Source organism: Schistocerca americana, chromosome 7, assembly GCF_021461395.2.
Source record: "Schistocerca americana isolate TAMUIC-IGC-003095 chromosome 7, iqSchAmer2.1, whole genome shotgun sequence".
In the NCBI taxonomy this organism is placed as follows: Eukaryota; Metazoa; Arthropoda; class Insecta; order Orthoptera; family Acrididae; genus Schistocerca; species Schistocerca americana.
In genome coordinates this window covers 377,025,302-377,097,390 of record NC_060125.1, presented here as the reverse complement: position 1 = coordinate 377,097,390, position 72,089 = coordinate 377,025,302, and the positions used below count along the sequence as shown (strand labels likewise).

At 41.8% G+C, this 72,089-nt stretch overlaps 1 protein-coding gene across 1 annotated transcript; it reads right to left on the bottom strand.

The window, feature by feature from the left end:
* Positions 1-22,590: 22,590 nt before the first annotated feature.
* LOC124622953 lies at positions 22,591-69,469 on the bottom strand. Its single transcript, XM_047148743.1, has 5 exons — positions 69,460-69,469; positions 69,145-69,359; positions 61,016-61,141; positions 39,911-40,305; positions 22,591-23,332 (listed from the first exon to the last, which is right to left on the bottom strand). Exons 1-5 carry the CDS (start codon positions 69,467-69,469, stop codon positions 22,591-22,593), a joined length of 1,488 nt encoding a protein of 495 aa, XP_047004699.1.
* Positions 69,470-72,089: the final 2,620 nt, after the last annotated feature.

Genomic DNA, 72,089 nt, shown 5'->3' with positions numbered 1-72,089 from the left:
TAATATCCTCACCTTCTAACTTGTGAAGGAGATCCTACATGGTGGTGTATCTATTTCATGAAATTCCTCTAACCTCAGACACTTCTCTACATTAAATTACCAATATCATGCCTTCTGTACTAACCACTGAACACATGTCTTTAAGACAAGTGTAGATACTTGCTAACCCATTATTTTTTGTCCTGCACACTGATGTCTCTCGTGATGACTACCTTAAGTCCTTAAACTTGATATTGACGCTACTGCAGTATTAGTAATTTACTTGGCATTTTCCTGAAACATTTCGTAGCTCGTTTTATTCTTGGCATGTAAATGGATCATACATGTTTCTCCTTGATTCCACATAGAACTTTAACAACCTAGATGATATCTAATCAGGTGACAGTGCAGTTGTTCTTTCATTTGTTCTGAACAGCACTCCAAAGTGGCACAAAAACAGAAGTCTTACTTTAGATATACAGAAATTTGAGACTGTGAATTATATACCTGTATGTAACAAATTTCATAATGGAAGGATCACATAGGCTCAAGCATATGGACAGCAGGTAATAGACTTCAGATCTTTGGTAAGATACTGGGAAAATGCACTCAGTGTACAAACAAGATTGCTTACAACACATTCAAGTGACCCATCCTAGAATATTGCTCAAATTTGTTGGACCAATACCAAACATAACAAACAAGGAATGTTGAATGTGTAAAAAGAAAGGCAATCTAAATGGTCACAGATTTGTTTCACTCACAGGAGAGAATCACAGATGTGCTGATGCTACTTACAAAGGTTCAAGAACCAGTATTATGTGAGGGAGCTGTAAATATACTAAACCTCCTTATATGTTGCTCTAATATGGTCCTGAAAAACGAGATTAGACTAAGTACAATGTGCACAGAGCTATTTAAGCAGTTACTCTTTCCACCTTCCACGTGGGAAGAAAAACCTTAATATATGATACAATGGGAAGTGCGGTACCCTCTGCCATGCACTTCACATTGGTTTGGAGAGTATGGCTGTATATCTTTAATTACTTTCTTTGATTTAGAGTATGTTCACCAGACAGGAATTCTACAATATAGTTTATGCAAAATATCATGCCTAAATAGCCTACTGCAAGAATGTGTAGACTTGCAATCTAGGTCCAACAACTTAGTTAAATACAGCCTTGGAACTTTACTTGCAGAAGCCTAATAGCCTTGCCACATTTCATTAATCTCATTTTCAATCCCACATTTCTCTGGTATAGCAAGGCTATCATGACACACTGCAGTTACAAGTATAATTCCATGATAAGCCATTACATTTAGTATTGGTAATGTAGTTTGCACACTGCCCTACAGCTTATCCTCTGAGTTAGAGAGAAGATAGTTTAATCTCTGATGTTATAACTTAAGTTCTAATACTAGTCTGACTACCACTGGTGAGTCATTTATATACAGAAGTAGCAACAGTAACACACTTCAGCACGTGTGACAAGAATTTGTGTTTTATCCTCAGGCTGAATAAGACCATATGAACCAAAGCACCTTGGTCATGGAACAAATCAGCAAAAGAATGCAAAGGACCCTAAACAACAAACAGAAAAAAATCCATATTTGTTAAAATATGTAAAATAATGCTTAAGCGTGAAGCTCCCTAAACTGCAACAAAGAGCTCTTGTACAGAATAAAGAGACAATGTCACAAGGAAGTCTCTGTCACAAGATTTGATAATTTGGTTTTCTTAAAGGAAAATTCAATTGAAAACCTAATAAATTCAGGTTCTTAAATACTGACCAGAAATTCTGTCTTCTAATTTATTTAATAATTTGAGGATAATCACTTAAATTTTTCAGTTTTGCTGTACCCTATTGGAAATGGAAATTGTAAGAAAGTGCACATTGTTCTGTATTATTATTTGGTTGTTACTTCTCTATGCTTATCCTCTGTGCAGCAGGAACATGTATCCACAAGCTATCACTTTTTCTCCTGTTGCAGTAGCTTGTTGTTTGTAAATTACAGATCATGGTGTACTCTACCAAACACTTTTCACAAGTACACAGTGGTATGCTTGGTGACCCATTGATCTCATGTGCCTGTTTCATATAGAAGATTTCAGAGGAGTATTTTAACTCGATACCTCTCCATTACAGATAATATGCTGAGTCATCTATATTATGTCTTTCTTCAGGTGGATCTTCTGCTTCAAGGAAAGATACCACTACGGGTTGTGGGCACTCAGCACTAATCAAGCTTAGCCCAAAGAATTGCCAACTGCTGATTGATCCATTTTAGTAAATCTGTCAACATAGTGTCAGTTCCACATGTCTTGCCTTACTACCATTTCCATGTATCACACTTCATTAATTGATTTATATTTGGAAGCACAGGAGTGCATGTAAAAAAAACTACATAGGATTTTTACATATCTTCTGTTTCCCAATTTGGTGAAAAAAAAGTACCGAAAAAATTCCATCACATCAATTTTATAGACACACTCAAGTTTTTGTTTGTATTTATCATAAAATTCTTAATTGACTTAAAATTTAGTACTCTATTTTATTTAAATATGATCTTAAAGCTAACACTTTTCACATTAATTCTGTCAATTAAAACTGGACTTGGCAATTAATGAAAAAAACTTTTAATGGTTGAAGTGAGTGGTGGTAGGTGGAGGTGGGTAAAGTAGGTTTTGTTAGGAGGAAGGACACATCATTGTTAGTGTATAGTAAGTAATATTATTATTGGTGAGGTTGAACATGTTTCAACATGTTATCTGTGATACTAGGAATAAAGATAGACACCCTGCTGCTGGATCAGATCACATTTCAACAAGCTAAATAATTTCAGTAGCTCACTGGCCTTCTAATGCCATATTCAGCTTATATCCAGCATTATAACACTATTGTGCCTACCTTTTTATTTCTGGAATATTGCTCACAGAAGTTGTGTAATTTGTTCTGACTGCTGTTGTTATGTTTGTGGTGAATAAAGAGTGAAAGGTCAACAAAGAAATGTGAGTGAGTTTGTGAAGAAAGTTTGTTTTGTGTATTTCAAATTGAAACCTGGAGAATGAGACAAAGCATGGGCTCCACATAAGGTGTGCGGAAGGTGTGAAGGAGATCTTTGTGGTTTAAGGGTAAGAAAAACTCATTTCATTTTGGCATTCCTATCACATAGTGTGAACAGAAAAATCATGCAGCCAACTGCTGCTTCTATTCAGTAGATGTGAAAGGATGTAATACAAAAAATAAAAAGAAAGTGTCTTACCACAATCTTGACTCACCTATTTGTCAAGTGTCACATGGCTCTCAAATACCAATTGCACAGCCACCTACTAATTTAGATAACATTCTGAATTAGTCTGAGTATTCGGGACACATTAGTTTCCCTGGACAAATCTAGTTCAGTTTTTCCAGTTGATGAGCGACCTTGACTTTTTCTCACAAGGAGCTCAATCACCTAGTAAGAGACTTGGGTTTTCCAGAAGATAAAACCAAATTGCTGGAATCAAGGCTAAAAGGCAAAAAACCTACTATCACCAAGGACCTCATTTTCATGGTACAGGCATCGAGAGAGAGAATTTACTCAGTTTTTTCTTCAAAGAGAGATATCTGATTTATTGTAATGATGTTCTTGGGCTCATGAAGTGTTCTGAAGTAGAATGTAATTCATCAGAATGGCACATATTCATTGATTCCCTGTAAGCTAGCCTCAAAGCAGTCTTGTTGGATAATGGACATTTATTTGCATCTCTTCCTATAGGTTACTTGGTTCACATGCACAAAAACTATAATGACTTGTCTAAGATCCTTGACAAAATCAAATATCAAGAGCATGATGGTTTGTGGGGGTTTCAACCTACTAACCATGTTTTTGGGTCAGCAGGGAGGTAATATGAAATATTCTTGATTTGTTTGCTTATGTGTAGTAGAGCCTGACAACGGTACTGGACTAAAACGAACTGGCCACAATAAGAAAGCATAATCAATATTACCATGTTTCCAGCAGAAAAAGTTTTATTGTCACCTCTTCATATTAAACTTGGGCTTATAAAGCAATCTGTCAAATCACTGCAAAGGATGGGGGTTGTTTCAGACATCTCTTTTCCAAGTTCTCAAAACTATCTGAAGTCAAGTAAAAGAGGGAGTTTTGGGTGACTCTGACAAGAAATCTTTTATCTGATTCCCTCTTTTTGGAAACAATGGGTGAAAAGCAAAAAAAAAGCATGAGACTCTTTCAAGAATGTGGTGCACAACTTTTTGGGGAGTACTAACGACCCTGACAACAAAATCATTGTACCTTCAGTGTACAATGCTCAAGGATGCAAGATGAGCTTAAAAGTTCATTTCTCACACTGCCACACTGACTATTTTCCTGAGAACTTGGGGGCTTACAGTGAAGAACAAGGTGAAAGATTTCACCATTGTGTCCATGATGTCAAGAGACATTACCAATGAAGATGGGATGTTAAGATGTTATCTGTTTACTGTTGGACACTCGATCAAGGAACTAGAGAAGGAATTAAGAATGAGTTTGGAGAAGCACCAAAGAGATGAAGAAAGAGTTTCGCAAGAAAAAAGAGAAGATCTAAAATTGTGTATGATTCAGTAACAATTCTTTGCTTAGTTATAATAAAATATAATATGTTTACTTCACTGTAATAAATAAGTGTTTTTGTCAAAAATTTGTTTTCATTTTGCAAAAAACCTATACCTGATATGATTTTATGGCAGTCATTTTTAGAATTTGTGACTTTTATGACATATAATTCACATATACATACCACACAACAAGAAAAAAATTGCAGACCTCTGAGAGACACACTAATTGCCATTCACATACACTGACTACTGCAAATATTGCTTTCGCTTTTATATTTCATAGCCCCTACAATCTAATAACAGTACGTAGAACCAATTGGGTGGTTATCATCATGTAACTTTAACATACTGAAAATTGTAAGTTACTTGTTCTTGACAGAATTTGTGTACAGTATAATGTAAAAGATCATTTAATATGGCACTGGCTATAGGTACGACATTCTCTTTCAACATTTGAATGCCCAAACTTGAAATTGGTTCTTGGAGTAACAAAGAACATAAACATATGAGGGTCACTCCAAAAGAAATGCACACTATTTTTTTTTTAATCCATCTTTTATTCTACATGTTTGAAATTTTTACAGTGTATGGATACATCCTTTATGAACAATATTGTCATTTCTCCATATAATTTCCATCCCTTTCAACTGCCTTACACCATCTTGGAACCAGCGCCTGTATACGCGCATGGTAAAATTCCGGACCAACCCGTTGGAACCACTGTTTGGCAGCATCCACAAGGGAGTCATCATCTTCAAACCTTGTTCCACGAAGAGTCATTCAGTTTCCCAAAGAGATGATAGTCACATGGAGCCAGGTCAGGACGGTAAGACGGCTGTTTCAGTGGTGTCCATCTGAGTTTTGTGATCGCTTCCATGGTTTTTTGACTGACATGTGGCCACGCATTGTCATGCAACAGCAAAATATCCTGCTTTTGCCGATATGGTTGAACATGACTCAGTCGACCTTGAAGTTTCTTCAGTGTCGTCACATATGCATCAGAATTTATGGTGGTTCCACTTGGCATGATGACCACAAGCAAGAGATCTTCGGAATCGAAAAACACCATAGCCATAACTTTTCCAGCAGAAGGTGTGGTTTTGAATTTTTTTTCCTTGGGTGAATTTGCATGATGCCCCTCCACTGATTGCCTTTTCATCTCTGGTGAAAAATGATGAAGCCATGTTTCATCATCTGTCACAATTCTTCCAAGAAATTCACCTCCACCATTCTTGTACCGTTCCAAAAGTTTCAAAAATGGTTCAAATGGCTCTGAGCACTATGGGACTTAACATCTATGGTCATCAGTCCCCTAGAACTTAGAACTAATTAAACCTAACTAACCTAAGGACAGCACACAACACCCAGGCATCACGAGGCAGAGAAAATCCCTGACCCCGCCGGGAATCGAACCCAGGAACCCGGGCGTGGGAAGCGAGAACGCTACCGTACGACCACGAGATGCGGGCCCAAAAGTTTCCTGCATATTGTTTTTCTTGTTTCTTTGTCAGTGTCAACATCCTGGGAACCCACCTGGCACAAACCTTTTATAACACCAACACTTCCATTATTCTCCAAACATTTCCTTCCCCTATCCCAATGTAGCGTCTGTCAGCAGTCACCAATTTGTTAACTCTCTGCACATCGTTCGGAGTGTGTACAGTACGAGGCCTGCTGCTGCGAGGACAATCCTCAATATTGCCGTGCCTGCTTTCATCACATAACCTGCTTGCCCACCAACTAACTGTACTGTGATCGACAGCAGCATCTCCATACACCTTTTTCAACCTCTTGTGGATATTTCCCACTGTCTCATTTTCACAACACAGGAATTCTATGACAGCACGTTGCTTCTGGCAAATGTCAAGTGTAGCAGCCAACTTGGGGACATGCTGTGATGGCGGCAATCACAGGAGCAGGTTGAACAAAGTTTGAAAACAAGCAGGAAGGATGTATCTACACGCTGTAAAACGTACACACATGCAGAATGAAAACTGTATTTTTACAAAAATAGTGTGCATTTCTTTTGGAGTGACCCTCGTATATGCCCTTTCAGTGATAAGGATTGCTGTCCACCTCATCATTTCTTTCATTTTATTTTAGTACCTGTCTGGCCTGGAAGATAGATCAGCCCTTTCACAAATCACACTAACATACTCAGTATCATATGTTCTCTTCTAAATATTATACATAAGCCCCAATAGTGAACAGTGATTCTTTCAGATCATAAAATACACTTATTAGTCTACTGCTTATGGCACATGAGGTGTATAAAAAAATTAGTAATATAGTTCACTTGTGTAAAACTGCAGCTAATGAGAAGGACCAATATTCTAAGATTAGTACTTTGTTTCCTGGGAATGAAGAGTTATGTTTACAAGAATAAGAATAGTGTTAGTACATCTTCCACGAACTCTTTTAATGACTAGTAACATTTTTATCTCAGAGTACTGCAGTCTAATCTTTTTAGTTTGTTGACGATTTTCATTCCTATATATTTTATTTTTTCCATTTTTATTACTACACATTCCACTGTGAAATTCATGGACTAGCTGAAAGCCTTCTTCCCTGCCACCCTGGGTCTTCCATAACAAAATATCTGAAGTGAATTTTATACTTACTTCCTTACTAGTTGTATTTCCTTCAAGAGAGCAAGATGGCACAGTGATAAGACATGAGATGTACATTCACAAGAACAGTTGTTCCAATCCCTGACTGAATATCCAGATTAATCTTGTCTGCAGTTTACCTAAATCACTTAAAGCAAATTTCAGGATTGGTTCTTTGAAAAAAAAAGGCCCCAGCCAGTTTCCTTCCACATCCGCCTCCAATTCAAGCTAGTGCTCTGTGTCCAATGAAGTCATCATCAGTGATGCAATATACACATATGTATTTTGTGATTACTTACTGGGTTCGTTTTATCCTTAGTTGATTTCAGTTTCAAATGAATCAAATGACACCGAACTTGTATGGAAAAAAATGAATAAAAAAGCATATTCAGTGGCAGTTGAAAATCTGTGTCAGATCATTGTCAAAAAGTGAATTTCCTGCTTATCATGACAACTGTTTCACAAGAATTTCACACATTTTCAATCATACTGTACATAAATTGCCATGCGTGGATTAAACTACTTAGGTAGGAAGGAAGGGCGGAATGTTAGATTGCAACACATTTTCTATTCTCTGAACAATTCTAACTACTCATTTCATATGAGATCTGTTTATCATAAATATTGTAACAGCAAAAACTAACGTACCATTATAATACTAACAAGAGACACCTGTAACTGCAATGAAGGCATGAGGATGGCAGATTTCTTCAGCTTCAACTGTATACTTCAGTACCTTCCATTGGTACACTAGCTTGGTACAAATATTACATTACCAATGTGAATACTGTTTCCAGGGCTCTCGGGTGTCCAGATCAGAACTGCCTGATGATGGTAGAAACGTTATTCACTGAAATAATGTGGGACTTCAACGTTCGCATCTGCCTGGACACCTGAGAGCACTGGAAATAACACATGTGCTGGGAAAGCCCTTGATCACAATGTGAATGCTGTATCACCTTACATTTTTACTGACAACACTTTTATACTTTGCAAGTTACTGCAATAATGACTAGAATCAGTACTTCACTAACAAAAGAAAGGAAGGAAAAGGAATATACAAGATGAATCTCTTAATATAACTGAAGTGTCACATTCATTTTTTCTGTTAGTTACGTAATGTGTTCTGTGAATTCTATGATAAGGGAGAACAATCAGAGATGAAGAATTAGTCAATGTACACATACAAGTAAGACATGAGGTTGTAGCTATGGTGACTTGCTTCTACAATATATGTCAGTGTCTATTATTAAAAGCAGGTATTGCATAGTTGTCAAAGATATTCAGACATGTTAAATGGTCACTAATTGGGCCTTACATAATTCATACATTAGAATGATCCTTTCAAGATGTTGCACGTTTTTCAAGCATGCATTCCACTTGCTGTAATCTCATTCCACTTGCTGTAATCTCATTCTACTTATTTAATGAGTAAATGAGTACATTGAAAAAACATGGTACAATGCTTAATTTTATCCATTGTTTGTTTGCTTCTTCTGTGACTGTATTACTTTTGTAATAATAAAGAACAATTGCCTTCAGTCACAAATCGTGCTTTTTATAAAATCAGTTTGTGCAGGGAACTATGTATGTTGAACAGGCAGCAATATAAGTGTCTGAACTAGCATATTATGTTATGCGGCCTTATTGTTTGTGGTGCTTCTTATAGTTTAGTGTTTCATCCAATTCATTATTATTTGAATCTTTTTTTAAGTATAAGTTATATGATTTAGTGCCTGTAATACCAGTTTTTAAAAAGCCTTTAAATGTAAGTTCAATGAAAATTACAACCCCAGTGTTTGAAAAACTAAAGAGCAAAAGTGATTACAACACATGAAAGTTTGTGATGAAATTTGTTCTAGAGGATGAAATATTATGGGTGCAAGTGCTGCTATGAATGCAAAGGATATAAATGTTACTTATTATTTTGAATGTGAATAAATTCCTTTATGAACATGTGGAAAACATAACAAATGCGAAGGAAGCTTTGGATATCCTGGAAAACGAGCTCATTGCTAAGAATAAAATTAGGTGATGAATCTCTAGGATGTCCTGGACACCATGTTATTCAGATTTGAAGGAAGTATTCAGAATTACATAACTCATATTGTGCATTTAGTTAACAAACTGCAGACCATGGGCAAACCAGCTGATGGACTAATTGCACCCATTATCCTCAAAGGTTTAACAAATGTTTATCTGCCTTAGTGTGATAATCGACTTATTGTGTTAAACTCTTAGCGTAAGATTAGACCCCTTTCGGAAGACATTTGTCTGGAGCGTAAACCTATGGATGTGATACGTGGATGTTAAATACAGTTCACAGTTATTAAAATAATCCGGGCTATAATGCCGCGGTCGAATTGATTTCAAGTTAAAACGTAACGTTTCGTCCCCACGTACATTTTCAAGACGGATCGTAGCTTTTTGAAGTGTCCCATTCACACCGTGGCTCACTACTGACTGAAACAAAACTCCGTTTACACTTACTCCTGTGCAGCGGCGTGACGTTACGTGCTTTGAATACCTGGGTGCGACGGGCCGTTGTCGGATGCCGTCGTCCGCTGTTGGTATCATCCAACGTTGCCTAATCGCTCTGAGATGGAGGTGTAGAAATTAAGTAAATACTTTATTTAATGGAATCACTTTTTATTTAGAGCACAATTACATGAAACTTGTTGAAGAAGAAGTAGTTGGTAATTATATGTTTCGGAAGACTTCACCTTTTTCAGCAAGTCTTTCTTTCAAATGCGAACTGCCCGATTCTTTTGCGTGGCTCTTCTTAAATGGTTCCAGCCCCCAGCCCCGTACTACTGAAGAAGACTAGAACGTGCTTCATCGTCGATACATGATATGCAACATGCAACGCCATCTGTGAGAGGACCTTGTCAACATAGACGTTGACATAAATAAAACTAACTGAGGCTGAATTTACATGTTGCGCTAATAACTGGTGTTGCTTCAGTACTTGAGCCAAGCTCGTAACAGTATTTTGTGAAATTGGAACAAAATTGGGTGTTGTTGGGATGTCGGGACAAGAAGACCCATAACGGTGATGGTCCTGATATATCGGGATCGATGGCGCAATTCTACCACCACCCCATGGTAGAAGACCAGTACACATCTTCTTCAACACAGATGTCATTCAGCTTCGCGCCCTTCTCCCTCCTCCGGAAAAGTCCAGGGACGTTTAAAAATCTCTATGGCCTCTCTGTATACCCTTTCATTGTACGCGCTTGTCGCTGCCAGTACTTTGTTCCTATCAAAATGATCTTGGTTGTCTTCTGGCTCTCTGGAAGATTGTAGAAGGGAGGGGATCAGCAGTTGCGGAACATGCTTTGCATCTAGATCACCACATTTATTGTGACAGTACCCAAGAATTGGCGGCCAAAGCGGATGCCATGAAAGGCTACATAAGAGAGGCCACAGAGATTGTTAAACACCTCAGGAATTTCAATAGTAAGGAGGTTGGCGTGAAACTGAATGACATCTGGATCCCGGGGATGAAGAAAACGTGTACTAGTTTCCACCATGGGGTGATAGCAACAGTGGACGACGGCAACTGACAGCTACACTCTAGTACTCAAAGCATATGACGTCACACCACTGTGCTGTTTAGAACACGCATAAACGGAATTTTGCTACAGTCAGTAGCGAGCCAGGGAGTGAATCGACATTCAAAGAAGCTACGATCAAGCTTGAAAATGTCCTCCGCGGGTGGGGACGAAACCTTGGGTTTTAATGTGAAATCCATTCGACCACGGCATTATGGGCCGGAATATTTTATTAATTGTGACATCCCCAGCCATAAAAGTTTACATTTTCGACGTACATCTCAGACTAGAAGACAGCAGAAGTTTTGAAAAAGTGATGCTGCAGAAGAATTATGAAGATTAGATGAGTAGACCGATAACTGATGAGGAGGTACTGAGTTCCCTTTGGGAGAAAAGAAATTTATGACACAGCCTGACTAAAAGAAAGGATCAGTTGATAGGACACATCCAGAGGCATAAAGGAATTATCATTAAGGTAATGTGGGGAAGTGTAGAGGATGAAGGGGGGTCTGTAGAAGGAGACTAAGACTTGACTACAGTAAGCTGGTTCAAATGGGTGTAAGTAGGAGTATAGTCCGATTAAAATTACTTGATAGTTAAGGTCTGTCCCTTGCCGCTGGAGTGCTGTCACATCCGCTGCCGACTGCTGCTCGGTTATAGGCGATACACAAACACACCGAGTCACTTTCACAAATGTTGTTAATGTGAAACGCAGAGCAATCTTGGTAACGGATGTCGTGAGGCGTGCCGGAAGTTGGAGATACTGTGTCGACAGCTGATTTCTATTGACCAATTACTGAACAGCAGTAGCTCTGAATTTAAACTCGCGTCTGCGACACTACCTAAGCGTTAGGCCTACTGATGCTGAGTAACTCTTCTAAACAGCAACCCATACGAACAAATCAGTTGCGACTTTACCCGTGGTTAGTCGTCCATTAGGTACTTGGACTGTTCACGGCTCTGTTTAAAAAGAATAGCTCGATGCCAACATAAGGTCGAGCCGCGCACATCTGCTTCCTTCCCTGCAGCTAATTCGCTCCAAATGGTGACCGTAGCTGTGATTCTGCTGTCAAATCGTCTATGCATTGGCTAGATTTGCAAATTAATAAAGTACACAGAAATATAAAATAAAAGATAAATGAATAATTAATAAAAAGGTTTCTATTCTAACGTCTGTAATTGATGTTAGATTACAGAGAATTATGTTGGATATCGTTTATCAAGGAAGAACATCTCGAATAAACGAAAAGTGGTCTACAACATTCAGTTAAAATACAGATAGAAAATATCCTTATCATGTGCAGCAAAGTTAACGCTGAGAGCGTTACGAGAATGGTAGCAAAATCTCCAAACTAAATAATTATCAAAGATATGTGGAAACTGAGTCCATTTTGTGATCACAATACATGAAATATTCACCAGCTTAAAATAGTTCAGACTTCAACTCAAAACAGTTCAGACTTCAACTCAAAACACTTCAGACTTCAGCATAATGATTCACAAACTACCACACGTGATACAAAGAATAGTAACTCATATTTTATCTATCCTCAGTCTATTTCAGCTTGTCTGACACTCCACTATGTCTTTGAGCATTGTCCCGCTGCACAGAGGCCATACGAACGACAGCTCTCTGGGACCTGAGCCCCATAGCGTTCAGCCATGCAATAAATTCATATTACCTCGTGTCAATACTGGGAAACAGAGTAGTTTGCATAAATACGCGTAACGTCACATTTCCTAACCCAACCAAAACATCGTCATATGCAATGTATCCGAGAAAACGGCGATCAGCAATCTGCAGCAGAACCAAAATCACGACCACTTTGTTCACAGCGTCTAAGGCTAACCTCTATGAGCAAACTCAAGACAGAAACATTTCACATTACGTCTGTTTGCATAGCCATCTTCCGCAGAAAGAGTTCAGTTGCTAGCAGTAAAAGCAGATTTTAGTATCTTGCTGTTATTGGTCACCTGAAACCATTCTCACACTGCCTACACGGGGTGCCGCGTTACCCACGCATCAGCAGTACTGGTTGGCACTTGGCTACTGATTACAGGCGATACAAGTAAATCCCAAACGAAAAAAGAATGATAGGAAGAATAATAATAGCCGATACGATGATGAATACGGCTCGACAAAGTATTAGAAATAAAAAAAGTTGCGTTTAAACCAATTATCTGAATAGAAAAAAAAAAAAGCTGTCTCTTCCGACTAAATTTAGAAAAATAAAACTTTTTCTACATTTGACGAAATTCGAACCTTCGACCTTCTATACGCCAATGTATTCACTAACAACTATGCTTTGCCATTACCGTGGGAAACACTCGCGTATTATCTTTATGACTGATGTCTCAGACACAACTAATTAATTGACAGCGTTCGAAAAGTATGTTTCAGGCAATGTCGTGCGAAGCCAACGTCTGTGATTATGGTAACTCTATAAATGACGCTGAATCTCGTTTTGCGTGGAATGATTCAGTAGTGTTTGGTTAGTACAGAGTATGAAACGCTTGTATTTCGTTAACATCGTTGTGTGTAATTATCACACGAGATGAAAGACGAAATAAAAGGTTCAGACCCAGTATTCGGAATCCAAACACATCAAGAAAGAAATCCGTACAGGGAACTGGAAGTCTGTTAATTGTTGTGGCAGTTTGGCAACCGCGAACGGTTTGGTTGTGACACTGAGCGCTCTGAATGGAGGAAACCTACCACAAAGCGTGAAGTGTCAACTATCAAATAATTTTAATGACACCATAGGTACGCAGAGAAGACGAGACTTGCACAAGGTTGACTAAACGCAACGGGTCACGAACTGTAACCAACCGTTCGACAACGTTTCCTCTCATTTTCAACACAACTAGTCCGCAAGCGCGATTGTTGGAACCTGACGCCGGCCGAAGTGGCCGCGCGGTTCTGGCGCTGCAGTCTGGAACCGCGAGACCGCTACGGTCGCAGTTTCGAATCCTGCCTCGGGCATGGATGTGTGTGATGTCCTTAGGTTAGTTAGGTTTAACTAGTTCTAAGTTCTAGGGGACTAATGACCTCAGCAGTTGAGTCCCATAGTGCTCAGAGCCATTTTGGAACCTGACTGGAGTTCATCATAAAATATGCCGGCTTTTAAACGTTGGCGAGAGTAGAAGCAGTAGAGTTAACAACGCCACAATAAACGAATTTTAAAATTTATCTTTACTAAGCACTGTAACTGTTTGCAGTAAAATGTGAAACACTGTTACCAGTGGCTGGTAACAGCGAACGGTTACAGTTCTTCATCTTCTACCACACAACAATGTTAACTCTGTTGTCGAAAGTGAGGGACAAGGTTAAAAATCACGAAAAACATTTTTCCAGATCATTAAACGAGGCTCAATAACGTACGCGACCCCTTGTTTTGGAAACCTTGCTCTGTGGTCTTTCAGGCATAGGAGCAATGTTATAGAAGTCGGCAGAGAGCACCAGCTGTTGACCAGATTTTGTGGTATTCGAGTTGCAGTACAGCATCTGTTCAGACAAGCAAAAGATGTGTTTGCCATTCTTTTCTTTCTCGCAGAAGGGATGGCACCAAGTCAATGTGATGTAGGTGTTTCCTCGTACGTATAGCAGTCGTTAAACGTGAGACGTGCTGTAGTGTTCATGAATCGTCTGGAGCAATGGTGTTTTTATGTCTGTTTCGGTACAATATGTGGCTTTGTATATAGGTGAATCTCGTCATTCCATGTTCCCCTTCTGTCTGATTGTTAGTTTGAGAACGTTTAAAAAATTCTGCAGCTGGTCCATCTTTCCTTGACGCGTTTGTACACCGTTTCATTTCCACAAGGTTTTACCCGCACAAGTTAAAATTCTGATTCCGAGCTTTGAGATTTAATATCAAGTTCATTATGTCGTGTGCCACTGGATGATGGTTTCGTCCACTGAAGAGGCTTCTCAGTAATTCAAGCGCTAAACTGGAATAAGAGAGAATAGTGATCTGACCGTTAAGATGTTTCTCTGCATACTGAAGCGTTTGTTATGTGACCCTAAGCTCAGCTGTCATATCCGTTACTTGCTTGGGCAGCATGAATTTCTCACACCTGTGACAGCAGTTATTCCAATAAGAACAACCATCATTTTTCTTTGAAGAATGACTATAGACAAGCCTTGGGTTTCGTTTAGGTAGCGAAAGCCTAACATTGGGTCTAATACTACTTGTGGCTCTAATACACGAATCTGGTAATCTGAATCCTTGTAGAACAGCTTTTGTGCTGACAAATTTCTGTTGTTAAATAGACTATTTTCCATTGAGTCGACAATAAGAGGAGGAAGATTTTTGTTGAGCTAGTATCTCGGCGTGGAATACAAGCCCCTTGGTATTAATGTCTTGCAGTATCTAATACCTTACGAACTGCTACCGTTTTAGCGAATATCTCGCATTGTAGTACAAATATGCGGCCTAGATGTAGGGATGGCTCCTTTGCCTCGACTACGTGAGCAATACGCGGAATATACCATTGTCCACAGAGGCATTGTAGTTGCTTTGTACTGACATTTACTCTGTCAGACCTATGTCCAGAGCTGAGAAAAATAAAATAAACAAGCAGAACCGCTTCCAAGCTCACGCACACCATAGCACAAAATATATTTATGGACTTCGCAGTTACGGCAGACTCTGCGGTATGTGTCTTCGTTCAGGGTTTGCTATCAATGTGAAGTTCGAGTCAGACTCTCACAATGCAGGCAAGAGTCACAAAACAGGCATTTATGACACGAATATTTTATGCTTAGAGAAAACGTATCACCAATGCTTCGAGCTTCAGCTAATCGTGAAGTAATCACTCTCATGCTAATATTGTGATTGGTACCGTCGTTGTGAAAGCTTGATATTCACTGTAAAGTGATGCACTCTCCGTTGTCTGATACGCAATCAGATTTTCTAAAGTTACAGTGTTTGATAATTTGATAGTCCAAATTACAAATCCGTCGACAAAGCGAAACAAAACTAAAAGCAAACTGTTATTTACTACAATGACCCAGTCCTATGACGGACTTTGCAAAAGTAATATACAAATTCAAGACTTGAATTGAAAGTGCCCACAAATACTAAATACAGTACGAGTATATGGTACTAATATGTTCGTAAGGATTATATTTATTAGTTAATAAGTTTTTACCATATCCTACTCTTATACTGAATAATTACAAAAAATGTATGAAAATGTTTGAAGAGAATGAAATTTAAAATAACACAATGAAAGAGAGCTTCATCGGCGGAACGAGTAGAGATACCCCGTGACAACACCTAAGTAAAAAAATAAATAAATAAATAAAAATAAATGATGTGCTGAAGCTCTTTTCCAGTGTTCGTGAGGGATTTGACCTGGATACATATACAGGGTGTTACAAAAAGGTACGGCCAAACTTTCAGGAAACATTCCGCACACAAAAATAAAGAAAAGATGTTATGTGGACTTGTGTCCGGAAACGCTTAATTTCCATGTTAGAGCTCATTTTAGTTTCGTCAGTATGTACTGTACTTCCTCGATTCACCGCCATGATTTCATACGGGATACTCTACCTGTGCTGCTAGAACATGTGCCTTTACAAGTATGACACAACATGTGGCTCATGCACGATGGAGCTCCTGCACATTTCAGTCGAAGTGTTCGTACGCTTCTCAACAACAGATTCGGTGACCGATGGATTGGTAGAGGCGGACCAATTTCATGGCCTCCACGCTCTCCTGACCTCAGCTCTCTTGACTTTCATTTGTGGGGGCATTTGAAAGCTCTTGTCTACGCAACCTCAGTACCAAATGTAGAGACTCTTCGTGCTCGTATTGTGACGGCTGTGATACAATACGCCATTCTCCAGGGCTGCATCAGCGCATCAGGGATTCCATGCGACGGAGAGTGGATGCATGTATCCTCGCTAACGGAGGGCATTTTGAACATTTCCTGTAACAAAGTGTTTGAAGTCAAGCTGGTACGTTCTGTTGCTGTGTGTTTCCATTCCATGATTAATGTGATTTGAAGAGAAGTAATAAAATGAGCTCTAACATGGAAAGTAAGCGTTTCCAGACACATGTCCACATAACGTATTTTCTTTCTTTGTGTGTGAGGAATGTTTCCTGAAAGTTTGGCCGTACCTTTTTGTAACACCCTGTACACTGTATTTCTATGGGAATAGCCGTAGTGTGAATATTTGCTGTTTTCTCTTCAGTTCTCCAAACTTGCTGCTGCATAAGGAAACTGAGTGGCAGCCATTTGTTGATTCATTTCATCGTCGTAAAGAAGGATGGAATCAAACTAGAAAACGTTGTCATTCATTTTTTTAAAGTTTATGTGGATACTAAGTTTTTTATGAATACCAGCAGCTTATTGATTTTTGTATCGGAATACAAGGCCCTAGTCTAAGGCCCTGACTCTCCCATAATCATCTTGTCTAGCATTACTCTATGTCAACCCTCTTACATTTCGTAGCAATGAATATTAGTAAAGGTCATTTCTGTTCGGTTGTAGTACAGTACGCCGTGGTCTTTCCGAGGCTTCTACGTGACGTTTAGTTGTGAGCTCTGCGCAGTAATTTTATTCCTCGGTTTCATAACACGAACTCTTGATAAGCTACAGATATGATTCGAGAGAAGGTTGTCTGACGAAGCAGTATGACAAGCGCAAATTGTGGGTATTTAGACAACGAACGTGGCCCTTAAAACTGATAGCGTCTTCGATGTACTTAATCAACAAGTTTTCGATTCTAGGTAGACCTCTTTTATATCGGTAACAAATCATAAGCATATGCACGCAGTGATGCACCTGTTCGAATTTTAAAGTTCGAAATCGGAGTATTAAATATTGTGGAAGCTCGCTAATAGATATTCCCGTGCTCTTTTTCGCATCGTATGTACGTTTGAAGTAAAATAGGAGCTGTGAAAGATTTCAGCTTATGACATTCAATTCAACACAGTAACATGTTCGAAACTGGTTTGTGTGAACGTTTCAACACAGATTTAGATATATGAGTCTACTCGCAAGTCCACATTTGAAGTCGATTGCAAAGGACTAACTTGAGAAGAAGTCTGCAATAGAGACGACTTGAACGACAAATGTAACAGTTTAGTTCAGATCTTTCTCACTTCCTTTAATACCTCTTTCCTAGCACAGAAAAAGTTCAGACACAGATGCAGTACTAATAAACCAAGTACCTGAATAACTAATGGCTTTATAATATCATGTAGGTGGAAGCGGGAGCTGTATCATAATGTAAAGGAAAAGGCAGAACCCGGTACAGAACTGAACTACAGATAATGCAAAGTGCTGACGAATGTCATCAAAAACGCCGAAACAAGAGAATAGAAAGATTTAAGATCAAAATTAAAACTATTTGATCCATTGTGAAAGAGGTATCACGCCAGAATGTTAGTGCTCAACGTACTACACCAGTCTTGTGTGAGAATGAAACTGTTAGTAATGCACCAGTGTCGTTCAAAATACTTAATAATCACTTCTTGTCATCAGTCGGTAAGTTAAATGGAAGTTCTGTTGGTACAGGCAAATATGTGGAATTCTCGACAGATGGTATTCTGAGACAACTACATCACTTGCAGCTACAGAAAATAAACAAAGATGAACTTACATCAATTATTACATCAGCAAAGAGTAAGGGTTCCCATGACTATGATTGGATTTCGAGTAAGATTATGATATGTGCACCATAAATTAGTTATCTACTCACCGTATCACTAATGCAACGTATCTTTCAGTTGTGTTGAGTTTATTGAGGGTTTGAAACACTCGTTAGTGAAACCACTCAATAAAAGGGGCGAGAGAGATAACATAGTTCACTACCAGCGAATTTCTTTGCTACCAATGTTTTCAAACGTTTTAGAGAAAGTAATGTATAGGAGAGTAGTGGAAAAACTAAATAACATAATTTGCTGTCAGTCTCCCAGTTTCGCTTCAGGAAGAGATTTCCGACTGAAAATGCTACTTATTTGTTTGCATGTGAGTCACTAGCATTAAAATAGGAGCAGGACAGTAGGTAGGCGCTTTCGTTGATTTAACGAAAGAATTTTATTTAGTTGATAATACAATATTTTTGCAGAAGCCGGAACATTATGGGGTTAGGGATAAGACTAAACAATGTTTCATTTTATATATGGAAAGTAGGAGGCAGTTGGCTGTCTTCCTGTGTCAATAAGCGGGTAAGAGGTTTGAAGCGGACTCCCATGGTTTCTGATAAATAAATAGATATGTATACTCTTATGCAATACTCTAGAGTTATAGAAACGTATAGTATGGTCAGAAATGTTTATTCTCACAGCATGAAATATAAAAGTCTTCTGTTGACAAAATTGAGCATTTTTGTAACTACATTAAAAATTTCCATGTCATTTTGATTGTTAGTTAATGTCTCTGTGGAAGTTCACTGCATGGCCAGCATGCTAATTTCTGACATTTCCATAGATGACATCGACCTAAAATGATGGATTTTGCGTATCTTTACATATGTTTAATACGCATGTAGGGTGACAAAAGTGGAATAGTTAGTATTTAGGGATATAACACGAACGCTCATTTGAAACATAAAACTTTATATTGACATGTACCCTATTCTGAATGGGTTCAAAATAGAACACATTCAGTGTACATTTGATTTTGGGCTAGTGATGCACATATGTGTGTCTTACCCACCCAACCTCTTTGACGTTTTCTTTTTCCTGAAGCTGACTCGTTGCTTTGAACCTCTTTTCTCGGGATGTCCTTGTGCCATAAAGTAGTCCGCTTAATTCGCATTTGTCCATAGTGTGTTGTGAGTGAATTAGTGCGAGGAACTGAGTGTATCAGACAGCTGAAATGCCACACACCTACGCTAAAGAAGAATACGTAGATATGGTGTATCCTTACGGCTTCTGCGATGGCAGCAGTGCTCCAGCTGTTATCAAAGAATACAGTTCACACTTTACCGATAGTAGATTGTTTACCAGAGTTTCACCACACTGCGTGAAGCAGGTATTCTTCGAAGTTGTCATTTTTCTTCTGAAAATTTAGTTCAACAATTTTGGTGGAAAAGTAACATATTTTAAAACTGGCACAGCTATAATGTGCCGTGTACGATAAGAATGCACACGTGACCCAGAAGTCTGTTGACTTTGGAAAATACACTAATTCACGGAATAACATAGGTAGAGAGGTAAATGAACTGGCATAGGATTTTTATTGAAACGAAAAGTGAATGTAAAACAGGCTAACAGATGGCGCTGGACAGCAACACGTCAGTGAGAAACGTGCATAAAATGAGCAGTAGCGAGACAGGAAGTTAGTTGCTCTAGCGATCGCGGCATGTTGACGTTACGATAACAGGCACTATTAGTGAAGCTTTACTATCAGAATGGAGAATCCGGTACGCCAGCTTTACGATCCTGTCGCCATAAGAAGCGTATTCAAACAGATAAGGGTCCTGTGACAAGTGTCGCTGTGAAGAAAGTGATCACGAAGTTCTAAGTCACGTTTGTTTAGACGATTGGCTCCATAGTGTTTGACCAGACACAAGTGATACTGCTGCTGGGACAGCCCGGGAAGAAATGGAGCCTTTAGCGAGTTCATCTCCAGATGGTGAAATCAGCACTCGTGAAGTCGCACGTCGCACCACCATTCCTAGCACTATTGTTTGGAGAACACAAAAGCATACCCTCCAATGCCATCCGTACAAGATCCAGCGTCATCATGAACGTGTAGCCATCGAATTAGTGACGTGGAGAGCATTTGAGATGTGGGCACTTAAAAAAACGGAGGGTTGGGTTGGGTTGTTTGTGGGAAGAGGCCAAACTGCGAGGTCATCGGTCTCGTCCGATCAGGGAAGGACGGGGAAGGAAGTCGGCCGTGCCCTTTCAGAGGAACCATCCCGGCATTTGCCTGGGGCGATTTAGGGAAATCACGGAAAACCTAAATCAGGATTGGCGGACGCGGGATTGAACCGTCGTCCTCCCGAATGCGAGTCCAGTGTGCTAACGGCTGCGTCACCTCGATCGGTAAAACGGAGGAAGATGACGATTGGTTGTCTAACGTGTTGTGGACCGACAAGATCATTTCACACTCTGAGGGTCTGTCAACACCCGCAAGTGCAGAATTTGAGTTACCGAAAACCCTAGAACTGTCATGAACTCCCACCTACATGCCGACAAAGATGCAATGCGGTGTGGATTTACCACATCATTCGTGATCGAGCCATTTTTCTTCGAGAAAATGCGGGGTGTTGCTTTTCAAAGTGTCAGAGAGACGGGTGCGAGGTACGACGATATGCTTCAGAATCGCACAGTCCCTAGCCTGCCCAATAAACACCTGCTGGACGTTACGACTTTTATGCAAGGTGGCGCTGCACCGCATATCGCTACATGTGTAAAAGATCTCTTGCGCACATCATCTGGTAACAGAGTCGCACTTGCGTCGTGCTTGGCCTCCCAGGTCCCCAGACCTCAGTCCATGTGATTGCTGGTCGTGGGGCTGTCTGAAGTCTCAGGTCTGCCGCAACAGTCCGACCTCATTAGCAATGCTAAAAGACAACAACTGAGGTAAATTTCTCAAGATAAGTACTGGCAAGCTGTGCAATACTGTTTACAACATTGTCCCTCATCTACAGGTATTGTTGATAAATAACAACCACCATGCTGAGTATTTGTTACAAAAAACATCGCCTTTGGTAAAAAATCAATTTTTATGCTAATTATGGCGTTTGTGTCATATGAAGAGCCATCTGTTGGTCACTTTGTGCACTTCTTTGGTTTCAATAACACCCCATGTCATTTCATGAATGTGTGTCTCTCTACCTACATTATTCAGTACTGAATTTTCAAATGTTAAGGGGGCAGGACGTCAAACGGGCCGACTTGGAGCAGGAGAGTCACCACAGGACAATTTAATTTGTACTGTCTATACTTTTACAAATAAATTCATAAAACGTTGTCACCATGACCAGGAAGGATTGAGGACTCACACTCATCGCTGTGGAAGTTGAAAAACGTAGCAAAATACCTTTTTTTACATGTGAAATTTCATCATTTTTCCACTTATTACTGGCTGCATTTGTTGCTATAGGTACATTTTTCTTCCTAAGTAAGAGAGATTCTTCGATGAATTTTTCATAGCACACAAACAGTAGTTACATGTGTATGAAAATCTGGAATTTTCCAACTCTCTTAAAAACTGTGGTAAAAATTAAGATAATTAACTATAAAACTTGAGTTTTTTCTAAACATGAAGTTTAAAATGTAACAGTTGATTCATTTTTTCATAAATTAAATAACTTCTAGAGTTTCATACACCTGTAACTATGGTTTGTATGCTGTGCAAAAGTCATCGAAGAATCTCTCTTACTTAGGAAGAAAAGTGTACCTATAGCAACAAATGCAGCCAGTAGTAAGTGAAAAAAATGATGAAATTTCACATGTAAAAAGAATGTCTTTTGTTACGTTTTTGAGCTTCCACTGCTATGAGTATGAATCCTGAATCCTTCTTGGTTATGCTGTCAAAGTTTTATGAATTTATTTGTAAAAGTATAGACAGTGGAAATTAAAACGTTCTGTGGTGCCTCTCGTGCTCCAAGTCGGCCCGTTTACGTCCTACACCCCTTAAAGGGCTTGTTGGTCAACCTGTGCATTAAATGTCTTCTATCGAAGAAACGTAAGAAGGTTTTTGCTCCTAATGATCGTTCTTGTCGTATCCTCAGATGTTGACCATTCCATTCCCGCTGGGGCACACTGAATAACAGGCAGTTATTTTTGACCAGGCACGATTGGTGTATTTATGGTGGAAGCAGTCCAGCACGCTGCCTGTCGAATGCCAACTACTTTAAATAAGACTACTAGGACAGACACGTTACGCGTCAGCAGAGCGCGACACGCGTGGGTTGTTGACCGCGTCAGGTTGCCTTCTGGCCTGGTGAACGCTGGCGGGCTGGTGCCAGACGTGGGTCGCGCTGTCTGCCTGCCCGTCACAGTTGGAGTTGGGAGTGACGGTGACGGTGAGACTGTCCTCGTAGGTGGGTGGGTAAGGGTACGGGGGCGGCAGGTCGCCGCTGTGGGGCTTCCCCGCCTCCGACCAGGAGGTCTCCGTGTCCCACCAGAAGAAGTCGCCGTCGTCCGGGCTCTGCTGGGGCGGGCGCTGGCGGTCGCGACCCGCCCTGAAGCAGGCGTTGAGCAGGCAGCGCCGCCGGCCGCGAGCTGCCCTGGCGCCGGCTCGAGCGCGCGCGCCGTCCACCGCCCTCTGCACGGCCGCCAGCAGGAAGCACAGCACGGCGAGCGCCGCCAGCACCAGCAGCGTGTCCTTCAGGTTCTTCAGGTCCGCCGCGTACACCACGGTCACCTCGCCCGTCGCCTGGAACGGAGCCCCTTTGAAGAGGTTAGAGTCGGCCGCGTCCTGGGGCACCGGTCCGAACAGAGACGAGAAATCGTTGAAGACCGGGGTGTCTTTCTGCCAGCCCACTGCGCCATTTGAAACCCTATCGGTGTAGGCGGCGGTTTCCGGATCGTCATACACAGAGGGAGGATCTTCCACGAGAGGATCACCTTGATGTAGCTGCTGCTCTGGCGCGAAATCTTCTTGCGTGGTCGCACCTATCCTGAAGCAAGAATAGTGCACTATAACACACTCATGAAAAAAATCACAACACCAAAAAATAATTCATGTAGAGTTTTGAAATTTCGGAAATACACTGGTCTATGTGACATATTTACACTACTGGCCATTAAAATTCCTACACCAATAAGAAATGCAGATGATAAACGGGTATTCATTGGACAAATATATTATACTAGAACTGACATGAGATTACATTTTCACGCTATTTGGGTGCACACATCCTGAGAAATCAGTACCCAGAACAACCACCTCTGGCTGTAGTAACGGCCTTGATACGCCTGGGCATTGGGTCAAACAGAGCTTGGAAGGCGTGTACAGGTACAGCTGCCCACGCAGCGTCAACACGATACCACAATTCATCAAGAGTAGAGACTGGCGTATTGTGACGAGCCAGTTGCTCGGCCACCATTGACAAGACGTTTTCAATTGGTGAGAGATCTGGAGAATGCGCTGGCCAGGGCAGCAGTCGAACATTTTCTGTATCCAGAAAGGCCCGTGCAGGACCTGCAACATGCGGTCGTGCATTGTCCTGCTGAAATGTAGGGTTTCGCAGGGATCGAATGAAGGGTAGAGCCACGGGTCGTAACACATCTGAAATGTAACGTCCACCGTTCAAAGTGCCGTCAATGTGAACAAGACGTGACCGAGACGTGTAACCAATGGCACCCCATATCATCACGCCCGGTGATACGTTAGTATGGCGATGACGAATACACGCTTCCAATGTGCGTTCACCGCGATGTCGCCAAACACGGATGCGAGCATCATGATTCTGTAAACAGAACCTGGATTAATCCGAAAAAATGACGTTTTGCCATTGGTGCACCCAGGTTCGTCGTTGAGTACACCATCGCAGGCGCTCCTGTCTGTGATGCAGCGTCAAGGGTAACCGCAGTCATAGTCTGCGAGCTGATAGCCCATGCTGCTGCAAACGTCGTCGAATTGTTCGTGCAGATGATTGTTGTCTTGCAAACGTCCCCATCTGTTGACTCAGGGATCGAGAAGTGGCTGCACGATCCGTTACAGCCATGCGGATAAGATGCCTGTCATCTCGACTGCTAGTGATACGAGGCCGTTAGGACCCAGCACGACGTTTCATATTACCCTCGTGAACGCACAGATTCCATATTCTGCTAACAGTCATTGGATCTCGATCAACGCGAGCAGTAATGTCGCGATACGATAAACCGCAATTGTGATAGGCTACAATCCGACCTTTATCAAAGTCGGAAACGTGATGGTACGCATTTCCCCTCCTTACACTAGGCATCACAACAACGTTTCACCAGGCAAAGCCGGTCAACTACTGTTTGTGTATGAGTAATCGGTTGGAAACTTTCCTCATGTCAGCACGTTGTAGGTGTCGTCACCGTCGCCAACCTTGTGTGAATGCTGTGAAAAGCTAATCATTTGTATGTCAGAGCATCATCTTCCTGTCGATTAAATTTCGCGTCTGTAGCACGTCATCTTCGTGGTGTAGCAATTTTAATGGCCAGTAGTGTAAATAGTTAACACTGAAAGATTATAGGTTAATGTAAACGCCAGATAAGCCATTGCAAATGTGAAATACTGGCACATTATCAACCGATACTAAGATAAAGGAAAGGAAAAGTAAAGGCACCATAGAGGCACTTATGACGTTGCGGTTGGTAATAGAAATAAGACTAGAGAAAAATCGACACACATCCACAGGATTTATCGACGTGGAAAACGCGTTCGACAATATCAAATGGTGCAAGATGTTTGAAATTCTGAGAGAAGTAGGGGTAGGTTACAGGGAAAGACGGGTAATACAGAAAATGTACAAGAACCAAGAGGAAACAATATGAGTGGAAGACCAAGAACGAAATACTCGGATTAAAAAGGATGTAGTATTTCGTCCCTACTGTTCAATATATACGTTGAAGATGCAATGGCGGAAATAAAGATTCAGGAGTGGGATTAAAATTCAAGGTGAAAGGGCATCAATGATACGATTCGCTGATGATTCTGCTATCCTCAGCGTAAGTAAAGAAGAATTACAGGATTTGCCGGTTGGAATGAGCATTCTAATAAATACAATATATGGTTTGAGAGTAAATCGAAGAAAAAGGAACTAATGATAAGCAGCAGAAATGAGAACAGCGAGAAACTTAACATCGGAATTGATGATCACGAAGTAGAAGAAGTTAAGGAATTCTGCTATCTAGGCAGCAAAATAACCAATGAGGAACGGAGCGAGGAGGACATAAAAAGGAGACTAGCATTGGCAAAAAGGGCTTTCATGGCGAAGAGATATCTACTAATCTCAAACATAGATGTTAATCTGAGGAAGAAATTTCTGAGAATGAACGTTTGGAGCACAGCATTGTATGACAGTGAATTGTGGACTGTGGGAAAACCGGAAAAGAAGAAAATCGAAGCATTTGAGATGTGATGGTAGAGAAGAATGTTTAAAATTAGGTAGACTGACAAGGTAAGGAATGAGGACGTTCTCCGGAGAATCGGCGAGGAAAAGGATATCAGCAAAACACTGACAAGAAGAAGAGACAGGGGGGGGGGGGGGGGGGAGCTGCAGAGGGTGAAAACTGTAGAGGAAGATAGAGTGGAACACGTCCAGTAAATAATTGAGGACGTAGATTAGAAGTCCTGCTCTGAGATGAAGGGGAGAGTAATTCATGGCGGGCCGCATCAAACCATAAAGCAGTCAGAAGAATGACGAAAAATAAAAAAAAAAGCTGAATGCCTGTTGCACTTCGTCGGACAATACAGCGACGGTTAATGCTGACCGTGGATGATGCCAGAGTTGTCGTCCCATATGTGATCGATTGCAGACAGATCTGGTGATCGAATAGGCCACTGCAACATGTCGACACTCCATAAAGCACGCTCGAATACAACAGCGGCATGTGGGCGAGCGCTATCCTGTCGAAGAACACCCCCTGTAACGCTGCTCATGAATGGTAGCACAACAGGTCGAATCACCAGGCTGAGGTACACATTTGCACTTAGGATGCATGTGATCTACATTTACATCTACGTGGTTACTCTGCTATTCATAATGAAGTGCCTGGCAGTGGGTTCAATGAACCACCTCCAAGCTGTCTCTCTACCGTTCCATTATCGAACGGCGCGCGGAAAAAGCGAGCACTTAAATTTTTCTGTGCGAGCCCTGATTTCTCTTATTTTATCGTGATGATCATTGCTCACTACATAGGTTGGTGCCAACAGAATGTTTTCGCAATCGGAGGAGAAACATTATCTACGTGATCGCTCCAGTTGAGGATATTTGTAATTGTAATCCCTAAGTATTTAGTTGAATTTACAGCCTTCAGATTTGTGTGACTTATCGCGTAATCGAAATTTAGTGGATTTCTTTTAGTACTCGTGTTAATAACTGCACACTTTTATTTATTCAGGGTCAATTGCCGCTTTTCGCACCATGCAGATATCTTATCTAAATCAATTTGCAATTCGTTTTGGTCATCTGATGACTTTCCAAGACAGTAAATGACAGTATCATCTACAAACAAACTAAGACGGCTACTAAGATTTTCTCCTTTATCGTTAATATGGATCAAGAACAAAAGAGGTCCTATGACACTTCCTTGGGTAGCACCGGACATTGCTTTTGTTTTAATCGATGACTTTCCGTCTATTATTACGAACTGTGACCTTTCTGACAGGATATCACGAATCGAGTCGCACAATTGAGTCGATATTCCATAGGCACGCAGTTTGTTTAGAAGACGCTTGTGAGGAACGGTGTCGAGAGCTTTCTGGAAATCTAAAAATATATAATCAATTTGACCTCCCCTGTCGATAGCACTCTCTTTAATTCATGAGTATAAAGAGCTAGTTGTGTTTCGCAAGCACTGATGTGCTTTATATATGACCAGAATCTCTATGGGTTTTCTGACAGATTTCGAGACAGAGTTTCGGTATGGGAATTATTATAAGAATCTCGCATTGAAGTACGAGCTATATTTCGAACTTCTGTAAAACTATGCCTGTCTTGGGGATTTTGCGTTCTTTTAAATTTGACATGCTTTTTTCGCTGCTTCTGCAACAGCGATCTGACCCGTTTTGTGTGCCATGGGGGATCAGTACTATCACTTATTAATTTATGTGGTATATACCTCTCAATTGCTGTCGACACAATCTCTTTGAAATCATTCCACAACTTTTCTACGCTTACATGATCAGATCGGAAGGAGTGAAGACTGTCTCCTAAAACCGCGTTAGGAGCGTTTTTATCAGCTTTTTTAAATACATATATTTTGCGTTTCTTTTTGATGGTTATAGGTGTTACGGCATTCAGCCTAGCAGCAACTGCCTTGTGGTCGGTAATCCCTGTATTCGTCACGATACTCACTGTTTGTCTAGGATTATTTGTTGCTAAGAGGTCAAGTATGCTTTCGCAACCTTTTACGCTTCAAGTGGATTGTTCAAATGTGTGTGAAATCTTGTGGGACTTAACTGCTAAGGTCATGAGTCCCCAAGTTTACACACTACTTAACCTAAAGTATCGTAAGGACAAACACACACATGCCCGAGGGAGGACTCGAACCTCTGCCGGGACCAGCCGGCTTCGAGTGGGCTCATGAAGTAATTGTTCAAAATAATTTTCTGAGAAAGCATTCAGTACAATTTCGGATGACTTTATATGCCTGCTGCCGGCTTCAAACGTATAATTTTTCCAGCATACTGAGGGTAGACTGAAGTCACCACCGACTGTAATTTTATGAGTGGGGTACCTATTTGAAATGAGACTCAAGTTTTCTTTGAACTCTTCAGCAACTATATCTTCTGAATGGGGAGATCGGTAAACGATCCAATTAACAGTTTAGTCCGATTGTCAAGTATAACCTCTACCCATACTATTTCGGAGGAAGTATCTACTTCAATTTCACTACAAGACAAACTACTTCTGACAGCAATAAATACTGTACCACCAACTGTGTTTAATCTGTCCCCTCTGAACACTGTTAGATCGTTTCAAAGAAATTCAGCTGAAATTATTTCCGGCTTTAATCAGCTGTTTGTTCCTATAACTATTTGAGCTCCAGTGCTTTCTATTAGGGTTTGGAGATCTGGTTCTTTCCCTACAGAGTTATGACAATTTACAACTACAATACCAATAGTTTCTACAACTAATTTACTGTGTTTTAACTGTCCCCTTTTAAAAAAAAATTCCTGGTTGATTAAAACTGTGTGCCGGACCGAGACTCGAACTCGGGACCTTTGCCTTTCGCGGGCAAGTGCTCTACCAACTGAACTATCCAAGCAGGACACAGGCCCCGTCCGAACAGCTTCACCTCTGCCAGTACCTCGTATCCTACCTTCGAAACTTTACAGAAGCTCTCCTGCGAACCTAGCAGAACTAGCACTTCTGAAAGAAATGATGTGGAGGAGACATGGCTTAGCCACAGCCTAGGGGATGTTTCCAGAATGAGATTTTCACTCTGCAGCGGAGTGTGCGCTGATATGAAACTTCCTGGCAGATTAAAACGGTGTGCCGGACCGAGACTCGAACTCGGGACCTTTGCCTTTCGCGGACAAGTGCTCTACCAACTGAGCTACCCAAGCACGACTCACGACCCGTCATCACAGATTTGCTTCTGCCAGTACCTCGTATCCTACCTTCCGAACTTTACAGAAGCTCTCCTGCGAACATAGCAGAAACAACCCCTAGGCTGTAGCTAAGCCATGTCTCCGCAATATCCTTTCTTTCAGGAGTGCTAGTTCTGCTAGGTTCGCAGGAGAGCACACGGTTTTAATCTGCCAGGAAGTTTCATAACAGCGCACACTCCGCTGCAGAGTGAAACTCTCATTCTGTACCCTTTTAGACGAACGCCCTTTCTGTGGTTCCTTGGGAGTCTCTAACCCATAAACCATCCCAGTCCCTTCCACACAGCCTCCGCCACCTGTGTAGCTGCTTCCTGTGTGTAGTGGACTCCTGACCAATTAAGCAGAACCCAGAAACCCACCACAGAATGGCGCAAGTCAATGAATCTGCAGCCTACACGGCCACAGAACCGCCTGAGCCTCTGATTCAGACTCTCCACTCGGTTCTGCACCAAGGGACCACCGTCGGTTCTATCGACGATGCTGCAAATGGTGAGCTCCACCTTAATCTCGCAAGCAAGACTGGCAGTCTTTACCATTTCCGCTAGCCACCTGAAACCAGACAGAATGTCCTCTGATCCAAAGCGATACACGTCATTGGTACCGACATAAGCCACCACCTGCAATTGGCTGCACTCTGTGCTCTTCATGGCATCCGAAAACACCATTTCCGCATCCGGAATGACTCCCCCCCCCCCCCCCCCCCCCATACGCACATGGAGAGCACACTGGCTTCCTTCCCCTGCATGGCAACCATGTTCCGTTCCTAAGCGGCCCCATTGTGCGCCTAACGTCAGAGTTCCCAACTACCAGCAAACCCACCCTCTGTGAATGCCCAGACCTTGCGGGCCAAGAAGCTTCCACTGGAACAGGGTGGACGACTGAGACTCAGAGACATTGTCAGTCACAGATAACGCCCGCAACCTGTTCGTCAAACGAACCAGGGAGGCTCAACGATCGGCCTCTCAGAAAGTTTTTCACTGCCTGCCAGGCTTTGGAATGCTCTCTCACTTGACCACAGGTAAGGGTCAACCTCAGTACAAGCAGTACCTGGGGTAGCCACAGCATTGGACCAATCAGGGGACATGTGGGATGTGCTCGACGTCCCTCACATCCCTGCGTCTGACCCCCCTTGGCAGCAGCCTCAAGCTGTGTGACAGAAGCCAACACAGCCTGGAGGTGTGAGCGAAGGGTCCCTAACTCAGCTCGCATCTGCACACAGCAATCACAGTTCCTATCCATTACTGCAGTCGCTCCTGTTCGAAGCTCGTAAAAATATGTAAATAACAAATGGTGTACTCGGCTAATTAGCAGCAGGTATTCGAAGTGCTCTCTCACCTATGGTTTAAATGACACTGAATTACACTAACCTATATGATACGAGGGTCGATAACAATGGCCATACCGTACACTACGCTGTTATTAAAATAAAAGCTTGTGCCTAGTAAGCACTCGAACACACAAGAAATTACAAAAATAATCTAGTAAATACACATGTATTTGTAAATAAGTCGCTCCTGTTGGAAGTTTGTAAAAATATATAACAAACGAATGGTGCACTCGCCTTATTAGCAGCAGGAACACGAGGTGCTCTGCCTCTGGCGGTCTATTCAACACACAATGACAACGAAAGTGCTCCTGCTGACATACGAAGTCGCACCCCAGACTGTAATTCTAGATGTAGACGCAGTGTGTCTAGCACGCAGACAGGGTAGCTGCAGGACCACAGCTGACCTCCTTCTAGCCAACAAACGACCATCACTGGTACTGAGTCAAAACAAGCTTTTATCAGAAAACAGAATGGATCTCCACCCTATCCTCCAATGAGCTCTCAATTGACACCACTGAAGTCGCAAATGGTGGTGGTTTGGGGTCAGTGGAATCCACGCTACAGCGCGTATGGCTAGGAGCTGTCTATGAAGTAACAGGTTTGTAACAGTTCGTTGTGTCACTGTCGTGCCAACTGCTGCTCAAGTTACTGCTGCAGATGCAGTATGATGTGCCAGAGTCATAAGCCGAACACGATGGTATACCCTCTCGGTAGTACCATGTGACCATCCCGAACCCGATCGCCTTGCTACAGTATATCCCCGTGACCACTGCTAACAACAGTCATGTACAGTGGCTACATTCCTGCCAAGTCTATCTGTACAGTCGCCGACGGAACATCCAACTTCTCATAGCCTAACGCACGAGCGCGTTCAAACTCACTGAGGTGCTGATACTTGCGTCTTTGTCACCTTAAAGGCATTCTTGATTAACATCAACTCATCACTTCCAATTTCAACTGACACTCGTGATCGTTACAGCGTTTATTTAAAGGAAATCTAATTTGCTTCCTCATCGTGGCGCTACTATCGCTGCCGGCCGGTGTGGCCGTGCGGTTCTAGGCGCTTCAATCTGGAACCGCGTGACCGCTACGGTCGCAGGTTCGAATCCTGTCTCGGGCATGGATGTGTGCGATGTCCTTAGGTTAGTTAGGTTAGAGTAGTTCTAAGTTCTGGGGGACTGATGACCACAGATGTTAAGTCCCATAGTGCTCAGAGCCAAGCTACTAACGCCACTCGCATACGACTGGCGCGAAGTTTGAATAGACATCATCTTTCACTTGTAGAAACACGCCTACCAACTTTCATTTCCGTCGCTTAACTCCTTCTTGCTACTGCGATTTTTTCCGTCAGTGTATAAGAATTGAAGACGACGTACATGAAGGATAGATGTGAGATACAGGAGTTGGACGAAAATATGGAAACATAGCGAGAAATACGAGGGCTATTCGGAAAGTAAGGAACGATATGTCGCGAAATGGAAACCACAGTGAAAATCAAAACTGTTTTATTTGCAACAGTTAGCTACAACTTCCAGTTACTTATCTCCACAATCGCTGATCCGACTTAGACGTTTGACGTAGCGTTGTACCAACTTTCAAATACCCTCGTTATAGAAGGCAGCCGCCTGTGGTTTCCGACAATTCTCCAAGCTGGCTTACAGCTCGTTGTCTGTGCCAAAATGTTGTCTTCATAGACAGAGGTTCATGTGAGCAGAGATGAAACTCAGAGGGAGACAACTACGAGCTGTATTGCGGGTAATCAAACATTTCCAACTGAAAAAGATGCAGGAGCATCTTCATTGCCCCTGCAGAATGCGGCTGAGAATTGTCTTGAAGAAGAAAACGCACGACAGTTATGTAATGTTGGCTGCATAGCTTCAGGCGAAATTTCTCACCAGACCCTCATAATTGGCGAGAGACACTACTGTTCTAGGTATCTTTATGTGCTCCTTCTGTGCTCAGAACTAAAAAGAACGATGTAATGCGATCGACGGGCATACTAGAAACACTGCCAAACACACCAGTGCAAAACTTCATCGGATTTTCACTGCGATTTCCATTTCACGACCGATCGTTCCTTACTTTCCGAATAACCCTCATACATGCTTGAACGTAAATGTAGAAGCTAGCAAAGCGTGCAAACTAAGCTGCTGTATTTGAGCATGACCAGCACCTCTGCAAAGTCCTCAACGTGTTGCAAGTGTCAGTGGTAGACAGAACAGTGTTCTGTGTAATTGTGAGTGCATTATACTGGAGATAAGTGAACTCCAACGTGGGCAAATTGTTGGAACACATATGGCGAGTGCTTCCGTAACAAAGGTAGCCGAATTGTTTGGCGTTTCAAGAGGCACCTATCGAAGGTTTATATTACATGCAAGGAAAGCGGGAAAATATCATCACTAAGTCGCAACGTGGATTAAAGTGTGAGTTGAGCCATCGTGACGGGCGATCATTGAAGAGGATTGTGACACACTCGCGAACCCTGTCAGCGGAGAATTCCAGGGCGAGCTGGAATTTCAAGATCAATCCCCAGTGATGCAATGCACAGCAACAGTGACAATAAATCTGGCCATGGAGCAATGGAGAAAGTAATTTGGTCGGATGCGTCTTGCTTCACACTGTTTGCAACCTCTACCCGAGCTTATGTCCCAAGGATGAAACATGGTGGGGATTCGTTTATGATTTTGGCAGCCATGTCGTAGTTCTCATAGGACCCATGAGTTCTCTGCAAGTTCGCATTATTGCCGAGGATTACGCGACCATTTGGCTGATCAGACCATACCATGGTACAGTGTTTGTTCCCCTATGATGACAATGTCTAAGAAGACGAGGGCCCCCCTTCACACGGCTCGCATTGTCCAGTACTGCTATTGGCACCACGATGAATTGTAGCACTTGCCCTGGCTACCACAGTCACCAGCTGTCAATATTATTGAGTCTTTGTGGTACACTTTGGAGAGAAGTATGCATGATAGCTATGCAACTCCATGATACTTCCCGGAACGTGCTATTATTTCGCATGAAGAATGGTGTAGGATTCTCTTGAAAACTATATAAGACCTATATTTATCCATTTTGAGACCACTGTAAGCTGTTTTGAAATCCTGAGGATTCCCTACACTGTACTTTGCATGGTAATGTGATGTGTTTTTGGTGTTTCCGTATTTTTGTCCAACCCCTGTAAGATACTGACAGATCAGTTTGACAGAGCACTGGAAGACCTAAAGAAAAAAGATGCCTGGAGTAGACGACATATCTTCATAACCAGGGAGGTCGTTGGGGTAGCCAGCAATGACAAAGTTAATATGAGACAGGCAAAATAGCCTCTGCACACTGTAATAATTACATTTCCAATGGAAGCAGGTGTGAACATTATCGAATTATCAGTTCAATAAGTAGGAAAATACTGACTCTGATTAATTACAGATGAATGACGAAACTCTTAGAAGCCGACGTAGGGGAAGATCAGTTTTGTTTTCGGAGACATATAGTAACAAGCAAGGCCCTACGACTTATCTTAGCAGATAGGTTAAAGAAAGTGTAACCTACGTTTATAATATTTGTAGACTTAGAGGAACTTTCTCACAGCTTTGACTAAAATATGCTCTTTGAAATTTTGAAGGTAGCAGGCGTAAAAGACAGGAAGCTAAAGGTTATATACAGCTTGTACAGTACCATACTGCAGTTACAAGAGACGAAGGACATGAAAGAGCTGAAGTAGTTGAGAATAGAGTGAGACAGGGTTAAAGCCCCTCCCAGTTGTTGTTCAATTAGTATACTGAGCAAGCAGTAACGGAAGCCAGGCAGAACTAAGGAAATGGAATTGAACATCAGGGAAAATAATTAAAAACAACGATGTTCGGCGGTGACATTGTAATTCTGAGACAGCAAAGGACTTGGAAGAGCAGTTTAACGGAAAATGGGCAGTGTCCTGAAACGAGAGTATAAGATTCAAATGTTTCAAATGTCTCTTAAAGCACTATGGGACTTAACAGCTGAGGTCATCAGTCCCCTAAACTTAGAACTACTTATACCTAACTAACCTAAGGACATCACACACACCCATGCCCGTGGCAGGATTCGAACCTGCGACCCTATCAGCAGCATGGTTCCGGACTGCAGCGCCTAGAACCGCACGGCCACTTCAGCCGGCGAGGATGTAAGATGAACATAAAAAAAACGATAATGGAATATAGTCGAATTAAGTCACGCTATATTGAGGGAATTAGAGAGGAAATGAGACACTAAACGTAGTAGATTAGTTTTGCTATTTGAGTAGTAGGTAAATGACTGATGATGTGCGAAGTAAGCGAAGTAATAGGATGCAGACTGGTTTGAACAAGGAAATCATTTCTGCAAAGAAGAAACTGTTAAACTGGAATATAGACTGAAATGTTAGGAAATATTTTCTGAAGGTATGGAGTGCAGCCTTGTACGAAAGTAGAACGTGGATGATAAGTGGTTCAGCCAAGGAGAAATATATGTTTTTAAAGTAAGGTGATTTACAAGAATGCTGAAGTTTAGATGGGTAGACCGCGTAACTAATAAGAATGTACCGAATCGATGAGGGGAGAAAATATGTTTATGGCACAATGGACTAAAAGAAGGATCGGTTGACAGGGCATAGTTTGAGGCATCATGGAATCGTCCGTTCGGTATTGGGAGGAAGTGTGAAAGTGTATTTGGTAAGGGGGGGAGGGGGAGGCGCTAAAATTGTTGTAAAAATTTAGATGAATACAGTAAGCATATTCAAATTCAGTAGTTATTCGGAGATGAAGAGGCTTGCACAGGATAGACTAACATCGAGAGTTGCATCAAAACATCCTTCGGACTAAAGACAATAAGAACAAGAACAGCGTAAAAATGCAGATTATCACGTTGCAGCGCTGAATAAAATGTTCACCGACTGCCTCCATCTTTCTACAAAGTACTCCTTATCCATTGTCAAGCGGAATGATTGCTACTGGGCTGCTGATACGCCCTTGTAGATTCTAGCTGCCGGCTGTGAAGTCACTGGCGCTCATCGTATCTCCATGTTTGGGCATACGTTGACTCTGTGTTCGAAGCGCCCACTTCATCCTTCCGATTGCTGGATCCTACATTGCGCTGAGCTTAAGGCCGCTGTCTCTGTTAAGGGTGTTCTCAGTGATTTTCATTTCCATGGGTTCTTTAATTACACTGGCCCGAAGCCGTCAATGCGAGACCCGTCAGAAGTTTCGTCACATTTGATACGGTGACCGTTTTCTAGAGCACGCTCGGCTAAAGCGAATTTTTCGGGGTAGCCTGGGCGATAAAACACTTTACGCTCCTTCCTAAATTGTTCTACTGTGCACACTGGTTGGCTGACGTGACAATGGCCACATTCACAAAGTATTTTGTAGAGCTCATAAAACGTGCCGCGTCTTTAACTGGTCTCAGTAATAGCTGTCGTGGCCCACACTATCGGCCTCTAGAGTCTACATTCTTTGACATCACTTTCATAATTACGTCTTAAAGGCATATATTGGTCTTGTGTTTACCTGGTTTTAGCTGACTTTCTCTGATATGATGCGCTTCTGGGATAATGTGCTGTACTCCTAGGAGATGTTAAATTTGTGCTATTTATACGATGTTAAGCAAATGTGTTGAACTATGCATTTGGCATCCTGCACAGTACACAGCAAAATGATGTTAATGGCCTAAGAAATAAGAGCATATCTCATAATTTTGTATCAGCAGACATCTAATGTTTTAAAAAAAAATTCGAATTTTTACTATGTCTCTTACTATTTGCATATTCCTGCTTTTGGCATTGTACTCCATAATGGCGTGAAAGCAGAAATTTGAATTGTAAACAAGAAATATACGAAAATATAGCAAAAAATGTAACCCCTATTTTTCCCCTTAGGAAGCTATGCGTCTCTGCAATGTCAATTTTTTTCTCTCCTCTGTGGATGTGCAGTTGCGTCAGCCAGGGGACACTCAATGTGGAGCCAGGGTAGTCTTTCTCCAGCAGAGCGGGAAAGTAATTTATTGGTTGGTCTTAAGAAACTAGAAAAGAATGCGAGTCAGGCTGGCAGTTTCTCACAGTTGTACACGTGCAAAGCAGTCCATTGGCTGCAGTACTGCATTAAACTTTTCTTATGAGGGCACTGTACCAGTTTTACAAATACAGATTGCGGCAAATGAAAGTGCCCCGCAGAATAGAGCCCTAGGGTGCAAAGAAACACAGCAGTGGAAAGGAAATACAGTACTAATGTGACTATAGCAGATGTTGAAAGTGACTACCATTCACGTCGCGGCACTTTTTGGCCCTGGTTGCAAGTTGCTGACTGCTGGAATCGCTGCAGTCCCTTCTGAAATGTTCTGCTGCAGTTCTTGAAGACTGTGACCGTTGTTGCGATGTACACACAAAGTAATCGCACAGTGACCTGGGTGGCCAGCTAGGACAACGACCAGACTCACGTCTGCTAACAACTCTCTCAAGCGTGAAAGTTGTGTAAATGTGCTCCAAGATTCGGCCAGCTGTATGGGCAGTTGCTGCATCCTGTTGGAAGTAACTGTGGTGTGTGGTAATATGCATACCTTCATGACCAGGCGAATCCACTCGTCCGGGCCACTTTTGCTTGCCCCACCCTGTATAATCTCACTGGACAACGCTTAGCGTAGGCCGGCCGCCGTGGCCGAGCGGTTCTAGGCGCTTCAGTCTGGAACCGCGCGACCGATACGGTCGCAGGTTCGAATCCTGCCTCGGGCATGGATGTGTATGATGTCCTCAGGTTAGTTAGGTTTAAGTCGTTCTAAGTTCTAGGGGACTGATGACCTCAGATGGTAAGTCCCGTAGTGCTCAGAGCCACTTGAACCATTTGAGCTTAGCGTAGCCTTCCGATTCGCGAAACTGGTTTAACATGGATTTTGCTGGGAACAGAGAGGAGGTAGCAAATTTTAGAGCACTTACATTTCGGCTTCACTTCAGATTTGTCTGCTCTTCATTGTAGACTTTGGATTGGGACGAGAAATCTGCCTTTTGCTGCTGTTCAGCTGACAATCCTGCACGCAGTGTTCGACTCTGCAACTCTCAATGACCGTGAGAACTAGCAAGCAAGGGTGCCTATATCTGGAGCAAGTCCCCACTACCTCTCTCCTAGCTCTCAGGGAAAGGAAAATATGCAGTCCGACAATTTTCTTTCAAGAAAACGATTGAAAAATTGGTATTACGCACTAGTTTAACAGGGCTGGAACTGGATCTTTTTAACACTGCTTAAAGTCGCCATTTATCTTCCACAATATTAAAAGTATTCCATGCCCCGAGGTTTTGCCCCCCCCCCCCCCCCTCCCCACTCCGACAATCGTATGGGCATGAGATCCCTTCCCTGCGGCACAGGAGATCCAGGAATGCGAGTTTTTAGGTGTTTGTAGGATATGGTTTTCACTTAATTAGAGTCTGCAAGTTTCTTTTAAATTTTGATAAGCAGCCGAGGGCTCACCAGTGACCACTTTATGTTAACTACACGAGGGCTCACCAGTGACGAATTTATGACAAGTGCATGAGTTTTCCATATGCCTTTCTGGTACGATCAGAGCAATCACTGTGCACCCATCTGTGGCTATGTCTCCTCGCAAATGAGTTCTGACATGACAATCATTTCCTTTCCACCTAATTGGTTCAAATGGCTCTAAGCACTATGGGACTTAACTTCTAAGGTCATCAGTCCCCTAGAACTTAGAACTACTTAAACCTAACTAACCTAAGGACATCACACACATCCATGCCCGAGGCAGGATTAGAACCTGCGACCGTAGCGGTCACGCGGGTCCAGACTGTAGCGCCTAGAACCGCTCGGCCACCACGGCCGGCCTCTCCACCTAATTCTCGAGAACTTTGTCAGCAATATACCTGTCGTTAGTTTGGAGCTGTTCTGTATTTATGATACACAGTTTTCCTTTCACTGTGATTCTTTGACCACGATAATGTGCTGTATGTACTCAGAGAGAATATTTTAATAAGATCGGGTCAATTTGGACCGATATTTCATTTTAATAAGTAGAAAATCCCTTTCCCAACTGTTAAATTTTAGTGCTCTTTGAAAGAACCAACACCCAGGACTCACTAGGGCTACGCTATTCATACTGTTGTTCCATTGGGCATCATATTCATCTCAGTATGTGAGTCCATGGTGAATGACCTGCCACTCAGTCAGTCCATGCGATTCAGATAACTGCGATTGTCAAAAGGTATGTGAAGATCAGTTGGCGTCTTTCAGCTGCAGAAGCCAGGCAGCAGTAACAGCAGATCCACCCTAGGTTTTTGACGGTTTCCTTGGCTGTAAGGCACATGCAGGAACTTTTCCCAAAGTCCATCAAATATTCCTATTTAGGAGATGGTGAACCAAAATTGTGACGAAACCTTTGCACTGTTACGAAAAAGATATTAAATAAAGTAATCTACATCTACGTACGTACTCTGCATGCCACCGTACGGTGCGTGGCAGAAGGTATCTCGTACCACCAACAGTCAATACCTAAGCATGGGCCCTAATCTCTCATACCTTAGCTTCGTGGTCTTTACACGAAACGTATGTTGGTGGAATTAGAATCGTTCTTCAGCCAGCTTCAAATTTTCTGAGTAGTACTCCTTGTAAAGAGCGTCATCTTCTCTGCAGGAATTCCCATTTGAGTTTCTCAAGCATTTGCAAAATACTTGCGTTTTGATCAAACCTACAAGTACCAAATCTAGCAGCCCGCCTCTGAATTGTTTCAATGTCTTTCTTTAATCCAAACTGCTGGGAATTCCAAGCACTCGAGCAGTAATCAAGAACGGGTCGTACGAGTGTCCCACATGCGGTCTCCTATACGGACGAACCACACTTACTTAAAATTTCCACAATAAACCGAAGTTGACTCTTAGCCTTCCCTACTACCACCCTTACGTGCTTGTTGAATTTCATATCGCTTTGCAGCGTTGCGTCGACATATTCAATCAGCGTGACTTCGTCAAACAGTACGATACTAATGCTGTGTTCAAGCATCATGGGATTTTTGTTCTATCCCTCTGCATTAACTTACATTTTTTTCTGCAGTTGCTGGCCCGAGTGGCCGTGCGGCTTAGGCGCTACAGTTTGGAACCGAGCGACCGCTACGGTCGCAGGTTCGAATCCTGCCTCGGGCATGGATGTGTGTGATGTCCTTAGGTTAGTTAGGTTTAATTAGTTCTCAGTTCTAGGTGACTGGTGACCTCAGAAGTTAAGTCGCATAGTGCTCAGAGCCATTTCAACCATTTTTTTTCTACAGTTAGAGCCACCTGCCATTCATCACACCAACTACAAATTTTGTCAAAAGTCATCTTGCATCCTCCTACTGTCACTCAACGACGACACTCTCCCATACACTGCAGCAACGTCAGCAAGCAGTCGCTTAATGCTGCTCAACCTGTCTGCCACGTCATTTATGTGTACAGGGAAAAAGAGTTTGTGCTATCACAGTTCCTGGGAAACTCCTGATGATACCATTGTATATGATCCGTCGAGGAAGAGGGATTGGGGTCTGTTGGCTTAAGAAGTCTTTGGTTCGCAGGATAATGAGTATAACATATAGCTGAACAGGGAAAAAAAATCGTACTCAAAGATCAGGAAAGGGCGTTACCTGGGAACTTCGACCACATCCTGGACGACCTGCTTGACAGCATATGCATGGACGCCCAAAGAGCCCTCGTCCACGAAGAGCTGGCGCAGCCCAAGGAAGGCCAACGGCGACAGCTGGTTCAGGGGGTTACCCCTTAGATCGAGCTGGACGAGCGACGGCATCTGCGAGAAGACGTCGTCGCCCACGGAGGTGACGGCACAGTGCGACAGGTTGAGCGTGGTGATGCCCTCCGCCCTCAGGAAGGGCCCAGCCGTGGGCAGCGACAGTGGGTTGCTCGACAGGTCCAGCTCCAGCAGGCTGGCTGGGAACGCGTCCACCGGCACAGAAGTCAGCCAGTTGTCCGACAGCACAAGTTGGTGGAGCCGCGCCAGCCCGTGGAATGCGCCATCTGAAACCTGCATCATCTCGTCATACTTAACTGGTCTGTCACGCTACATAATAAGCAAGCGTGGCAAATGAAGGGTTCATTCTCAAATGAAGGGCAAGTCCTGACCACATGTAATGAGTCATGAAAGGATGGCAACAGCATGACTATACGCAAATGTTACAAGTATCAGGTACAGTAGGATGACATTGACGTACTAGACATGACTGTACGAACGGCGTTCAATAAGTAATGCAACACAATTTTTTTTTTCAGAAAGCAAATTGGTTTTATTCATGATTCCAATACACCATATTATTCTCCACATTCTGACTTGTGCGAGGCCTTGCGGTGTTATGGACAAGAAGTTCGTTTGCATTTTTTTGGCGACGAACACGTTGAAGACGGTTCTTCAATTTACCGATGGTAACACAGCTGTGTGCGGCCGATCGGCACGCGGCAGATTGGAAGCGTTTGCGCAACTCGTTGCGATAGTGACAGATTCCTCGCCCAACGACTGACCGTGCTTTTGTTCACTACCAGGTCTATGCACACATTTTACAAGCACCTGTTAATATCTGCGATGCCCTGGTTTTCCACCAAAAGAAACTCGATGACAGCTCCCTGCTTGGAACACACCTCCGTTACAAACATTTTGAAGGCTATGGACAGCGACACCACCTGTCGGAACTTCTTGGAACTGTAGGATTTGAAGCGGGAATTACTCCCGCCGGAGGTTCGAGTCCTCCCTCGGGCATTGGTGTGTGTGCTGTCCTTCGCGTAAGTTAGTTTAAATAGTATGTAAGTCTAGCGACCGATGACCTCAGCAGTTTGGTCCCATAGGAATTCACACACATTTGAACATTTGAAGCGGGAATATTCTACGATACCCCACAACAAATTCCCCATTTTTTCCAGCGAAACTGGTCGACAAAAAGCATTGCATTATTTATGGAACACCTCTCGTACAATATTATTAGAACCAAAATATTAATAAAGAAAATAAATTGTGTGTATCAGTCAATTATCATTGTGAATATTTCGCGAATGAAGTAGTTTGGATCACCTACTAAAAGCCATTAAGTGATTAAGACTGTTTTATTTACAAAAATCAAAATACATTAACATAGGATTTCCTCAGGGTAGCATCTTGGGACCAATGCTGTTCGTGATATACATCAATGACTTCCCAAATAGTGTCAATCATCGAAAATATATCTTCGATTCTAACAGCAATACTGTATTCACAGACAGAACTGGAAAACTTCTTCTAGTGAAAGCAAATGAATCGTCAAATGTATTTACAGTTGGTCAATCTCTGTATCTGAATGGTAATGTCCTGTCTGACTGACGGACTGACTCATCATAGCCCAGTCCAAACCGCTTGCGGTAGAAACCTGAAATTTAGAGTAGGTGTGGATCTTATACTATAGGCGTCATTTAGAAAGGGATTTTTCGAAATTCCAAGCAAGGGAGTGAAACAAGGGAAGAAGGTGCTATTTTTAAATGTCGCTATTAAGGAAATTTTGAAGCTAAAACTACGATAATTGGTATATGTTTTCTTGGTCAGAAATAAAGAAACTCGTGTTTCAGCATTTTTGGAAATATAATCCTGTAGGGGTGAAATCATTTTTTGAAGATATGTCATTATTAAAGAACTACTGAGGTATTTTTAAAGCTACATCCATGAACATTGTTATTTGACTTCTCTGTTACAGATGAAAAAATCCTTGTTTCAGTGTTTTTGGAAATTGAACACCTAAGGGGGTGAAATATGGTCTGAAATTTTATGCGAAAATATTTTATTATAAAAGCATTTTAAAGCTAAATCTAGAACATTTAAATTCGGCTTCTCAATTAGAAATTAAAAATACATGTGTCAACTACTCTGGGGGTGAAACGAGAGATGAAAGCTTTTATCAAAATATTTCGTTGTGCAAGCACTTTTGAAGCTAAATCTATGAAAATTTGTGTTTGGTTTCTCTGCTTGAAACGAAACATACGCAAGTCACTGTTTTTGGAAACTCAACCGCTAAGGGTGTGAAATAGAGTGTGAAACGTTTTATGAAAATATTTCATTGCGAAAGCATTTTTAAAACAAAATCTTTGAAAATTGGTGTTTGGCGTCTCGATTAGAGATGAAAACACAAGTGTTCCACTGTCTTCCAAAATTCAACCCCAATGGGGTGAAAGAGGGTCAGACTGATTCACTGACTCTTGATCGCCCAGCCTAAACCGCTAAGGATAGAAACTGAAGTTTGGAGAAGGTGTGGACCTTATACTGTAGGCATCGTTCAATAATTAATTGTCTGAAATTCCACTCCTAAGGGTGTGAAATGTGGGATGAAAAGCTTTTTGCAAGTATGTCGCTGTTTGAAATATCTGTTTCATGTCACATCACATTTTCGAACTATAATTTTCTTTTCTTTTCTGGAAACCTTTAGTTCAGTGGATAATACTAACATCTTACCATCTTTCTGAGCTCCAAACCTCACTCGTCATGGAGGTGTGTTTATTCACATTTTCGGAGTAGCAAATGGAAGTTGCAGTAAGCAAAATATTGTTGTCAATATCCTGACGTCAGCTGATAATGTATGTAGCGTTACATCATGGTGTGTAGTGTTTGCAGTGATCGGCATTAAGAATCGAACGGACCGAGTCTGATTAGCTTCGTACATTAGTTAATTAACTTCTTCGTGAAACAGCATTTTACTAGGGATGAAACGAATGAGGTTGCGCTGTTTTAAACGGACTGGGTTAGTATCATTTAGTAAAATACAACTGCCGTATGACATTGTTGGCTGGCATACCCCACAGGGTGAGTTCAGCCGCCTGTCGGAAAGGGTGTTCTTCCTCAGCGCACATTGGCCCCTTTCCCTGGGGATACGTGAGAGTTGTGTCGCATGTCTACTGGGATAGTGTAGACGAGTGTACTGGATAGTGTATAGCATAGTGTTATGTTTGTGCGGTGTAATGATTAAAGAAGGGGTAGGGTGAAAACCCAGTGCCGTCGCATATCCTACTCCTCTCGAATATTCTCTGCCCCGTGATGACTGGGTGTTGTGTGATGTCCATAGGTTAGTTAGGTTTAAGTAGTTCTAAGTTCTAGGGAACTGATGACCATAGATGTTAAGTCCCATAATGCTCAGAGGCATTTCCTCTCGAATAACAACAAGGAGGCTGCCGGACCTAACAGCTGCATCCTATGGCTGGATCACCATAAACAGTTTCACAAGGCCTCACTTCATGTGACACTGCAAAAAGATTTGAAATTTAACCCTGGGTACTGGCGCTAAGACTGTTGACGAGGAACTTTTCGCCGTCAGCTCTCCTCCCCTTGCCGGCCAAATACTGGAGTGAAAATTTCATTGGACTCGCCTTATCTCCGAGTCCTGCGCTGTCGCACAATCACGCGTTAGTGGCCTTGGCTACGGGGGCTGGTATCTTGTTACTACATTATATTGCGATCAAGATCATTAAAATATGTAATATATGTATTTTTATTCTACTGCCGCTATTCGAGTAAGTTCTGTGGCACAGCTTTCGTCGTGTCTTGAGATTTAAGACAGACTTGACATATGTCTGGATATGGTTAGCAATGGGACGTAGTCTTCACCTCTAAGAATCTTTCACACTCCTGTCATTCATAAGTGCCGAGGAGCATGAGAATAGATATTTGGATATTTCTGCGTCACTCAAAGGGATGAAACAGGTGGTATAACCTCACCTGTGTCCCCAGCCTGAAGTCGTTCGGTTATTTATGGCATATGAACTGAAATTGACTCTCCTCTTGTAGGTGAAATGTTGACGATGAAAATTGGTACTAGCTCTGGAATTCAAACTAGCAACTATCGGGTCGTGTCCGCATGCGTTGCCAATCTTGTCTGTAGTCTATAGTCTGTAGTCCAAAATTTTCCTACTGGAGCCTATTCTCTAACGACCCATTCGACGTCGGGATGTGTAACCGCCGCCTTCCTCAAACTTACGTTATGCACTTGTCGCGGAAGCTGGTGGAAGTGTGCCACAAACAATTCTTTCTTTCCTGTTCTACGCTGGCTAGTTATGAAGTTTTAATGATCACCTCACAAAAATCGAGTTCCTATCATTAGAGCGGATGATGAAGTTAATCATTTTGTACATATTCACCCTTCAATGAGACACATTTGTCAAAGATGGATGACTTGGCAGAATCTGAATTTTGGCTGTGCAGCCGGGCGCTGTGACAGAGCGGTTCTAGGCGCTTCAGTGCGGAACCGCGGGACTGCTACGGTCGTAGGTTCGAATCCCTGCCTCGGACATTGATGTGTGTGATGTCCTTAGGTTAGTTAGGTTTAAGTAGTTCCAAGGCTAGGGGACTGATGACCTCAGATGTTAAATCCCATATTGCTTAGAGCCATTTGAACTATTTTTTCGTCTGTGCAGGAAAATAATCTTACTTTTATTCTGGAAATGCCTGCCAAGACATGGTTGCTTCATCCCAGGAAAGAAGTAGAAGTAACTGGGAGCCACGTCAAGAGAAAAAGGAGCTGAAGAAAAATTTTATAGCCCAAATATGCAGCATGTGTGACTACGTTCCATGCGAATAAGCTGGGGCGTTTTTGTGGAGCAGAAGGGCACCCTTGGACAGCTTCCCACGATGCTCCGCCCTGACAGCCTCTCACAATCTCGTTATTAGTTTACAATAGTACGCTCCTGTGACGATTTGTCCCTTAAGATCATATTCTGTCGGCAATCACAAAAATTACCCAGCAGATACACCGACCGATTGGTCTGCTCCTTTGTCTCAGGATCAGACTGATACACCCCCAGTACTGTTCCATGGTGATTAGTCCGCTGGCGATGTCAACTTGACTGGTCTGACGCAGCTACAACATTTCTGCTGCTACCTTGGTTCGCTGGGCCTTTTGAATGGGTGTGAGAAGTAGCGGCCCCCAGCGGGCGGTGACTTACATCTTCTTCTGAATATCCAGCAAGATGTTGAAAATTGCTCCACCACTCCATTTTCAGTTTCTACACTACCGAGACGGTTGTGATAAGCTGGTCTTCGACCACCGAGGCATCCACTTCTCTTGCGATTCTCTGTTCTTGACAGATGAATGATTCAGCACTTCGTTCTTCATCATTCAGAGTTGTTTGACCACAATGGAAGTCTCCGCCACGTAACCGCTGTGTCATGTAATGGTGCATTGTTGTCGTACACTTACACCTACTCAGCATGGACTGTTGCAGCGTTGTTCTCCTTGAAATCCACAAAACAGATCACCACACGATACTCATCTTTAACGATGGGCTGCACCATCTTGTTCTGCCTCCTTTAGCAGTGTGCTACGGTACTGTGCCGCGAGGGTTTTAATGTGTACCTGCAAAAAATTAATTACGCAAGTTTATTTTTGACTATTTATGACAAACCTTCGTTTATACTCATGCAAAGAGAAATTCAGCAGAGCAAAAAAAAGGAGTAGGTTCATTCACAATACAATCATTACAATGTAACTCCACTTTTAATGCGTACTGTTTTACTACTCTTACTTTACAGCTACAATTGTGGTATATGTTGGCCTTGCTACATGATGAAAACGAAAGAGACATACATAAGCAAATAACAGTTTGATTTTTCTCCATAAACTGCCTCAGAATCTATACAGAAACTGATTTTAGTTTCTTACAGAAACTGCAAGTATATCTATTTTCTGATTCTAGGGATCGCACTGAGATATTAAGTTTAAATATTTCCGTAGCTGATAAATTGATGGAATCCTGCATACATTCCTAATGGATGACACGTTTAAGCAAGTACCGGGGCATGCTGAAAAGTAATCCCTCAGAATTTTTCACGTGAAAAGTCTTATAGCTCTTTAAATAACAGAAACATTATTCACAGTCTCCATTTTTATTCTTCGTGTCTACATATTTGCAGCCTTCTGCCGCAGGAGGGTTCCGAATTGTAGCGAATAACCTGCCGGTATGTAACGTAATCGAGTTTCGAATTCGAAGAGTTCGTCCACACATGGAGTAGCTTCTCCTTCAGCGTGACAATGCCAAACCACATACGAGTGCTGTGACGTCTGCAGCAATCTGACCCCTTGAGTTCCCTGTCTTTGATCTTCCTCCTTATAGTCCCGACTTGCCGCCATCTGACTTTCATCAGTTTCCAAAGCTTAAATAACACTTTCGAGTACTTCCCTTTGATAGTGATGAAGCGGTGCAAGCGGAGGGGAAGTTGTGGCTCCGTCGACAAAGTCAAACATTCTCCAGTCACGGTATCAACAAACTGGTCTCTCGTTGGGAGAAGTGTGTTCGTCACCAGGATGACTATGTTGAGAAATAAATATGTAGAGTTAAAGATTAAAGGTGCAAATGTTAATAACGCTTTTGAATTAAAAAGCATTAAGAGTATTCATATAAGAAATTCGGAAGGATTGCTTTTCAGGACGTCGTCGTATATATTACATAACCACGCATGTTTATTTGCAAATGCGTGTTACATCAAGTGTAGCCCACGGAAGTCTGATAAAAGCACTATTGTTCTTAATATTCATGAAAAATTTCGTAGGATCGGTGTAATGTCAACATTGTTTGCTTAGTTTTGCAATTGTATCAGAAAGTATATTCTTTGAAGGACTAAGGAAATGCAGAAATGAGCAGTATTTCTTTTAATACAGTAATATTGAAGTTAGCGCCAATAATAAAGAGAAAAAACCTCAAAGTGTCTCGTTTCAACATTAGTTGTAAATTCTGGAGTATATCATATCCTTTTAATATCTAGGTCTAGTAATGACATGTACACTTGAACTCAGAAGAATTTAATTTGTTGGGAGAAAGTGCAGTGCATGTGTAAAGTAACCTAGTTAGAAGACGCTAGGGCTACTAATTGAGCGTACTGCTGCTAGACTCTTGGAGTCGAACAAAGCCAGAGACGGGCTTCTACGATCGTAACTATTGGGAAGACTGCTACAATTGTGATGTCTCGATATTTATACATCAGTAGAGATTGCAATAACCTCAGAATCATCTCATGCAACATGTGGAATATAATCTGCTACCTGATCGAAGATTTACGATGGGTCCTGTGGCTACTGAATTTCTTCATGTCGACGCGTCACGGAAATGCTAGGGTACTGAAAACTGCGTGCAAGGTGGGTACCGAAAATGTTTTTCAACCATCGCAAAGTGGAAATAATGTCAAGCGGATGAGCATCTCTGAACTGATATCGAATATATGAAGATGATTTCTTTTACGACATTGTTACAGGTGACGAGACGCTGATATGACAACAATGGCTTGTGGACCACGAGGATCTAAAAACCACAGTTGTCAATTGGTTCACTTTCCATATGGGGAACCTCTATGCATATGGGTTGCTGAGAATAGTGCAGTTGTACAAGGAGCTGAATGGTGAGAATGTGGAAAAGTGTAGCAGGTTGGTGAGGATCTGAAATTCCCAACAAAGCTAATCCTCAATATAATGAGAACGACGGGCAGCAATTTTTTTTATTTTTTTTTTATCAGTCTTGTGAGTGGTTTGATGCTGCCCGCCACGAATTCCTCTCCTGTGCCAACCTCTTCATCTCAGAGGAGTACTTGCAACCTAAGTCCTCAATTATTTCGTGCAGTTTTTACTCTCTACAGTTCCCTCTAGTACCATGGAAGTCTTTCCCTCATGGCTTAACAGATGTCCTATCCTCCTAACCATTCTCCTTATCAGTGTTTTCCACATATTCCATTCCTTTCAGATTCTGCTTAAAACCTCCTCATTCCTTACCTTTTCAGTCCACCTAATTTTCAACATTCGTCTGTAGCACCACATCTCAAATGCTTCGATTCTCTTCTGCTCCAGTTTTCCCACAACCCATGTTTCACTATCATACAATGCCGTACTCCACACGTACATTCTTAGAAATTTCTTCCTCAAATTAAGGCTTATATTTGATACTAGTAGACTTCTCTTGGCCAGGAATACCCTTTTTGCCATTGCTTGTCTGCTTTTGATGTCCTCCTTGCTCCGGCCCGTCATTTTTTTTTATTTTTTTTATTTTTTATTTTTTTCCTGCCTGGGTAGCAGAATTCCTTAACTTCATCTACTTTGTGACCATCAATCCTGACGTTAAGTTTCTCGCTGTTATTTCTGCTGTATCTCATTACTTTCGTATTTCTTCCATTTACTCTCAGTCCATATTCTCTACTCATTACATTTTTCATCCCGTTCAGCAGATCGTGCAACTCTTATTCACTTCATTCAGGATAGCAATGTCATCGGCGAATCTTATCATTAATATCGTTTCACCTTGAATTTTAATTCCACTCCTGGAACTGCTTCTTCGATGTACAGATTGAACAGTAGCGGAGAAGACTGCATTCCTGTCTTACACCCTTTTTAAACCGAGCACTTTGTTCTTGGTCGTCCACTCTTATTATTCTCTCTTGGCTCTCGTACATACTGTATATTACCCGTCTCTCCCTATATCTTACCCATATTTTTCCAAGAATTTCGAACATCTTGCACCATTTTACATTGTCGAAGGCTTTTTCCAGATCGACAATCCTGTGAAAGCGTCTTGATTTTTCTTTAGTCTTGCTTCCATTATCAACCGCAACGTTAGAATTGCCTCTCTAGAGCCTTTACCTTTTCCAAACCCAAACTTATCGTCATCTAGCACATCCTCAATTTTCTTTTCCATTCTTCTGTACATTATTCTTGTCAGCAACTTGGATGCATGAGCTGTTAAGCTGATTGTGCGATAATTCTCGTACTTGTCAGCTCTTTCAGTCTTCGGAATTGTGTGGATGATATTTTTCCGAAAGTCAGATGGTATGTCGCCAGACTCTTACATTCTACACACCAACGTGAATAGTCGTTTTGTTGCCACTAACCCAATGATTTTAGAAATTCTGATGGAATGTTACCTATCCCTTCTGCCTTATTTGATCTTAAGTCCTCCAAAGCCCTTTTAAATTCTGATTCCAGTACTGGATCCCCTATTTCTTCTAAATCGACTCCTGTTTCCTGTTATTTCACATCATACAAATCTTCCCCTCATAGAGGTTTGAATGTATTCTTTCCATCTATCCGCTCTCTCCTCTGCATTTAGCATTGGAATTCCCATTGCACTCTTAATGTTACCACACTTGCTTTTAATGTCACTGAAGGTTGTTTTGACTTTCCTGTATGCTGAGTCTGTCCTTCCAACAATAATTTCTTTTTCGATTTCTTCACATTTTTCATGCAGCCAATTCATCTTAGCTTCGCTGCATTTCCTATTTAGTTCATTCCTCAGCAAATTGTATTTCTGTATTCCTGAATTTCCCGTAACATTTTTGTACTTCCTCCTTTCATCGATCAAATTAAGTATTTCTTCTGTTGTGCATTTTCAACTTCTCCCGGCGTAATGAGTAGTCCATTAAATTTCGGGCATGCAGCTGCGCAAATAAAATTTCTTCCATTGATATTTCGGTAGTGTATCTTCCAGCCATCCTCAGAGTGACTCACTCAGAGTGGTTTCTTCGCAGTTACCTTCTTTGTACCTATGTTTCCCTTTCCTACTTCTGTGATGGCCCTTTTCAGAAATGTTAGTTCCTCTTCATCTGTACTGCCTGTTGGACTATTCTTTATTTCTGTACCTACAGCCTTAGAGAACTTCAAGCGGATCTCGTCATTCGTTAGTATCTTCGCATCCCACTTCTTTGAGTATGGATTCTTCCTGACTAATCTATTGAACTTCAGCCTACTCTTCATCACTAGTACATTGTGATCGGAGTCTATATCTGCTCCTGGGTACGCCTTACAATCCAGTATCTGATTTCGGAATCTCTGTCTTGCCATGACTGAAATCTTCCCGTATTATCCGGCATTTTCCTGGTATACCTCCTCCTCTTGTGATTCTTGAGCAGAGTACTCGCTATTACTAGCTGAAACTTGTTACAGAACTCAATTAGTCTTTCTCCTTTCTTATTCCTTGTCCTAAGCCCATATTCTCCTGTAACCTTTTCTTCTACTCCTTCCCCCGTAACTGCATTCCACTCTTCCATGACTGTTAGATTTTCGTCTCCCTTTACGTACTGTATTACCCTTTCAATATCCTCATATACTTTTCATTCTCTTCATCTTCAGCTTGCGACGTCGGCACATATACCAGAACTATCGTTGTCGGTGTTGGTTTGTTGTCGATTCTGAAAAGAAACAACCCTATCACTGAGCTGTTCACAGTAACACACTCTCTGCCCTGCCTTCCTATTCATAACGAATCCTACTCCCGTTATACCACTTTCTGCTGCTGTTGATATTACCCTACACTCATCTCAGCAGAAATCCTTGTCTTCTTTCCATTTCACTTCACTGACCCCTACTATATCTAGATTGAGCCTTTGTATTTCCCTTTTCTGATTTTCTAGTTTCCCGACTACGTTCAAGCTTCTGACATTCCATGCCCCAATTCGTAGAACGTTATCCTTTCGTTGATTATTCAGTCTTTTTCTCATGTTCAGCTCCCACTTGGCAGTCCCCTCCGGGAGTTCCTTATGGAGGACTGTTCTGAAATCTTTCGCCAATGGAGAGATCATCATGACACTTTTCAATTACAGGCCACATGTCCTCTGGATACACGTTACGTGTCTTTAATGCAGTGGTTTCCATTCCCTTCTGCATCCTCATGCCGTTGATCTCTGCTGATTCTTCCACCTTTAGGGACAGTTTCCTACCACTAGGACAAGAAAGTGCCCTGAGTCTCTGTCTGCTCCTCCACCCTTTTTGACAAGACCGTTGGCATAACGAGGGTAAGTTCTTCTGCCGGAAGTCTTTGGCCACCAATGCTGATTATTAATCAAAGTTTAAGCAGTGGCGGGATTCGAACACTGGACCGAGGATGTTTTGATTACTAATCAAAGACGATACCCCCTTTTTTAAAATCAATCAGGCTGTGTTTTGTAATTTGCTAGTGTGGCCCACTTGGAATCCGAAGCATGGACCCCACGGGGGTTCCCGGTATGCTCTACATGCCAGGGAAGAGGTGGAGGCCAGGGACCCTTAGACCACGGGTAGCCATACAGTTTTGATCGTCACCTCTCAAAAATCATGTTGTAACTTGCTCTACATGTTCATCCTTCAGCGCAAAACATTTCAATCTTTTTGCTGTAAAAGACGTTCATTTTACGCTGAACATCACGTACAATACGTCAAGTGGATAAAATTCAGCACATTATAAACGTTTATGGTTCGTAAACTATTTAAAAACATAAAGCACCTTGTCCAAAAGGCCATGTCCATAAACATATTGCCCACAGATGGTTGTTACATCATACAAACACGTTGCACAATAGCATATCTGTTTACGTATGCTAGACAAATACCTGTCTCTAGCATATCTAAACAGATGTTTTATTGTTTAATGTGTTTCTATGGTGTCAGACTCTCAATCGTATTTGGTAAGTTAACGTATCCTATTGTAAGTACATGTCTTAAAAATTACTAAATATAAAGACAGCTAAAAATTGGCTTTTTAGAATTTTAGAATTGTTAACACATGGAAATGTTTAATTATATTTCCCAAAGCAAGCAAAATAATGATAAAATGAAAATTTTTTAGTAATTTGATAACTAATTTGTTTTTATTGATTATTTACTAAAAATTATTTACAAGCTTCCATATCTCGAGATTGATCCGTTTATTAGAAAGCATTAAAATTCCAATTTTACAAGAGTAAAATAGCTAAATCGTTGTACAAAGGTAGATAAGATCATAAGTTTGAAATACTCATCTTCTTCCACCAAATTTACGTTCCAATGGCCTTCATTCGCCAAGGAACTTGTTCTTCTTTGTTGAGCCCTTTTATTCCTTCTTTCTGATGCCTGCTTTGAGTGTTTCTTGGATGAACACTATTTATGGATGGTAGCTCGATTCCAGGTGTGCGCCGTAAGTCTGGTAGCAGCACTCCTGTTTCTGTGTCTTCGGCCAATAACTTTCAAAGTACATACATGGCGATCCTGTACGTAACCAGTTGCGAATCGAACATGCAGCTTGCACAGTTAGATCAACTGTGCATAAATTGACTTAAATGCCTTTTCGTAATACTCTAAATCTAGTTGCTAATTTGTCGAATACGTTGTCAACAACTCTTTGCGCTCTTGCTTGACAACCAGTAGCTGAATATGTGTTCTTCTAAGGACAAGTTTCTTCTTGAGAATGGTTTCATCAAATCTCTATACAAGGGAAACCCGCCATCTGCTACAACAATGTATTCAAGATGGAAATTCAGGCTGTTTTCAACAATGGCTGTTTTCAAAGTAGATATCCTAAACTCACTTCCATCATTAGCCCTTCCGTTTGTGCCCACATCTGCATAAATGAATTTACAATTGGCATCAGCTAAAGCCAACATTCTTATGCCGTAACCGTCTCTGTAACTGTAAATTTCTGCACGACTTCCAGGTGGCGTTTAATGGCTATATGTTTACCATCCAATGCACCACAAATGGATGCTGAAACTTCCCCTTTGTATGTAAAGAATGACAGTGCTGGAAAAACTCTTACGTTATTTTATTTTCAAACAGCTGAGCAAAAGTCAACGTACTCAGACAGTTTTCTCTTTACTTATTCTGATCATCAATAAACTGACACACAATATTTTAGCGCAACGCAAACTGACTTTCAATAATCTCTACAAAAGAATAGCCCTGACTAACCATAACCTATATCTTTCATGAATCGCTTGCCTCACAGAAATCTTCGTTACTCGAACTACTGCAATACAGCGAGCGCCAATGCTGCCAGCTAAATAAAAGATTCTAACTACTGGAGGCATTAACTACTGATACGCACAGTTAGCAAATGAAAGATTTTGATAGAGAACAGCCGAGCGGTCTAGGGCGCTGCAGTCATGGACTGTGCGGCTGGTCCCAGTGGAGGTTCGAGTCCTCCCTCGGGCATGGGTGTGTGTGTGTTTGTCCTTAGGATAATTTAAGTTAAGTAGTGTGTAAGCTTAGGGACTGATGACCTTAGCAGTTAAGTCCAATAAGATTTCACACACATTTGAACATTTTTTTGATAGAGAACAAACAATATATTTACCTTAATAGTGTTCAAAAATCATATTATATATATTAGTTCGTGACATCCAGTTTTACAGATTTCCTTTTTCTGACGGACACACGTCCAGATTGTCTGCTCATAGTAACCTCCCAAAACTCTGGCATCTCTCTCTCTCTCTCTCTCTCTCCACATCCACCGCTGCTGGCGGCTCACCCCCAACTGCCCAGTACTTCCATCACTGCCGGCGACTAGCTTCCAACTGCCCAACGCTACGCGCTGTTCACACCCAAGCGCCCAATACTACACTAGCGAATATTCCAACAATGAGTCCAACCAGCCACAGACTGCACACAGCGCAGTCAGCGATTTTCATACAGAGCGCTACGTGGCGTTACCAACATAAAAACCTAAACAGCCTACTTACAATGGGAAGTTCCATTTGATCTCAAAACTATCTTGTATTTGTCTCCACTTATTGAAAGTTTGAGGAACCTTGTTAATCTATATAAAAACCAAACGCTATACTATTTAAATCTGCAAATCCGTGTAAAATTTCTGTAACGCCGCGTTTGTATTTTTCAGAAATGCCCCACTGAAGAAGACAATGCTGGACAACAGGAAGTCGTTAGTATCCTTAGTGAACGTCGAGAAAATGAAGAACAAAGTACTCAACAAATGGATGATGACAGCCTTCTTATTGCTAAGAGCACAGTAAAAGCAACAGGAATGTCGGCGCAAGAGAACCAGTTTGCGACGCCAATAGCAAAGAAAAGACGTATCTGAAAACTTTTCAAAGCTGAGAGTGCAATTAAGAAATAACAAAAAATTGCTATGGATAGATCATCGTCTTCAAAAAAAGTATCGGACAAGCATGAGCTGAATGAAAAACATATTGCTCGCCGACTGAGAACGCTTCCTGCCAGAAGCTCTGCAAACTTGCAAGAAAAATGCCAGAGTGTTACCACCAAAGAAAAGCTAAAGCAGTTGCCGCCGGCTTCACCTGTTACTTGTGCATCAGCGTACGGAGGTACATCTTCGCACCTGTAGATGAAGTGGAAGATCTTACCAGTTTGAACCCGGACCTATTCGCGATTGATGATATGTTGTACAGACAACTACAGTAGCTTCTCCAGAAATAAAGACAGAGTTAAGGTTTATAGCAAGTAATGTTTCGTTTGCAGAAAACTCTGAGTCAGTTATAAAAACTAAAAGAAAATCTGACGAATCCTTTATTTGCCTTGTCCAGGTTTCATAATAGCAGGTTACGGATAAAGAGTTTTTGTTTCTAAATAATAATGATTAAATAATCAGCTAAAAATTACATAATTAATTGGGTAGCTTCAAGATAACAACAGCGAAGGCAGCAGAGCACCAAATAGGTAAAATGACAAGGCCTAGTAGAAACCCTTAAATAATACAAGAGATACTGAACTTAATTGATGAAACGAGGAAATATAAACATGCAGCACATAAAGCAGGCGGAAGGGAATACAACCGTCTAAGAAACTAGATTGACAGGAAGTGCAAAATGGCTAATCAGAAATAACAAGGGGGCAAATGTAAGGATATAGAAGCATATATCACTAAAGGAAAGATACTTAGTGCCCACAGGAAAATTTAAGAGGACTTTGAAGAAAAGAAGCGAGCTCAGATGGAAAACTAGTCCTAAGCAACGAAGAGAAAGCTGAAAGGTGGAAGGAGTATATAGAGGGCCTATACAAGGGAGATGAACTTAAAGCAATATTATAGAAGGGTAAGTGGACGTGGATGAAGATGAGAGGGGAGATATGATACGGCGAGAAGAATTTGACAAGGTTCCGAAAGGCATTCCGTCAGAAGTACTGAGAGCTTTGGGGGAACTCGCGACGACAAAACTCTTCCATCTGGTGTACAAGACGTATGACACAGGCGAAATTCCGTCATACTTCAAGAAGATTGCAGTAATTCCGCTTCCAAAGAAAGCACTTGCTCAAGGTGCGAAAACTGCCGAACTATCAGTTTCATAAGACATGGTTGCAAAATACGAAAACGAATTCTTTACAGAAGAACGGAAAAACTGGTTGAGGGAGACCCCGAGGAAGGTCAATTTGGATTCTGGAGAAATGTAAGAACACGCGAGGCAATATTGACCCTATGACTTATCCTAGATGATAGGTTAACGAAACGCAAACCTACGTTTATAGCATTTGTAGACTTAGAAAAAGTTTTTGACATGTTAATTGGAATACGAAAGGTTATTTACGACATGTACAGAAACATCAGATGGCAGTTATAAGTGTCGAGGGGCATGAAAGGGGGCAGTGGTTGAAAAGGGAGTGAGACAGGATTGTAGACTTTCCCCAATGTTATTCAATATGTACATTGAACAAGCAGTAAAGGGAACCAAAGAAAAATTTGGAGTAGCAATTGAAGTTCAGAAAGAAGAAATAAAAACTGTGAGGTTTGCCGATGACAGTGTAATTCTCTCTGAGACAGCAACAGACTTGGAACAGCAGTTGAGCGAAATGAACAGTGATCTGAAAGGAGGATATAACATAAATATCAACGAAAGCAAAACAAGGATAACGGAATGTAATCGAATTAAATCAGGCAATGCTAAAGGACTCATATTAGGGAACGAGACACTTAAAGTAATAGATGAGTTTTGCTCTTTGGGCAGAAAAATAACTGATGATGTCAGAAGTAGACAGGATATAAACTGTAGACTGGCAATGGCAATAAAAGCATTTCTGAAGAAGAGAATTTTTTTTTAACATCGAATATAGATTCAAGAGTTAGGAAGTTTTTTCTGGAGGTATTTGTGCGGAGTATAGCTATGTATGAAAGTGAAACATGGACGACCAACGGTTCAGAAAAGAAGAGAATAGAAGCCTCCGAAATGTGGTGATACAGAAGAATGCTGAAGATTAGATAGATCGATCACATAACTAATGAATAAGTACTTGCGGGGGCAAGAAATTTGTGACACAATCTGATCAAAAGAAGGGATTGGTTGATCGGACACATTCTGAGACATCAAGGGATCACAAATTTAGCGTTGGTCAGGGGGGGAGTGTGGGGTGGGGGGGGGGGGGCTAGAAATCGTAGTGGCAGGCCAAGAGATGAATACAATAAGCAGATTTAGGAAAATATAGGCTGCAGTAGTTGTTCGGAGTTGAAGAGGCTCACACAGGATAGAGCTGCATAAAAACCAGTCTTCGGACTGAAGATCATAATGTCAACAAAACTCACCATTAAGTAGTGTTCTAATCCACTTATAATTGTTTGGAGAACTTCGGGAAAGAATATTGAAATTTTGGTGGCTGCTAAGTGAAATAATAATGCTAGAGACTTAAATCTCTCACCACTTGGTAAGTACCGCAGCGTAACCTCTAGTTTTGGTTTAGGAGTTATGGCATTTCTTATAATAGTGTCTCTCTTGGATACCTGTGGCTCAGTTATGCTCAGAAACTCATTAAATTTTTCAACAGTCATTCGCAGTTGCCTCTTATATTCTGATAGGTCCCTCATTGATAGTTCATGGAACAAAGTGGTTGATGCACAAAGGGCTTCTCTACGACCTACCCAGTCATTTACCCACGCTCTATGTTGGTTTAAAATGGTTCTAGCCTCCTCACTTAAAACTACAATAATTTCAGCCACCGCTCCATCAAAAGCCTCCTCAGACTGACTATCACTATCACATTCCATATTTTTCACCAAGCAACATTTAACACTGTATATTCTACTACATCTAACGACACACTGGCGGCCACAGATGAGAAAAAATTGAATGCTATTATTGCTTCATGTACAAGGTCAGTGGCCGGTAAAATTGGTGGCATCCACTACTGAGCGCCAGAACTGACTACCACTACTGGCCCTATGTACAGCAGCCTAACGATAATCGGTTTGGGGAGGAAGATAATAGAAGCTTTTGAAATGTTATGCTCTAGAAGTTTGCTGAGGATTAGATGGATAGATCGAGTAATTAATGAGGAGGCACTGAATCGCTACTTGAGAGAGCCTCCCTGAAATACGAGTGATCGTAGGACAATGAAATTTCGTGGAAACATTTTTATGTACATTGGGAAAAGAAATAACGAATAAAGCATTGAAAGAAATACATTTTAATTTCCACATAGGAAGGAAACATTTGCTAATTACGTACGATGTTTACGTTCCAGGTTACAAACTTGCTCAATGCGACGACCATCTGCATCCACAACAGCCTGTAATTGCACTAGCGATTGCTGTACTGCTATCCGAAACAACGGTGGACCATCATCTGCCGTAACACAGCCCGTGCACTGCCTTAACATCGCACATTGCCTCCAGCGTTCTCACCCATGGCAACCGTAACTTCCTCAACAACTTGTGGCGCCATTGGTCGTCGACCGTTCAGGGGCAGTTCCTAAATCACCAGTTAATTCGAACTTTCTAATCATGTTCTTTATTTCCGGTGCCGAAAGAGGACCTTCCCATATTCCTTTATTGCGCTGATACTCGCGAGGTGCAGCAGCCGTATTGCTGTATTTCTGATAAAACAGCTTTACGATGAAAGCTCTGCACGCTTTATTCAGCCTCATGTTGGCTGTCTGCAACTGTAGTGCACATAGATGATTGTGTTTCAACCCTTCGTCGCCGCACGGCAAGGGCAAGTCATGACACTAACAATACTAACAAGACAACTTCTGCAGCGCACTAGCTGAACATCATTCCTATAACGATGGGTACCCATACTATAAATAGTTTTCTGTCTAAGGTGGCTTGGGTAGTGAAAACTTAATTATTTCCAACCTGTAATTGAGGGAAAATACAGTTATGACATAACTGGACTAAAAGAAAGGCTCGGTTGATAGGATGCATCCTGGAGCATAGGAATAGTAATTTTGTTGATGGAAGGGAGTGTATGAGGGAGAAATTTGTAGAGGGAGACCTAGATACGAATACAGTTAGCAGATTCAAATGGATGTAAGTTGCAGTAGTTATTCAGAGATAAAGAGGCTTGGACAGGATGCAGTAGCTTGGAGATCTGCATCAAACTAGTCTTCGGAGTGGAGACCACAACAAATACAGAGTGTGATTTTTTCCACTGCTAAAAAAGACACAGAACAAAAAAGGTCTAATGAAGGTCTATTCAATCATACATTGTTACAGAAATTGCGCTGTACCACGCAGCGACAGTTACAGCAGATGTTGAAAATGTTTTCCATGTGCCTCAATACATGCGTGTACACACCATGGCATGTTTATTCTCACACATTCACATCAGCCAGGCTGTATCCAAACAGTGTCAAAGGTAGCATTAATACACTGCTCCAGTGTCTCCACATCTGGAATGGGCTCTGCTTACACTATACTTTTTGAGATGGCGCCATAACCACAAATCGCACGGGTTGAGATCTGGTGAACGAGGAGGCCATGCAACTAGACCCCTCGTCCGGTCCATTCATCAAGGACGACACGACTGAGATGTGTCTGGACGTTAACGGCAAAGTGGTCTGGGGCGTCAGCATGTTGCGGCCACATAGCCCATCATCAATGGCACTTCTTCCAACAGGGAAGGCAAAGTCACCTGCAAGAAACGCCGATAGTTCCGGCCTGTTAGACGACGTGGAAGGAAGACTGGTCCCAAAATACCGTTGTCAATTATCCCTGTCCACACAAAAAAATGGCTCTGAGCACTATGGGACTTAACTTCTAAGGTCATCAGTCCCCTAGAACTTAGAACTACTTAAACCTAACTAACCTAAGGACATCACACACATCCATGCCCGAGGCAGGATTTGAACCTGCGACCGTAGCAGTCACGCGGTTCCGGACTAAGCGCCTAGAACCGCGAGACCACCGCGGGCGGCCTTGTCCGCACATTCCGGTTGCACCGATACTGATGGCCTGCTGTCACCGTACCGTGGGAGTTCTGTATACTATCCCACATATGACTGTTATGAAAGTTGAAGATACTAGTCCATGTAAGGGTGGCCTCATGTGTGAACAGGATGGATGACACAAATCACAGAATCGTGGTTGTCTGGTGAAGAAACCAGTGACAAAACTGTTCCCGATGTGGAAAGTCTGTCGCTAGTAAGCCCTCCACAAAGTGTAAGTGATAAGGGTAATAACAGGCGTCATGGCAATGTTCCACACGGTCGTCCGGCTTACCCTGCACTGTCTGGCCAACTGCATCATACTGACACGGTGGTCGCCTTCCACAGTGTTAGCCACATTTTCTCCAGGTCTTGTGCTCCGAACATTTCGGGTATGTCCTTTGGGATTTTCTGCTTACTGAAACAACCCTTTCTCAAACGGCGAAACACTGATGCAAACATTAAATGCTGTGGTTGTCTTCGGTGGCTATAGATCTGCTGATACAAACTTGCTAACCGCCGCCTGTTGTCATTTGCCTTTCCATTAAGTAAACACCATGTCGGCATACTTTCGATTGGGTTACTGAACCATTGTGTACAACGCTATATCACATCCACTACGAGGTGTGTCAGCAAGAGAAATGACTCAGACACAACATTACTAATTACTACGGCAGGAAAGATTGCTAGGGCATGACGTTTGAGGAACAGTACCGTCCTCTAGGTGAAACCATGCATAGTGTAACTGTGGCTGCATGGTACAGCGTGATTTAGACCGCAGTCCCTGTAACAAATTATGATTGAATATACGTTCTCTGGCAAGGAAACTATGGATATCTGGTCATAAGTTCATTAGACTTTCTTTGTTCCATATCCTCTCATCGATCAATCACTAGAGTTTACACACGGTGGGAAACATCTCCTGTGTAGGAAAGATCAGTCCTTAGTTTTCGCAAATGTGTAAGTCTCGGCACGAGGGTTGTGGAGGACACACTGGTTCGTAAGTAAAGGGGGGGTAGGACATCAAACGGGCCGACTTGGAGCAGGAGAGGCACCACAGGACATTTTAATTTCCACTGTCTATACTTTTACAAGTAAATTCATAAAACTTTGTGAGCATGACCAGGAAGGATTCGGGATTCACACTCGTAGCAGCGGAGGTTCAAAAACAGAACAAATTTTTTTTTTTAGATGTGAAATTTCATCACTTTTTCACTTACTATTGGCTGCATTTGTTGCTATACGTACACTTTTCTTCATAAGTAAGAAAGACTGTTCGATGAATTTTGCACAGCATACAAACCATACTTACAGGTGTCTGAAACTCTAGAATCTATTTAATTTATGAAAAAATGAATGAGCTGTTACGTTTTAAACTTTATGTTTAGAAAAAAATTTAATTTTGTAGTTATTATCTCAATTTTTACCACAGTTTTTAATAGATTTGGAAAATTCTAGAGTTTTATACACCTGTAAGTATGGTCTGTATGCTGTGCAAAATTCATCAAAGAATCTCTCTTACTTGTCAAGAAAAATGTACCTATAACAACAAACACAGCGAAAAAATCATGAAATTTCACATGTAAAAAAATTTATTTTGTTATGTGTTTGAACTTCCACTGCTATGAGTGCGAATCCCGAACGCTTCGTGGTCATGCTGACAACGTTTTATGAATTTATTTGTAAAAGTATAGACAATGGAAATTAAAATGTCCTGTGGTGCCTCTCCTGCTCCAAGTCGGCCCGTTCGACGTCCAACCCCCCCTTAATGGAATGGGCTATTTTATGGAGGAATGAGATAGGGAATGGTAACGATTCTGTCAGACATGGACAAATAAGTGTGAACAGTGAGGTTTTAAGGCGAGGTACCTGCGTGATGCGTCCGCGCGAAACGTCGAGCGTCTGCAGCTGCGGCAGGTCGGCGAAGGTGCGGCCGTCGACGGCGCGCAGCCGGTGGTGGGAGACGTCGAGCGTGGAGAGCGTGGGCGCCAGCCCCTGGGGCAGGCGGTCCGCCAGCAGGTCGGCGCACGACGCGGACAGCCCGTCCGGCGAGCAGCGGCAGCCCGGCGGGCAGCGGCCGGCGCCGGCAGCCGCGCACACCCACGCCGCCAGCAGCGCCGCCACCAGCCTGCAAAAGCAGGGCGCGCTCGCTCTTAAAGAGCTGCCAGCAAACTCAACGTATCGCGCCGTTCTCAATAGACAGAAAACTCCAGCATGTTGCGAGCTTCGGGTGTTTGCCAAGGAAGTCAGTTCACCCACTACGATAAACGAATTCTGATCCAGAGAATATTCAGCAGTAAACAAGGTAAGAATAGGTAGGACATTGACTTCAGTCTCATCAACCATATATTAAGCTTTCTGTGGTGCCCGAGCACCAATAGAGTAGTGGTGATCGTCAAAAGTCAAACGATGTAGCTGTATAAACTTCCTACGAATTGCGCCACTGACCAACAAATGTGAAGTGCACCAGGTAGACTGATTGAAAGCTAATTGTATAAGGACACCGTTTGACATCACACATGAGATGATGATGATGTTTGGCTTCTGGGGCCATCAACTGCGCGGTTATCAGCGCCCGTACAAATTCCCAACCTCTTCTCAGCCCAATCTCGCCAATTTCATGAATGATGATGAAATGATGAGGACAACACAAATACCCAGTCATCTCGAGGCAGGTGAAAATCCCTGACCCCACCGGGAATCGAACCTGAGACCCCGTGCTTAGGAAGCCACACATGAGAGATGTATCTGGTTGCCTTTATCTTCTGTTCATGCACGAAGAAAACTGTTCACGAATTTCTCATTACTGGAATTGATGCAAAATGTCTAACTATTGCTTAGTAGACAATTATGGATTGTACTCGACCGAAACCCTGCAAATTATACACTGGAGCGCAAAAGAAACTGGCATAGGCATGCGTATTCAAATACAGAGATATGTAAACAGGCAGAACATGGCACTGTGGTAGACAACGCCTACATAAGACAACAAGTGTCTGGCGCACTTCTTAGATCGGTTACTGCTGCTACAATGGCAGGTTATAAAGCTTAAAGTGAGTTTGAACGTCGGCCCACAAGCGATGGGACACAGCATTTCCGAGGTAGCGATGAAATGGGGATTTTCCCGTATGACCATTTCACGTGTGTACCGTGAATATCAGCAATCCGGTAAAACATCAAATCTCCGACATCGCTGCTGCTGGAAAAAGATCCTGCAAGTACGGGACCAATGACAGCTGAAGAGAATCGATCAACGTGACGGATGTGCAACCCTTCCGCAAATTGACGCAGATTTAATGCTGGAGCATCAACAAGTGTCAGCTTGCGAACCATTCAACGAAACATCATTGATATGGGCTTTCGGAGCTGGACCACTCGTGTACCATTGATGACTGCACGACACAAAGCTTTACGCCTCGCCTGGGCCCGTCAGCACCGACATTGGACTGTTGATGACTGGGAACATGTTGCCAGGTCGGACGAGTCTCGTTTCATATTGTGTTGAGCGGATGGAGAGCCGGCCGTTGTGGCCCAGCGGTTCTAGGCGCTTCAGTCTGTAACGGCGCGACCACTATGGTGGCAGGTTCGAATCCTGCCTCGGGCATGGATATGTGTGATGTCCTTAGGTTAGTTAGGTTTAAGTCGTTCTAGGTTCTAGGGGACTGATGACCTAAGATGTTAAGTCCCAAAGTGCTCAGAGCCATTTGAACCATTTTTTTCATGAATCCATGGACCCTGCATGTCAGCAGGGGACTGTTCAAGCTGTTGGAGGTTCTGGTAGTGGTGTGGGGCGTGTGCGGTTGGACTGTGTGGACCCCTGATACCTCAAGACACGACTTTGACAAGTTAAACGTACGTAAGCATCTTGTCTGATCACCTGCATCCATTCATGTCCATTGTTCATTCCCACGGACTCGGGCAATTTCAGCAGGACAAAGCGACACCCTACCCCTCCGGAATTGGTACTGAGTGGCTCCAGGAACAATCTTCTGAGTTTAAACACTTCCGCTGGCCAACAAACTCCCTAGATGCCTAGCAACGTGCTTTTCAGAAGTGATCTTCATCCCCTCGTACTCTTACGGATTTATGGGCAGCCCTGCAGGATTCATGGTGTCAGTTCCCTCCAACACTGCAATACACATTAATCAAGTTCATGCCACGTCGTGTTGCCACACTGCTGCGTGCTCGAGGGGGCCCTACATTATATTAGGCGGGTGTATCAGTTGCTTTCGCTCTTCAGGGTAAATTCATGTTAGGACGCATGCTGAAAGCCTCCTGACATTGGATATTACTATGGGATGTTTGGATACGATTATTCAGCTCAGCAGTTCCATTAATGCTATTGGCGGGCAGCAGGCTAAGCGTCGGCTCCAGGGCTAAATTCTCTGTTCTCCATCGCACTATAACCAGCAACACATACGAATAAATACAACAGACTACACATTTATACTCAGAACACAATGCTCATACATAGCGAGGAAAAGATGCCAATACGTGCAACGAACGAAAGCAACGCACACACACACATTTATACATATACAAAGAACAAATATCACACCCGCTCGACAATTGGAACAACAGTTACTATTTTGCAACAAAATTCAAGAAGGAACAGAAGATAAGGTGTGTTCATATTCTCAGTACTGTGCTAGTGAAATTCGAAGTCTGGATGCAGAAGAATAGTAGTAAAGACTAGCAAAGCAAGCACACATGTAGAGCAGCAATCACAAATCTTGTAAGATAAAATTTGGACTATCATTACGTTATTTAAAATCAGAAAATGTAAAAATTCTGTCTAACTTGAAACAACAGTGTCTAGTACACAAAGCAAAACACTACACATATAAAAATGAATATACTGGAGGCTACAGATGATACTTTTCAAAAAAAATTAAGCCTAACGCGTATGGCACGATAAAATTGGTTTTATTCAGTTGCGCAAAGACCTGTGCCATCAAACGTTTTTCCTCTGAGGCCCCCCTCACGAGGAAAAAGAGTCTCAGGCCCGCCTGCCTAATTTATCAACAAAAATAATTTTTCCATATTTCCTTTGCCTTATTCTCTGTCTTACCAAATTCAGTTCAGAAGGATTTTACGCAACAGCAACCAAAACTACATGAATTATTACACGGAAGATACGGAACAAACTGTCAATCTTTATTATGTTTTCATATCTTCAGGAACTATGAAATGAACAATGGTTACAATTCAGTGAACAAGGATCAAAAGCTGCTTAAAAATTTACATCACAAAGTTCAGTGTGTTGGATGAACCTGGTTTTGAGACGGAAGTTTCTTAACACATGGTGTAATAGGAGAAAGAGCCACTCGAATTTCTTGGCTTACATTTAGCTTTGAACGGTAATTCGACCTCATAACTACCAAAGCTGAAAAGCCACTCTCACACAAGTATGTTGTTGCAGAAGGAATCAGGATCTTCATTGCAGTCTGGCTCATCTTTGGGAATTCTTTGCCAACACGTATCTAAAACTCTAATAAAAACACTTCATTAAATTTACTGTCAACGAAGTATCACAAGTGAGATCAGTATACTGTACTCGCTCTTTTATATTTAGACGTGACAGTCCTGGAGAATTTCTGAATGGACTTCTAATACAACGGAATGTATCAAAATCGTCGCTGAAATACTTTCCGAAGTGAACTTTTAGTGTCGCAAGGTGATATAGAAGGCAGGCTTTTATCTCCGTTGGGAATATCGGATTATCCGTGTCCTCTAATAGTGACACTAGAGTGGTAAACATTTCTAGCATTCCACTTTGCATTCGGTTTTGTCACAGCTCGAATGCTTTATGAACTTTTTTATTCCAAGATAGTACAGCTGCCTGATTACCTTGAAGTGAAGTGTCCTTAACACTTAATATTTGGTTTCTCGAAAATATAAGTCAGGTAAGCCATTTTCAATAGAAAATACCCGTCGCTGAAACAGTCTGCTAGATAGTATCTCTTCTCGTTAAAGACACAGAATTCCTCATTCTTCAGCTCATATATTCTTTTTAGTTCTTTATCCCTTGAAGGCCATCGAGTACTACTAAAAAAGAGCAATTAAGTGTGTTCACCACCTATCTCCTCACATAGCAGTTTAAAGAGTGTTGAATTCTTAGTGTTTTCCTTAGTAATATTGTCTGACCTTACAGGGGAAATGCTTCCTGATCCTTTGGAGTGTTCTTTAGGTAGGAATAATAAATTCATGAACAGAAAAACAGGTTTCATTAATTTCAACACATAAGGCTACTCTCCACTTACAGCTCAAGGATTTAATTGAAGCGTTAGCTTCCTGTCAGAATTACAGTTTGTAATAAGAAAGGACGTTGGATAACTTCGTAGCACGGCGTCAGAGAGTTGTCGAATAGAAGAACAGAAAATCAATTTTAAATGTAAGAGTAAACGTGAGGTTGGAGATACGAATTGCACGTGCAACGCATCGCTCCTGGTGGCCAGGTGCGGAACTACTCGATAGCGATTCACCTCCTATTCACATACGACACTACACCGTCATTACACAGCACTGCACATCGGGCGAGCGCGTGGCGGCTGATGCGTAGTGTGCTGTAATATTAACTGTTTCTATAAACGTTTGCAGCATTTCATGAAAGAGTGGGCTAAGTTCTTTAGCGGGCAGAGCATCACGATGTATTATGCAGTGAGTCCGTGCTGCATCACGAGCTACTGCTTCGACTCTCGCTTGCAATCCACCACGAATTCCAGTCACTGAGCGAAATCCATCTGTGTATACTCCAATGCACTTATTGTATGATGTTCCGTTTTGATTAAAAAAAGTAGTGGGACCGATGACCTCAGCAGTCTGGTCCCTTAGGAATTCATACACATTTGAACATTTATAAAAATTTTGATCATGCCAAAAAGTCTTCGAGCTGTAGCTGTTTTCAGTATCAGCTCACAGAAAAGCAATTACTCTCCAATGTTAAACTCATTAACGAAACGAACGTAAGTAATCAAACGAGTATCTTTATCATTTTATGAATATCAGTCGCTTCGTCAACTTGAAGTGTAAAGCAGTTGTTACGCAATTTATCGATTAACTGCTCGAGTACATCATCAGAAGTCTAAAATTCTTCTACGCATTGTTTAATTAGACATTGGAATACTTTTCAACTTTTGAGTAAACAAATCAATCACTACTATTAAAACCAGAGTTTCTGCAACCGTGTGTGGTTTCTTGCATTTAGCAATCCTATGCTAAATCTGTTAAGAGACTAAAAGGGCCTGAGAAGTCATATTCGTAGTTTTAGCAGAATTCTTGTGGGTAAAATATTTAATTGCTGACAAAAATTGTTTTCGGTTTCCCGTTAATTCAGGATGTTTGGTTTCAAGATCTCTCTTTAACTTGTAAGGCTTCATGCTGTCAGCAGCTGATGTAGTTGAACAAATTATAAACTACTAACGATCTTCACAACTGATTGTAGTTTTCATGAAGTCTACCAATAAACAGTGCCCATATCGCTTTCGACTTTGAAGTATCTCTCCTCCACTCCGCCATGTGATGGACCACTGGCATCTTCATGTCTGACACTAACCAGTCACACTGCAGTCAAGTTTTTCTCATGAAGCCTGAAACACTGTAAAGTGCAGAACTACGCGTGATTGTTAAACGTCTACAGTATAAGGTTCACACCTTCTCCTAATGTCAAGTTGCTATCCTTAGCGGTTTGGGCTGGTCGAGGATGAGTCAGTCAGTCAATCAGGACACTGCCTTTTATACATAGAAGTGTTCTTAAGAACATATTTTAAATGCAAATTATAAGGGATGAAGGATTTTATTTTTTGTATATTGGGATTGTTAGCCATAATGTTTCACAATGTTACATATTTATAAGATCATAACAAATATTACTTATTTCAACAACTTTTTAATAGAAAAAATAAAAAGTTGTATTCTTATGTATGAGTAGCAAAAAACTTCTTGCTGTTTTTGTCACGTATTTACCTTTGTAGCCTATCACCCGAGTATCTAGATTTTAATATTTAAAATAAGTAAAAGGTAAAATTGAAATATGTCAAGCTTTTAGAAAATCAGAACACAACACAGTTATACAATATCAACTCTTCCAGATTTTCTCTTTGCAAAGTCCTTAATAATGTTGTATTTATGTTATCTGAAATGTTCCCTTCTATCGATATTATATCCATGTTGGATAATCTTTTCTGGAACATTGTTGAGCGCAAGTAATTTTTTAGTAATTTTAATTATGTAAAGGATCTTTCTGCGTTTGCTACTGTGACAGTCATCATTATTAAAATGCGTAATGAAACTGTGAGATTGGGGTATATGACTGTTAAATTAGTTTGAAATACAAATTTCAGAATTTTTGTCATGTTATTGTCTAATTCTTTAAAAAGAGACTGACAAGACATAACTTCTTCCAACAAATCTTTAGCATCTACATCTACCAACCCAGCGTTCCTAGAAAGTCTTTCAGTTATTAATAAGCTGAGTTTAAACAGAAAACTAAAAACGTTGTTGTGACTAAATAACAAATCAAATCTTTCTTTTACTGACATTATACCCTGGTCTAAAGTGTAAATATTGACATTAACCTTGAAAGAGGTTTTCTAGTCCATATGAGGTGCCTGGTCTTCATGTTCAAAATCAAAAATTTTCGGAATTTTTCGGTATCTTATGGCGTCTATAAACTTCCAACCTTATGGGGTCTACAAACGTTTTATTGGGCAGCAGTATCTTTGGCATTATTGGCAGCTGTTTCTAAATTTTCATCAGTTTGACAGCTGACCAATTTTTTTAAAAAATCTGTTAAAGCATCTAATGCATGTTCACATTAATAGACTCTAAAATTTTACTTACAAAGTTCACATCTCTCAGTATATCATTCTATACACAAATTGAGCAAATAGATGACAATGTACATATTTTGTCTGTTGGAGATTGTGCATCGCATTTTGTTTTGATCAGAACAATACATGTTGGTTATTTCGCATAAAGCATCATAAATCTCTGGTGAATAATTATGCAACGTTCTTACGCATCTATGTACTTGTCTATAATACCCCAGAGAATGATTTTTAACGTTAAAATTGTAGGATTTCGCTTCAACAATCACTTTTGCAAACTATAGTTTTTACCACACATGTGTGAATCATTGTCGTAGATCTGCCCACTTATATTATGTGCATAAGAATTGTGTTTTGGTAGTTCTTCTGTAATAAAAGAAGTCAAAATCGGCGCCAGTACCATCAAAAGTTGGACAAAAGCTAAGAAGTGCTCCCTTATTTCCAAGGGTCGTAATTGTTTGTTGAGATTAATGACTCCAATAATAACACTATTTTTTTTTATATGTGAATAATCAGGAATATAGTAAAGTATAGCTGGAAACTATTTGTTGGTTAGGCATAATTTTAAAATGTGGTTTTGGATTTGGGTTGCAAGTACAGAAAATATTTCATTTTCTATTTTGTCTCCGAGAAACGTCGGCACAGTCGTGAGACTTGTATCATTCAACACAAGTCTTATGTTTTTGGTAATACTTGATTGAATTTTTCTACCAATTCCAATGCATTTAAAAAAAATTGCCATTGTTCTAGTCATATAATTTTTTGATCATTCCACGAAGCGCCATGTTTTGTGAACTCAAAAACCGAATCACTTATGTAATCCTTTTAATAAAATTTTCAGCATCTACACGTTTTTGATGCGCGTTGTCGACATTGCTTTTTGTTTTTTAAAGACTTACTCACCTCAATCCATTTTTTGTAATTACTGAAATACACTGAACTTCTGTCATGTCTGTTTAAAATTAAATGCTGCCAGACACTGATTCCCTCACAAAATTTGTTGTATTTTGTTTCGAAAAGATTACAACGTATGCAGAAAACAGCATTTTTCGAATCTGAATAGAGTAGCCATTCTCTGTGATACTTCTCGCCATGTCCTAAATTAATTTCATAATGGTAAGTTGAAAACCTTCGATCTGAAGTGTCACACGGATAACAATGCTTTCTAACTTGTTTGGGTAGGTTTTCTATCAAATACTGCACCACTTCGGAATTGAAAACTGCAGGCCAAAGTCCTGGATCATCTTTAGAATTACTTGGCCTCGTTCTTGGTATCCTTGGTGACGGTTTTCTTGGCGGTGGCGCTCGTATGCTTATACAAGCTGCAGACATCATTTCAGTGTCGTCGACTTCTAATTTGTCATCTTCGTCAATAGACAGGAAGCCTGCAATATTAAAAAGAAAAAAAAAAACAGTTTTTCTCTTTACTCTTTACATAAATCTGTGTTCTGAAATTGATAGAACGAGAAAATAGTGGCTCAATACGAAGTGGCATCGTGGGGCGGCGGGGTGAATTATCGTCGCCTTTTGCAAGAGCCCGAGAACTATATTTGCGGTCAGCCAGAAAGCAATGGGGAACATACCGATCACAACTTCCAGTCTTCAAGTTCACGTTACTTCTGTGCTCACTGAAAGAAAATGTTCCCGCTTGATATTTACTCAGTGGGATCAGGGACTAGGACTATAAATAAACGTTTTGACTTCTAACTGACAGATACATTCAGTAATAGTTCACATGCGCAATGTAAAATAATACTCCTAATAATAATAATATTGCCCCTGTGAGAAACAGCACTACTAACAGTTCAGAGGTGACCTCTACGGTAACTTCCAAGTAAAACTGTCTGTCATCCTGACTTCTAATCATCAAAGTTTATCGCTCGCTTTAAAATTGGAAAATAATCTCGCTACTTGCCATGCGATTTTGTCAGTATTACGGGTGGCACACAAACAGTTACCTCCATGAAATTAAGCGATCCAGGACGTTGTATAGCCCTCGCACGTTTTACCGAAAACGCGTTTGGTAGCTATCCACCTGTGACGTCATCCGAAGCACAGCGCACACAGCCGTTTGACTGACGAGGACAGACTGATATCTCGTTCTTACTGCCTCTATTGCTGTATTTAACACTATGTAATCAAAAGCACCCGGACACCCCCCCCCCCCCCCCCAAATCATACGTTTTTCATATTAGGTGCATTGTGCTGTCACCTACTGCCAAGTACTCCACATCTGCGACCTCGTGCGAGAGCATAACGGGGCGCTCCGGCGGAAGTCATGGACTTCGAAGTGGTCAGGTGATTGGATGTCACTTGTGTCATACGTCTGTACGCGAGATTGCCACACTCCTAAACAACTCGATGTGATAGTGAAGTGGAAACGTGAAGGGACACGTACAGCACAAAAGCGTACAGGCCGATCTCGTCTGTTTACTGTCAGAGATTGCCGACAGTTGAAGAGCGTCATAATGTGTAGTAGGCAGACACCTATCCACACCAACACACAGGAAATACAAACTGCATCAGGATCCACTGCAAGTATTATGACAGTTAGGCGGGAGCTGAGATAATTTGGATTTCATGGTCCAACGACTGCTCATAAGCCACACATCACGTCGGTAAATGCCCATGACGCCCCGCCTGGTGTAAGGAGCGTAATCATTGGACGATAGAACAGTGGAAAAACGTTTTGTGGGCTGACTAATCACGGTACACAATGTGGCGATTCAATGGCAGGGTGTGGGTATGGCGAATGCCCGGTGAATGTTATCTGCCAGCGTGTGCAGTGCCAACAGTAAAATGGTTCAAATGGCTCTGAGCACTATGCGACTCAACTTCTGAGGTCATCAGTCGCCTAGAACTTAGAACTAATTAAACCTAACTAACCTAAGGACATCACACACACCCATGCCCGAGGCAGGATTCGAACCTGCGACCGTAGCGGCCACGCGGTTCCAGACTGAAGCGCCTTTAACCGCACGGCTACACCGGCCGGCGCCAACAGTAAAACTTTGAGCCGGTGGTGTTATGTCGTGGTCGTGTTTTTCATGGAGAGGGCCTGCAGCCCTTGTTTTTTTTGCATTGCACTATAACAGCTCAGGCCTACATTGCTGTTTTAAGCACCTTCTTGCTTCCCACTGTTGAAGATCAATTCGGGGACGGCAACTGCATCTCTCAATCCGATCGAGCACATGTTCATAATGCACGGCCTGTGGCGGAGTGGTTACACGACAATAACATCCCTGTAATGGACTTGCCTGCACAGAGTCCTGACCTGAATCCTATAGAACACCTTTGGGATGTTTTGGAACGCCGAGCACGTGTCAGGCCTCACCGACCGACATCGATACCTCTCCTCAACGCAGCACTTCGTGAAGAATGGGCTGCCATTCCCCAAGAAACCTTTCAGCACCTGATTGGACGTATGCACGCGAGATTGGAAGCTGTCATTAAGGCTAAGGGTGGCCCAACACCATATTGAATTGCAGCATTACCGATGGAGGCCGCCACGAGCTTGTAAGTCATTTTCAGCCAGGTGTCCGGATACTTCTGATCATATAGTGTATATGGGCGCAGCGGACCACCGAACGGAAGAAATGCTCCAGGCTGAGGTAGCAGCATCTAAATAGATCCTTTTGTGGACACTTATTAATTTATATCTCTGACGTTTAAAAGTTCAAAATCTTCTTCATTTTTATGTAACTAGAGTTAAGCTTTGTCCGCAGCTCGTGGCCGTGCGGTAGTGTTCTCGCTTCCCACGCCCGGGTTCCCGGGTTCGATTCCCGGCGGGGTCAGGGATTTTCTCTGCCTCGTGATGACTGGGTGTTGTGTGCTGTTCTTAGGTTAGTTAGGTTTAAGTAGTTCTAAGTTCTAGGGGACTGACGACCATAGATGTTAAGTCCCATAGTGCTCAGAGCCATTTGAACCAGCCAGTTAAGCTTTAGTCACTGGAAAAGTTTTTTTAGCTCGACTGCATTTAAACTTTACCAGCACGAACTTTTAGAACGGAACCGACAGTGGAACGTGACCTCTGAACTGCCTCTTTAAGATTCCTTGTAATGATTGTTATTGACAGTAGTCTTGAAACTTGGTACAGATGTGTTAATTCACCAATG

Coding starts and splice junctions, on each gene's coding strand:
- LOC124622953 (XM_047148743.1), bottom strand. Junction 61,142..69,144: donor TAGAAAACCTACCCAAACAA/GTTAGAAAGCAT, acceptor CGCCTGCCCCAG/GGGCTGGCGCCCACGCTCTC. Junction 23,333..39,910: donor GATGTGGTCGAAGTTCCCAG/GTAACGCCCTTT, acceptor TTCTTGCTTCAG/GATAGGTGCGACCACGCAAG.